Raw genomic sequence first — 72,089 nt, forward strand, 5'->3', positions numbered from 1 at the left:
AGCACTGGTTCAGAAGGTACTATGAATTTATCATTAAAGCCAGCTATGACCTCACTGAATATTTCCCTTTGTATCTCACAACAAAAAGGGGCAGTCACAGCCTGTCCTCTAAAGACAACTCTCTTTCTGCATGCATAACTATATGCACCTAGCTACACATACACTCTTCACTCAAGATTTATACTAAAAAAAAAAAAAAAAAAAAAAAAAAAAAAAAAAAAAAGTCAAGGAGTCTCCTTTCCTTTGACTTGTTTAGGAACTGGCACCTCAGTGGGCCTTCTCTTTATATTTTTTTTTGTCCTTGGTTGGTTTGCCATCATACACAGGAGAGAGAGAGAGAGAGAGAGAGAGAGAGAGAGAGAGAGAGAGAGAGAGAGAGAGAGAGAGAGAGAGAGAGAGAGAGAGAGAGAGAGAGAGAGAGAGAGAGAGAGAGAGAGAAAGAGAGAGAGAGAGAGAGAAAATCAATAACAAAGTTGGCTCACTACAGCAAAGCATTGAATCACAGCCTAATCACAGCTAAGAATCAGTCTCAGTCCAACTTGGATGGCTTCATTCAAAAATACTTCACTCAAAAATAAATAAATAAAGTAAATAAATAAATACAATAAACATATACTACATAAAAAATTAAAGAAATAAGAAATAATTGCCATAAGAACTATCTTTAAAGTAAAATTGAGACTAAGATCATTAAAAATTGCCTCACTTCAACTGGGGTTAATCAATGTAGCTGTCATAGTCTCAACAAAATTTGGTAAGTCATGAAGATAGCGACTAAATGCTTGTCATCACCAGGATTGTCTTTGCAAGAGATAGATTTTCGGCAGAAAAGTCAAATTTATTCACTAAAAGCATAGAATATATATATATATATATATATATATATATATATATATATATATATATATATATATATATTTTTTTTTTTTTTTTTTTTTTTTTTCTATGGTGGTTATATCCACATACTTCAAGGCTCTCCAATTTCATGATTTCACTGAAGAATTTGAGAATGCAGACCTACATATGAATAATCATTGAAAACTGATGTCATGCACAGATGATGATGGCAGCAAAACTTCTGACAGACATGATGTCATTAATGAGTATATAAATGTAATAATGTTGAGTACTTTACCTAATTCATGAAGGTACATGCAGTCTGGCTTAGGACATGGCTGATTCTTCATAAAATGGGAGCAATATTTAGTGGTACCCAGAGAGGCTTTCAAGGTTCGGCCATCAACATGGATGTTGTTTACCGCCTGGATGGCTCTCAAGGTGTCCTCTGCTCGCTGATAAGTCACATATGCTGATGCACTCGGCCCCTGCACAGTGTCCAACAAAACATGCTTAGAGATATTCAGGCATAAAATTTCTATATTTTTCTATAGCAAAAGCTGACACAAATATACTTTTATAGTTTAGTTACTCTAATGCATCAAATTCATACACATGATGCAATTTTGAAGCATTTTGAGTATCTAGATGCTGCACTTTTTGAAGCAATAAATTAATTTAATCACTATTGTATATCAGGTCTCAAAGTGGACGGTATCGCCCTCATGTGAACGTTGGAAGGACTCAGGAAGACGGTAAGGATAAAGGGGTGGAAGGGGGATGCCAGAACATTATAATCAATCCAATATTGTTACTGAAAATTTCCAATTTTGTTATTAATGAATCTAAAGACATACTATTATTATCAATGTCCATACATCAGAAATCAAACCATCTTAAAACTATATAAATGTGATTACTGTACCATTATACTCATGATTATTGAACTTGCCACCTCTCTACTGGACATAAAGCAATTAGGTACACACAAGAGAATTGAGAGCTAGAGGTGGGAATGGTCACTCAGTGCTACTGTAGCTACTCGTAAGAGCTAGTAAAGATGTATTAGCCTTAAGTTACTCATAATTGTATTCAGTTGTTTGTTTATGTGGGGAGGATGCTCCAGTAGTGCGAGTGGAGGCCAAGGGAATGGCAATTCGAAAAAGTTTGGGAACCACTGCTGTACATTTTGAAGATCCTTCCACTGGTAGCAATTGCAAATCAGGCCTAATAAACAATGCTGTCTTATGTGTCATCAATTCCTAATGAACAATACTGTCTTATATGTCACCAATTAAGTAATTATAAGTTCATTTGAAATATTGTATGCATTTGCTTCTTTAATAAGCTGTTAAAACATTATACCCAAGTGGACTTCATATACAATGAGGATTACAAAGAGAGCATGAGACCTTAATAAAAAAATGCTGTTTTGAAAGACATGAGTGACATCAAATGAAATAACTAATACTGTTATATTTTAAGTGCACACAATTATGTTGGTGTTAATACATATTATCATGGGTTATTAAAATACCAAGTGCCATATTGTCACTACCAAACTAGGGATATGTATATTTATTGTGGTACTTTGACTTATGAGTTGAATTCATTCAGTGACAGAGCTCATATCTCAATTTGCTCGTAAATCAAATATTTTTTTTCCATTAAAATTAATTGAAATTCCATTAATCTATTGCAGCTACTCAAAATACACCATTATTTTTTTTACATGTTTTCAGATAAGAAAAAGGTATTTGTAAATAACAAATCCTGTATAAACACAACAAAACGTAACAAAAGAGAATGTATATAAGTAAACTGGTTTTATAAAGTATTCACCTTGGAGCTCAGACAATTTGGGCTTACAGATGCTGCTGCCAAAGGTAAGGGGTGGAGGACATAGGTGGATAAAGGGGAGAAGTTTGTTTTGCTTCCTATTTTTTTCAGCTACTTTCTTTTACCATATAGTCCCAAATAATTGATTAATTCAGCCTATTCATTACACTCTTAATAATACACTTTACTGTCAAACTTAATTGCTACATTTTTTTTTTTTACATTTTTTTTGCTGAACTTAATTTTCTTCCTTGATTTTGCCTTTTTTGCCAAACTTTCCACTTTTTCATCTGCACAACATTTCACAAAATAGCTGTCCAAAGAGGTTCATCTCATCTTCCTTTTTAGTGTTTTGGAAGTGAGTTAAGCATGTGTCATTACAGTGCTACTTGCTTAGGATCCATGGTCAGACAAAAGAAATTTGGGTAAGTGACTGCACAAAAATCACAAAACACTAGCAACTGGAGCTACCTAGCAACTTGAATTTTGGCTCACAAGACAAAGGAAATTAATGGACCAGCTAGTAGATTCTCATAACTCAAGGTTCCACTGTATTCTACAATGGTTACAGATTTCTCACAAGACAGGAGACGAATTTGACAAACCTCAAGAAATTACATATACATTTTCATCATCTGAAGAACAAAGAATAAATATACTTACCTGAGATCCAGCATAGCTGGTGCTGTGATTTATTACCACTTTGTGTATTTTCCCAAATTTTCCAAAGTAGTCCTGCTTTTTTAAAGTCTGAAAAACATGTAAGAGTTATTTTCATTTAAAAACATATACAATTATAGTCTTAATCTTATAAGCTGTTACTATTCATTCTTCTGTCATGACTGGAAGTGTGATCACTATATCAAATTCTTAATACAGAATTGCAAAAAATACTTAATATCTCAGTATGATAAGACAAAAGATAATATAGTCATGGAGAGAGAGAGAGAGAGAGAGAGAGAGAGAGAGAGAGAGAGAGAGAGAGAGAGAGAGAGAGAGAGAGAGAGAGAGAGAGAGTGCAAAACTTACCTCAGCATCAGCTAACCGTGCCGACAGACCCACCACAAACACTAGATTCTTTTGAACTACTCGCACGTTGGCCAAATGCTTCCGGTTCTCTGTTACCTTCTGTTTACGCTGTGCATCCTTCTGCCGTTTTTCTTGCTTTATTCGCTGTAGGCTAAGATGTCAAGGTACATTACAACTATGATTATTGCATTCAGCTATAGTCTTTCCACTCTATGAAGTCCGTTCAGGGTGGGATAGGTATGGTCGTTTACAACTAGCCATGCTGCCAAATCAACCTTTGTACATGCATCTCTCTCTTATTTATCATCCATATGCTGTTTGAAAGTGATATTTTATGTATTGCGTGTATAGTAAAGGAAGTTACACAGTACAATGAGTGTCTATGTTTACGATGATAACGACGATTTGTATAAATTCTATGGCATGTGGCAGCGTTTTTTTCCCTAGTTGCCACGTTGGTGGTGGTGGTGGTGTCCCCTTTCATCTCTCTGCTGGGTCAAGTCAGGCCAGGCCAGAGTTGCCAGGTTGGCAGGTTTCCGCCATATATATATATATATATATATATATATATATATATATATATATATATATATATATATATATATATATACACACACACACACAAAAGGGGTTTTCTGAAAGTTTGAGAGAAATGGACCAAAACTAAGGCCGGAGTATTATTTATCATTATTCATTTCGACTTTTTCCACACTACCTAAATAATAATAATAATAATAATAATAATAAGAGAGAGAGAGAGAGAGAGAGAGAGAGAGAGAGAGAGAGAGAGAGAGAGAGAGAGAGAGAGAGAGAGAGAGATTAACAGATGGGTGGTGGGTCGGTTCTTAATCTGATAATTGGGAGTTGAACTGGCAACGTCGCACTCATGGGAATTCCAGAATGTGCCCTGCCCTGAATGGATTTCATAGAGTGGATGCACTATAGTATCATCTGCCAATTCAACTGAAAGCATCATTCCATCCAAAACAAAGATGAATACAAAGCAAAACTCAACGAGTTATTAATACAAACTAAACCTAACCTAACCTGATATTGTGTCAATCATATTAAGCAAATATTATCTTAATCCTAAAAAAGAACAACTAAGGAGTCAGTTATCCAAAAAAAAAAGCAAGGAACACATACTCTTCATGCGACAAAGGCTTGAAGTCTGCAGGGTTCTCCGGGTATGCCTTCCGACAAGCTGGACAGAGGCCATTTTCATCTGTCCGAATCCGGTGCCAGCAGAATCGACATATTTGATAGCCACATGTGCAGGGGAAGAAATTCAAGTCATCCATCTCTAGAGGTTCCATACAAAGGGGGCATTCCACCATGTCCTCACTTATGTTTAGCACCGACATGTCTTGTGATCCTGTATCAGATAGTGGATCACCTGTTGCAAAATTTGCCACATTAGAATCATTGACACAAGTATTCCATGCAATGCCTTATAGACAGAACAAAATTCATAAATACTTATGAAAAGAAATTTGAGTAATAAGTCACACGAGACAAGGTTCCTGTGGCTATGTAACAGTTACAAGATATTAAAATGAAAAGGTTTAAATTATCACAATAACATCATTCCAAAGTCAATAAAGTGGTCTTTCAGTGTTCCATATTCCATAGTGGTCTTCCTACACCTTCAAAACCTAGAATATCATGAGAGTAACTGGCAGTAACAAGGGGGCAAGTACCAACTACTGTTCAAGGAGTTAAAAGCATGTTCCATTTTATAATTTTTCTTATACACCTAAACCTCCGTTATCGTGTTTAGGCATCATTGCACACTTATGAAAATCTGCAAAATTCAGTTTTAGCGCATCTGGAAAGTCGTTATCACGCACCCATAGTAGTAGTGGTAGTAGTAGTAGTAGTAGTAGTAGTAGTAGTAGTAGTAGTAGTAGTAGTAGTAGTAGTAGTAGTAGTAGTAGTAGTAGTACCCATATCCCAACCACACACCGACGAATGTTTAGATGTGGGAGGAGGAGGAGGAGGAGGAGGAGGAGGAGGAGGAGGAGGAGGAGGAGGAGGAGGAGGAGGAGGAGGAGGAGGAGGTGGAGGGGAAGAAAGATGATGATCATGAGGAGGAGGATGAGTCAGCAGCCAATCATTGCTGTGTATTCACATCCCATGATTTGAATAAGGGAGCTGATTGGTTCTAGTCACTCTGCTCACCACCACCACCACTGCCACCACCACCACCACCACCCCTCAGTCCGGCATGTGGTATTCTGTTGTTCAGAGCTGTTTTTTTAGGAAAATTTTTGGATTGAGGCACCAATTTATTGATTGCCTATTTATTCTTCACTTCTGTTATTGGGTTTTCCGCTATCGCGTGTTATTCTAGGCACCAATTTTGCATGATAATGGAGGGTTAGGTGTAACTTAGAAATAACATAAATATGGTTTAATCTCTAATATGGGTACAACTAAGTTTTATTAACCATGGTAAAGGCTGGATCTCCAAATCCGGCATAATTTCAATTTCCGGAAATAATAAAAATTTCTCAGAATAGTACAAGTTTGCTGGAATGCCGCTATGACATTGTGGTTCATGTATTTTTCTGTATCCTCCTGCAAGCATATTTACTTGTACAGTTAATATTTATCATACTAGAACGTTACAGTTATAATGCAAGCTGACTAAGACTATGCAGGGTTTTTAAGGTGATTACTTAAGGACAACCTGTAATCTGAATTTTCCATAATACGGCAAGCCTCAGATTTGGCAGTTGCCAGATTTGGGAGTTTCAACACCTGTACTGTAATGTTACTTCTTAGTTGTAGGGGATATATAGAATAAAATACATAACTCCATTTCATGCTGGTTGGTATTGGTCCTCTTGTTGAACACAACTACTTATATGAAATTGATATTAAAATTACCTTGCATTCTTGAACATACTCTGACTGACTCTAGACAAGATATCATGTGAGAACAAGAAATGACATGGGGGCACATGTTACCTCAGTAACTTGGATGAAGTTGGTGACAAAGGGTTAGGCTGGAACTGCCGTGAGACAACCAGAAACCACACTTCAAGTCAAGTGGCTTCAATTAACAGATTTAGGTGGAAGGCCTAGGAAATTAAAAAGAAAAGTACAAATGGTAGATTCAATTCATGAACTCACCATTTAGATTTAAGCTTAGTTATTACAATAATCACTTTACAAACGAGACAATTCTTGATGCAAAGTAATGTTAAATTCAATACTTTACAATCTTTAGCTATGTTTTTTTTTTACTCAAGGGATAAAATTTGATCATAAAAACAAAGTTGAGAGTTAATGTCAATGATGGTTCACTGCATGACTCAAAGGTATTAACTATATACTACTTTTTACCCTTACCATCAGTTGATTTGACAACTAATAACAAAGAAAAAGGATATAACTTTCCCACTAAGAATTAACTACTGCTTCAGTGACCATCAACACTTATGAGCCTAATTTGTGTGTGTGTGTGTGTGTGTGTGTGTGTGTGTGTGTGTGTGTGTGTGTGTGTGTATTTACCTAGTTGTATTTACCTAGTTGTAGTTTTACAGGGCCTGGGCTTTATGCTCGTGTGGTCCCGTCTCCATATCTACACTTATCCAATATTTCTTTAAAACTATGTACACTCTTTGCTGATACCACTTCCTCACTCAAACTGTTCCAAGTCTCAACACATCTTTGCGGGAAACTAAATTTTTTAACATCTCTCAGACATCGTCCCTTCCTTAGTTTCTTACTATGTGATCTTGTACTTCTAAAGTCATATTCTTCTCTCAGGATCAGTTTCTCATTATCCACTTCATCCATTCCGTTAATCAATTTATAAACTTGTATCAGATCCCCTCTCTCTCTTCTCTGCTCCAAGGTTGGTAGATCCATTGCCTTTAGTCTCTCCTCATATACCATCCCTTTAAATTCTGGAACCATTCTTGTAGCCATTTTTTGTAGTCTCTCTAATTTTCTTATGTGTTTCTTTTTATGGGGAGTCCACACAACTCCTGCATATTCCAATCTAGGTCTTATTTTAGTACTTATCAATTTCTTCATCATTTCCTTGTCCATATAGTGAAATGCTACTCCAATATTCCTTAGCAAATTATATGTCTCTCTGAAAATTCTATCAATATGGCTAACCGGTTGATTATTTTCTTCCATTGTCACTCCCAAGTCCTTTTCCTTTTTTACTTTTTCTAGTTCTACTCCATCTCCCATCTTATAGATTCCCACTGGTCGTCTTTCACTTTTTCCCATTTCCATGACATGGCTTTTGTCCACATTGAATTCCATCTCCCATTTTTTGCTCCATTTCCAGATCTTGTTTAAGTCTTCCTGTAGTATTTCACAATCCTCTTTTTGTTTGTGTGTGTGTGTGTGTGTGTGTGTGTGTGTGTGTGCGTGCGTGTGTGTGTGTGTGTTTACCTACTTGTGTATTACGGGGCCCGAGCTATGCTCTCTGTGTCCTGCCTCCTTGGCCACTCCTGTCATATCTCTCTTTCATCTGATTGAAACACACTGCATCAGTTTATTCCACTTATCAATACTACGATGCGGGAAACTGTACTTTCTCATGTCATTTAGACAGATGTCTTTTATTAGTTTTTTTTCCCACGTCCTCGGATATGATTACTTGTGGTCACCTTTATCAATTCTCTGTCCAATATGTCAATCTTGTTTACCAATTTATACATAGTTATCATGTCTCCCCTTGTTCTTCTCTCTTCTAATGTGGTCAGCCCCAGTTTCCTCAGTCTTTCCTCATAGTCTAACTCCCTGAGTCCTGGTACCATCCTTGTTGCCAGCCTCTGTACCCTTTCCACCTTCTTCACATTTTTCTTCATATGCAGTGACCAGACAAAGCTGCATATTCTAACTGGGGTCTTATTAAAGTGCATATATCTTCTTCATCATTCCTTCATCTAGGTAGTGGAATGCAAGACCAATATTTTGAAGCATGTTATGTTTTCCAAAATATCTTGTTAATGTGTTTCTCCGGTGACAAAGTGTTTTGCACGGTTACTCCTAAGTCTTTCTCCTCATTGGTCTCTTCAATTTTCTCATCACCCAGCCTGTAATCCCTGTTTGGTCTGTATCTACTTCTTCCCATTTTCATAACATGGCTCTTGTTTATATTAAATTCCATCTGCCACTCTTTACTCCACTCATATATTTTATCAAGATCTTCCTGTAACTTGTTACAATCTTCCACATTCTTTACTCTCCTCATAATTTTAGTATCATCCGCAAACATATTCATGTAACTGTCAATTCCTACTGGCATATCATTAACATAAATCAAAAACATGATGGGACCAAGCACTGACCCTTGTGGAACTCCACTGGTTACCTTCTTCCACTCGGACTTCTTTCCTTTCACCACTGTTCTCATTTCTCTTCCCACTAAGTAATTTTCCATCCATTTTGCTAGTTTATCATTTACTCCTCCAATCTTCTTTAGTTTCCACATCAGTCTATTGTGTGGCACTTTATCAAAGGCCTTTCTCAAGTCCAGGTAGATAGCATCCACCCATCCCTCTCTATGTTGTAGTATGTCAGTCACTCTTGAATAAAAACATAATAAATTGGATACGCATGATCTTCCTTTTCTGAAACCAAACTGCCTTTCACTCAGAATGTTTTCACTTTCTAGATACTCACTCCACTTAGCTTTAATTACTTCTTCACATACCTTGCACAATATACTAGTCAACGATACTGGTCTGTAATTTAACGGTTCCATTCTACTACCATTCTTATATATAGGCACAATGTCAGCTCTTTTCCACTCTTTCGGGACTATTCCTGTTCGTATGGAGGTTTCCACAATATCAAATATGGGTTCAACAATTGATCTTTAGCAACCTCCCAGATATGCCATCAGGCCCCATTGATTTATTAATATCCAAGTTGCTTATAATTTTCCTTACATCTTCTTTAGTAACCATGATGTCCTGCATTTGCTTTATTTCCATAGGCCTTTCTCCTGTAAAATGCTCCTCCTTTGTAAACACTTTGCAAAAGTTGTCGTTCAAAATTTCAGCTATATCTCTAGCATCCTCATATACTTCTTCCCCAACTTTTACTTTTTCTATTGCCTCCCTTTTATTTAGTTTTCCATTTATGAATTTGTAAAACATTTTAGGGTCACTATCACAGTTTTCCACCACTCTCTGTTCATATTCCTTTTGTGCTGTTCTCCTTACTTCAACATATCTATTCCTTGCTGTTTTGTAGACTTCTCTTGATAATACATCACTGTTTTTCTTAAGTTTCTTCCATGCCTTTTCTTTGTTCTTTTTTGCTTCTTCACAATTTCTATTAAACCACTGTTTATTATTTAAAGTCCTCTTTCTGTGATATGGCACAAACTTTTCACAGCAGAGTTATATAAATCCATAAATTTATCATTTCAATTGCATATCCCTTCCTGGTACACCACAGACCAGTCAATTTCATTAAAAAACTCTCTTATATGGTTATAATTTGCTCTGACATAATTTAATTTTTCCTCCTTGTACTCCACACTCTTTTCCATGCTTAATTCCATATCCAGCTCAAATCTTAGGACATCATGGTCGCTTTTCCCCAAGGGACATTCATGTTCAATTTCCTCTTATAGGGAGATGCCTCTGGTGAATACCAAATTCAACCTCGATGCAACATCCTTGTTGGTGATCTCACCCACAGTGTCATCAAGTTATTTGTTGTTACGTTTAACAATTCCTCTACCCACTCACCACCATTCACCACTTAGTCTTCCCACACTATTTCTTACAATTAAAGTCCCCGACTATCATCACTCTATCCTTTCTGACGAGTTCCTGTTTCATTCTGTCTAGAGTATTTCTCATCACCATTTGATACTGTTCATAGTTCCAAGCACTGGTTCTGGGTGGTATGTATACTGTTATAATATTAATGTCCCTCTTACCATCTGTTATAAGCATACTTATCACTTCCTCATTTCTCTTACTAAAGTTCACCACCTTCACTATCAGATCTTCCTTAGTAAGAACCATTATACCACCACCTCCTTTATTCTTTCTATCATTTCTCCATACTTTGTAGTGTTTTACATCAAACCAATCTAGCTTTATTTCGGGGCTTAACTTTGTTTCCACCACACGCATTATGTCCGGTTCACTGTTTCTTAGGTAATCCATACATTCTAGCCTTTTAGACAGAAATCCATCTATATTCGTGTATGTCACTTGAATTCCATTCCTAATCTCTTTCTTCCATGTTTCAGTCTGTGTACTGTCTATTGTCTGTTTTATCCACCACTTCTTCAGCCTCCCATTTCTCATCCTCCAAAAGAACTTGGTCTTTTCCTCCTCGGTTCTTTCCTCATTCTTCTCTCTCACTTCAGTTACAAGCTCTCTCATTTTCATTCTTTCCTCCTGTGTCATATTTCTTCTTATGTAAATTGTTTTGGTTTCCTCGTAGTCTTTAAGTTTCCAGGCCCTCCTCAGCAAGGCCTCGGCTGCCACCTGAGACTTTAATTTCAATTTTAATGGTCTACTTTTGCCTTCTTCATAAGCTCCTAGTCTCACACTTTCCTCTACCTCACCATATAGGCATCCGTCCTCCTCAGAGATCTTATTCAGTAAAAACTTAATCCTGTCATTTTCCTTATCCCTCCTATCTTGCAAATTCCTGTTAGTTTCCTCTCTCAAACCTGTTATGATCACGTATTTTTTCTTTACAGCAATATCTCTCACCACATACTCATTTTCCTTCAAAGCCTTAACCATTTCACTCTGTGTAATCACTTTATTTTCTTCTTGCTTTTCATTATCTCTTTGAAGGACTTCTGTACTTCTTCATTTTCATGTTTCACTTCCTTCATTCTAACATCAATTAGGTTGAGGCACTCCTCCTTCCCTAAGTCACCTTTGGATATTTTCTTTTCCATTTCAAGTAGTTTAGCCTTCATTTCGTCACATTGTTTCCTTAGATGCTGATTTTCTTTTTCCATTTCCACTTTCTCTTTCAGTAATTCCTTGTTCTCCCTCGTTAGCATGTAAATTTCTTTTTTGAAGGTATCATTCTCCGCTATAACCCTATCTAACTTCTCTTCTATAGATCTAATATTTAAAAACTTACTCTCTAATGCCTGAATTCTTGAGTCCATGTCTAATTTGTTTAGTCCACTTGGAGTGGTCACAAATCCTTAAAAATCTCTCACGTTTCTAGGGATGGACGTCATGTTACCGCCAGCTGTTTTGGCCAAAACAAAACAAAACACCGCCGACACTCTCCGGTTAGGGACCACTCCCCATTTTCACTTGAAAATGGCCCACTTTCTGCACTTTTCAAGAGCAGGACACTAACAGGACACTAACAATACCCCACAGAGATACCCAGGCCCTGCAAACACCATAGGCAGTTTCTCCTTTTCCCCGTCCTCAGCCGAAGACGAGCCGTTTTCAGGACTTCCTCTCTCGGCGGTGGCGGTGGCAGTGGTGTGTGTGTGTGTGTGTTTCACTGTTTGATCTGCTGCAGTCTCTGATGAGACAGCCAGACGTTACCCTACGGAACGAGCTCAGAGCTCATTATTTCCGATCTTCAGATAAGCCTGAGACCAGGCACACACCACACACCGGGACAACAAGGTCACAACTCCTCGATTTACATCCCGTACTTACTCACTGCTAGGTGAACAGGGGCTACACGTGAAAGGAGACCCACCCAAATATCTCCACCCGGCCGGGGAATCGAACCCCGGTCCTCTGGCTTGTGAAGCCAGCGCTCTAACCACTGAGCTACCGTGTGTGTGTGTGTGAGTGTGTGTGTGTGTGTGTGTGTGTGTGTGTGTGTGTGTGTGTGTGTGTGTGTATTTACCTAGTTGTATTTTATGCATGTTTGTGTATCTCAGTGTCTAATTTTCTCTTAGAGTCTTGTATAGACTCTGCACACACCACCTCTCTGTCTAGTCCGTTCTATATATCTATCACTCTATGGGGGAAGCTGTTTTTCTTGAAATCTCTTCTGTAGTTGTCTTTTCTGAGTTTTAATCCATGTCCTCCTGTGTCCCTTCTGTCCCTCTTCAGCAGGTCGATCCTATCAGGAAGCTCCATATTATTCATTATTCTGTAGATGGTCAACAGGTCGCCTCTTTCTCTTCTCTGCTCCAATGTTGGTAATTCCAGTCTCTACAGTCTCTTTTCATATGTAAGAGCCGAAAACGTTGGGGCCAGTTTGGTGGCCGCTCTTTGTATCCTTTCAACTTTCCTGATATTCTTCCTCGTGTTAGGTGACCACAGTACTGCTGCATACTCCAGTCGTGGTCTGATCAAGGATACCAATAACTTTTTCACCATATCTTCATCAATATATGAGAATCCAATTATAATATTTCTCAGTAAGTTGTAGGTCTCACCAACAATTTTATTTATGTATATGTTTATTGGGGGACATTTCTTTTGTTGTGAGAACTCCCAGGTCCTTTTCACTTTCCACCTTCTTAATCTTCTCTTCTCCAAGTTTATATTGTCTTGCTATCCTATTTTTGCTCTTCCCAAATTCCATTATGCTACATTTCTTAATGTTGAAGTACATCTCCCATCTTTTATTCCATTCCCATAGTCTATCAAGTCCTGCTGTAGAGTTCTACCATCATTGTGCGACCCAACTTTCTTCAAAAGTTTTGCGTCATCTACAAAGAAACTCATATAGCTTTCTACTCCTTTGTTCATGTCATTTATGTATATTGCAAACAAAATTGGGGCCAACACAGAATCTTGCGGAACCCCACTTATAACTTCCTTCCAGGTGGACTCCGTATCTCTAATTGTCACTCTCATAGTTCTTCCAGTTAGGAAATCCTTCATCCATTCCAGCAATTTTCCTTTTATTCCCCCTATATCTTCCATATACCGAGTGGAACTTTACCAATTTATTTTTTTTTTTTTTTTTATTTTTTTTTTTAAATCTAAGAATAGACTGTCAACCCATCCACCTCTTTCCTGTGTTATGTCTATGACTCTAGAGTAAAAGCATATAAGGTTTGTCACACATGATCTTCCTTTAGTAAAGCCAAATTGTCTTTCATTAATTTCATTTTTTTTCTTCAAAATGTTTGGTCCATCTTTATTTGATCACACATTCACATATTTTTGTTATTGTACTTGTTAGGGACACTGGCCTGTAATTTGTTGGGTTCTCCTTATTTCCTCCTTTATATATATTGGCACAATATTGTTTCTTTTTTCCAGTCTTCTGGTACTTTTTCCTTTTCATTAGAACATTTTATTATATTGTATACCTTATTTGCCAGCTCTTCTTTACTTTTTCAATATCCAATTTGCAATTCCATCCGGACCGTGTGATTTTTTTTACATCTAAATTTCTTAATTGTATCATTATTTTCTGCTCCGAAATAACAATGCTCTCATCACAAGAGATTTATTTCCTAGTTTTTCACAGTTTTTTTTTTTTTTTCCTCTCATAAAAAATTCTTGAAAGTGTCTGTTCATTATTTCAGCCATTTCCAATTCATCGCTGCATTCATTGTTTTCATAAACTAGTTTCTCTATCTTGTGGGTTTTTTTTTTACTTTCTGTTTATATATCTATAAAAGATCTTTGGCTGATCCTTGCATTTTTCAAATATGTTTTTCTCATAGTTTTTTCTTTTCTTCTCTTTGTATCTTAACATAGTTATTCCTTTCTCTGATGTAGCCTTGCCACTTCCTTTGACGTTTGTCTTTTCTCCATATCTTCCACGTTCTATCCTGTCTATCTCTTGCTTCTTCATTTTCTATTAAACCATTCTTCCTTATATTTGTCTTTGATTTTCAGTCTCGGTACATATCTATTCACTCCATCATTACAAATTTCTTTAAATGTCACCTACTTTTCCTCCACTCCTGCCTGGTTGTCAAATTTAGTCCAGTCCATCTTTTGGAAAAAGTCTTTGAGTTCTCTAAAATTTTTTTTGCTATATACATGTCAATCTTCCTTTTCTATGTTTCATTCTGTTCATTCCTAATCACTTCCTTGAAGGTCGCTACTATTAATACATGATCACTTTTTGCCAAAGGTGTCTTATACTCTACTCCATCCACAATTTCAGGTTCCATTGTAAATAATAAATCCAGTGTTGATGGCTCTTCACTATTCCTAAATCTGGTGTTTTCTTGAATCCATTGTGTCATTGTATATGCCATAGTTAACTCCAGCAATGTGTATCCCCATGAATCCTCATTTCCCTCTAGTCATATTTTCCCAGTGCACTTCCTTACAGTGAAGTCCCCCATTATTACAGTATTTCTTTTCTTTTCTAATAATATTTTGATTGTGAGTGTTCAGTATCTTTCAAAACTTCCTCATATTATCTTAGACTTCAAGATCTTGTCTTGGGTGGTACATAGCAGACTACAAATTATCTCTTCTCCAAGTAATTTTTCTCAACTACAACTGATATAATTTCTACACTGTTTTTGCCATAATTCATGTTCGTTACCCTTTTTTTTTCTTTTTTTTTGCTTAGTATCATCACTCCTCCACCCTGCTTCGCTTTTCTATTTTTCATATAGATATTGTACAGCCCATTCCCAATGGGGTTTAGTGTCAGTTGATCTCTTAGTTTTGTTTCTGTTATCCCCATTATGTCAGGCTCAACCTCTTTAATAAAGTTGTTCAATGTGTGTGTGTGTATGTATTTACCTAGTTGTAGTTTTACAGGGCCTGGGTTTTATGCTAGTGTGGCCCCGTCTCCATATCTACACTTATCCAAATTTTCTTTAAAACTATGCACACTCGTTGCTGACACCCCTTCTTCACTCAAACTGTTCCACGTTTCAACACATCTTTGTGGGAAACTATATTCTTTTTAACATCTCTCAGACATCTTCCCTTTCTCAGGTTTTTACTATGCGATCTTGTGCTTCGGATGTCATATTCTTCTCTCAGGATCAGTTTCTCATTATCCACTTGGTCCATTCCGTTGATCAATTTATAAACTTGTATCAGATCCCCTCTCTCCCTTCTCTTTTCCATGGTTGGTAGATCCATAGCCTTTAGTCTCTCCTCATATGCCATCCCTTCAAATTCTGGAACCATTCTTGTAGCCATTTTTTGTAGTCTCTCCAACTTCCTTATGTGTTTCTTTTTATGAGGGGTCCACACTACGCCTGCATATTCCAATTTGGGACTTATTATAGCACTTATCAATTTCTTCATCATTTCTTTGTCCATGTAGTGAAATGCTACTCCGATATTCCTTAGCAAAGTATATGTCTCTAAAAATTCTATCAATATGGCTTCCCGGTTGATTGTTTTCTTCCATCGTCACTCCTATCACTCCTAAGTCCTTTTCCTTTTTTACTTTCTCCAGTTCTACTCCATCTCCCATCTTATAGATTCCCACGGGTTGTCTGTCACTCTTTCCCATTTCCATGACATGGCTTTAAATTCCATTTCCCACTTTTTACTCCATTCCCAGATCTTATTTATGTCTTCCTGCAGTATTTCACAATCTCCTTCTTGCTTTATAGCTCTGCACAGTTTTTTTTATCATCCGCAAACAGATTTATGTAGTTGTTCACTCCTTCTGGCATGTTGTTTATATATACCTATATGAGGAAAAGTATTGGTGCTAATACTGACCACTGAGGCACTCCGCTTTCTACTGCTCTCCACTTGGACTTCATATCTTTAACTAGCGTCCTTATTGTATGTATTTACCTAGTTGTAGTTTTACAGGGCCTGGGCTTTATGCTCGTGTGGCCCTGTCTCCATATCTACACTTATCCAATCTTACTTTAAAAGTATGCACACTCGTTGCAGACACTACTTCTTCATTTAAACTGTTCCACGTCTCAATACATCTTTGCGGAAAACTATATATTTTAATATCTCTCAGACATCTTCCTTTTCTCAGCTTTTTACTATGCGATCTTGTGCTTCGGATGTCATATTCTTCTCTCAGGATCACTTTCTCATTATCCACTTGATCCATTCCGTTGATCAATTTATAAATTTGTATCAGGTCTCCTCTCTCCCTTCTTTGTTCCAGGGTTGGTAGATCCATAGCCTTTAGTCTCTCCTCATGTCATCCCTTCAAATTCTGGAACCATTCTTGTAGCTATTTTTTGTAGCCTCTCCAATTTCCTTATGAGTTTCTTTTCATGAGGGGTCCACACTACTCCTACATATTCCAATCAGGGTCTTATTATAGTACTTATCAATTTCTTCATCATTTCTTTGTCCATATAGTGAAATGCTACTCCAATATTCCTTAGCAAATTATATGTTTCTCTAAAAATTCTATCAATGTGGCTTACTGGTTGATTGTTTTCTTCCATCGTCACTCCTAAGTCCTTTTCCTTTTTAACTTTCTCCAGTTCTACTCCATCTCCCATCTTATACAGCCGGTTCCTGAATTACTTCTTTTTGGTCCATTAGGCAGCCAACCAAGCAATTTGTGTCCTGTGCCGTTCCAGAATGCCTTTTTCCATCTGTTTTTTGTCCGCTAGTAGACCAAAGATTGTAACTTTGGTCGAGGGGTTTTGCAAAACATTGGTCAAGTGTCCGGGCAACCAAAGCTACCGCCTTGTATTTTAAATTTCCAAATGTAAAAAGAAGCTAACTGTAATTAAATTTATTTCAGTCTATTTACCATGTCAAATTTTTTTGATGGTACAACAAAGCTTTTCTTATGCTATATTGAGCATATGTTTTAATTTTAGAAGTCTACTGTAGTCGCCTTGTGAGTTCACGCCAAACATCAACAACAGCCTAATCGACTCGTCACATCTCTACTTCACTGACTAAATTTGGTAAGTATATGATTAATCTTGTTATCTATATATCATTACATGAATTCTTACTGTGTGCTTCTACTATTAAGAAAGGTGAGTGGACGAATTAAAGGACAAAAACTTTAATATGGAAGGAGTGGAGTAGACTGAAGCCGAAATATCATGTACGTAGCTCATACCCAGGAAAAAAAAACTATTAAATAAATGAAAATGATCATGAGTATATTTGTAGTCTTAAGTTCAAGGCTATTAAGAGGTGACCGATGAAACAATGGAGGATAGGTATAAACGGTACCTTGATGAACTTGCAGGTAACATTCGATTCTGTGGTGGTCTACACATCAGAAAGCATTATTGATGGATTTATTACACATTAGTGAATGGATCCTATTAACGAACTTAATGTAACCTAACCAAGCAAACAATAACCCAGCCAACTTAACCTAACCCACCCAACCTAACCTAACCTAACCAAGGTAACTTAACCAACCTATTTATTGTCATAACTTCTGAAGCATCAATTTGCGATGGAAAATGTCAATATGAAAAAGCGGAAATGTTAGATTGGCAGAAATTAAAACAAACCAAACATATTTTAACCTAACCTCATCTATCCTCCACCCAAATCTAACATACCTATGCCCTACAACCATTCAAAATACAGCTAGGTATTCTTCAGACCATTAAAAACTACACTATTCAGGTACCATGGCTGCATTAGAAGAAATCATAGATGAAGAAATGTATGAAATGGAAGAATTGCGACGAGTGAGGATTCCACGCATATATAAGATCTTATGGTGTATAATGTAGGTATTGCAAAGTACAAATAGTATGTAAGAATGAATAAACTTAACCATCTACTTTTAATGCTAATCATTATACCTTGTGTGTGTGTGTGTGTGTGTGTGTGTGTGTGTGTGTGTGTGTGTGTGTGTGTGTGTGTGTGTGTGTCATCTACTTTTGAAAATGTGATCATAGTCAGTGATGAGTCTGGAAAAAAAAAAAAACTGATTAACAGTGTTGCACATATTGCATTGAACTTCTTGGTAATTGTCTCCCAAGCTTCCTGTTTCTTAGCTATCATGGAGTAATTACCACTTTTATCAAGCACGACGTTGAATTGGTTGATAAGATCAACCAACGTGCTTTTCTGGTCGCTGGTTAGCGACGTCAACTTTTCTCTTCCTTGAGACATGTTATCAGCTGATCGAACAAAATTGTTTACGTTTTCACCAGGTTTTCACTCACACGCTTACCAACCACAGCTATGCGGGGCTACCAACCATTCCGACACTTTATATCCTTTTGGTAAGCCAGACAACTAGGTTGGCGAGCGCTCCAAACACAAAAAAGCGAATTGTGGAACTGTCATAAATAGTTGTTGCGCGAGCCAAACAACATGGTAAGCGTTTTGGTTTGTTGCCGTACCAATACATTCAGGAACCGGCTGATAGATTCCCACAGGTCGTGTGCATGTGTGTGTGTGTGTGTGTGTGTGTAATATGCCCAAGAATACATTTTCTAGGAAAACATACATTTGGATCCTAGGAAACACTCATGGTTTTATTGGTATAGAGCAAGTCATCTACCTTGATAATTTTGTCATGCATTTCATCTCTACCTACTTCCTTCAACAGATAGCCTTCAGATCAATCCAACCTTAAGGCAAAAGGCACCACATTACATTACAAGAGAAGTCATTCTCTTATAGTCCATTTCCCTACCTGTAAAGCCTATGTGGCCACCCAATGGTTTTCCACCAGAACATCTTACATGAATGACTTGCCCTTATAACTCATCTATGCTTTACTAGACAATCTAGAAAATGTCATAGCTATTACGTAGTTTGCTAGCCTGACTAGATAAATATATAAGCCATATCAAACTAAGGAAGAATATGAAGTAAAGTGCTTTATAAGCAGCTAAGAATACATTGTGACTTAAGATTTGTTTTCAAACAACCAAGCTGAGTGACTTATCTTTCAGTTTATAAAAGAAAAGGGAATTCCATACGGTAATGATAATGACCGAGATGAAACACTCCAATGCAATATGTGTGAGAAAGCTTGGATAATGACAGGACAGTTATGGTCAACTCAACCTAACCTATCCTAAACCACCCAAGAGATAGCTCAGCTGTTTATTTTCATATGATCTGTATTTTCTAATAATTTTTAACTCTACAAAGATAATACATAACACATTATGTTATTGTTGTATGTTTATAATCAACAGTCATGATAAAGTTAATATGAAATACATCATAATATTGTGAGATAACCTTGTTCAAAACTGAGGTTAATTAGATACTCATGTATTTCCTTAAGATTTTCACCAGGTGTATTTGTATGATCATGAAAATGCGGCTTTTTATAAAAATTCTTGTGCTTCCTTACCTAGAATAAAGCTAACATGTACATCCCTCTTCTTCCCTAACCAGAGGCAAAGGATACCTAATACTATAAGGACATAGCAAAAAGTCTGACATGGACATAAAAAAAAAAGTAATAATAAATATAGCTTTCCATGCAAAGCAATAGATCAATGAAATGTATGAGAAATAAATGTGTATGAACAATATACACCAATCTAATAAAGAAATATGCTCACTTGATATATATATATATATATATATATATATATATATATATATATATATATATATATATATATATATATATATATATATATATATATATATATATATATATATATATAAACTTCACTAAAATCAAGTAAAAAGATACAAGAAAACACACAAAGAGTGAAGAAAAAAACATTATCTGGTTCCAAAGAATAGTGAGAGCTTGAGTCCATCCAGAGGAAATACATTGAGTCCAGATATTGGTACACAACATGGAATACCACTGAAACATTTCATTTCCTCGTATCTACAAAAAAACTATCTACAATAAAATGAGGAAAAGCTTTCACTAATATTGTCTATTGCCAATAACCTTCACTGTATCACATTCACAATTACAATGATGATGCCTAATCACCCTATGGATATTAAATGACACAGAACTCGTTAATTACGTATATAAGAGACTGGAAAGACAGACATATAAATGACCTTCAGAAATTAAACAAAGCCAGATACGTCTTCCTGATTCACGCTTTACTATTCAGTCTTCGTAATTCGTGAGGGGTTTTGTCACTACTGGATGATTAAGCCCTACTTTTTTTCTTCTTTTATCTGGCAGAGTCCCAAATGTTTATTTGTGTCCTCCTAAACACAACAAGAAGTGGGGGGAAGGGCTTCCTTAACATATTTATTACTGAGTGCCCACCTCATTCTCCTCTCCCTTCCCCTGACCCTCAAATAAGACATAGGGAATATATGACAAGGTCAGAGGAGGCAGGACGCACAGGAGGACCAGAAAATAGCCACAAAATAATATCAGCTGAAATTTACAAGGGAAAATTTGTAACATATTTATTACTACCAGTCTTAGATTCCCTTTGTCTTGCTCTTAAGACTTCCTGCAGACATATAGGACATATAGGAGTGTTCAGGCGAGTGTATGCTGCTGGAGGCTTTTGGGAGGTGGGGAAAATACTTACAAATAAAATAAGCAGAAATTTGCTGGCGAAATTAAGGTTGGGATAATACTGCGCCTGCGCCGCCGCCAAACTCCCGGATGTACCAGATGACGCAATGCTCCACTCCGCCACCAGCATAACTTTGCCTCATTTTTACTCACAGTGACAGATATATTCCATGATAATTAGCTCAAAGATATAAATTAGAATAAAATATTGTTTTGCCTTATGAGAAATAATATTGCGTATACCTTCATCCGCATACACTTTTATTCATGTCTACAACCTACTTGCTTATTACCATTATTCCATTAGTGCAACTTTACTCTCATTTTACAAGTAGCTATTAGCATTTTTATTCATGTTTAGGACCCTATCTAAATATGATTAGTGATAAATGTGCATTTTATGATGAAAATAACAATAAAGCTAAATTTTGAATTATTATTTTTTATCAAAATCTTCCGTATCCTCTTTCACTACAACTTTTAGCCCTTACCCCCCCGACTCCTATTACTACATAGATATAGACTGATTTTCGTTATCTTTCGGTGAATATGAATTTAATTAATGTAACAACTTAACTATGAAGTTTATAATATATTTTTTTACGGGAACATCTGGTCAGATTTTTTTTTTTTTATCCGTAAGAAAGATAGTTTCTAAAAGTTATTATTATTTTTTTTCGACACTGACTGGTGTCTCGATTTAGCTGTAGGTACTTTACCAAGAAAGTTTCGTGTAATCTGTCTTGAAGTCCCTGTCAGCAAAAATTCTTGTACTTACATCATAATATAACATCGCCTCTTATGCTGACATCTCTAACCTGTTGGGAGGTAAAATATAACTGAGTAAAATAAATAAAATATATTAAAACGCAAAACAATAACGTACACAAAAACTTTAGTACTTAATAATAGCATTTCCCATAACACAGCTGGAAGGTGAATCTATAATCTTTAATGCTATTTCGTCCTCTAAAGTAAAATCGTAGATAGTTAAAGCGTTTAGCATTTGTTTTCTTTGTCAAATTTTGAGCTCTAGTAGTATTTGACTCCCGTGTTTATAGCCTTTGATAACAAGGAGAAAAGGAAGAAGAGCAGCAGCTGATCGTGGAAAACATGCCAGTCTGAGGAACGCAATGGCTGCAGCTGTGCCTGAAGAACAACTTGACCCCAGAATACAGGTGAGGGCATCCTGCTGGTTAGAGATGAGTGACCACTCAACTGATTGTTTATTGTTTATTGTTTTGTTTTCTAGGCTCTATTCCACCAGTAAATGGTGCTCTACAGGGCCTCATACAAAATTATATATACATAGTTGTCCTAAATACATACAAATGAAAATAAAAATATATATACTAATAAATAGAACTTAACCTAACCTAACCTAAGGTCTTAAAAACTACATTGCACCTTATAATAATAATCACAGAGAAATCCTCTTCTTAACAAAAAGATAACAAGTCCATCCATCACTGCATGAGACATGTAAATAAATGTATAGACATAGACATAATATGAAAAACATAATATAAAAAATATACAAATCAGATCCATTTATCCAAATAAGAAATGAAGATATAAGTGGCTAAAGAAATGAAATTGAACATATGAAAAGTAAACACAATAACCATATAAATCATCATCGCCCATTACAATGCATAACGTTCAGTGATGCACATCTCCTCCACGTCATAACATTCTCTGAATATAAATGTTTTTAGCCTTTTCTTAAAAACTATAACATTCTCACTGCACTTTATATCATTAGGTAGTGCATTGTATAACCTTGGAGCACTGTACTGAAATGTTCTTGCACCAATCCCAGAATTACATCTTGGTTCAAACAGTCTGTTTACATCATGTGCATGTCTCACAACTACATTGGCATTATTCTCAAAAATTTTCCAGTAGGTCACTCAAATACTGTGGTTTACCAGTTTTAACAGCTTGATAAGTCAGGACACAAATTTTGAATACAATTCTAGCCTTGATAGGCAACCAGTGTAGTTCAATAAGTGTTGGTGTGATTCTCTCATACAGTGGTACTCTCTTAATTAATCTAGCTGCTTTATTCATGATCACTTGTAACTTTTTCAATTGGTAATTTGGTAAATTTAAGTATAATGAATTACAGTAGTCAATTCTACTAATGACATAGTTATGAATTAACATTTTGACAGAATTATCATCAAGGTATTTTCTTATAAATGCAATGTTATGGAGATGGTACCTAGCAATTCTTGTTACATCATTAATATGATCATTAAAATTTAAGTATTTATCCATAACCACAACCAAATTTTTCACTTTATCAGAAATCACTACATTTCTCCCATTAAAATTAAAATCTTGTATGTCATTCATCCTCCTGATATCACACTTTTTACCAACTATCAAACATTCCGTTTTGTCATCATTAAATTTCAGCTGTTTTCTATCCATCCATTTCTTAACATCAAACATAATCCTAGAAAGTTTACTCTCAGTATCCTGCACATTATTAATAGACATATAAAATTGGGTATCATCTGCATAAAGAGTAAAGTCTACATCATGATTCCAAAGTAAATATGATAATTCAATTGTATAGATACAGAAAAGCACTGGACCAAGCACACTACCTTGAGGCACTCCTCTCCATAATGGCCTTGTCTCAGATAAAACATTACCAACCTGTACACAATACTTCCTATCCTCTAAATAGCTTCTCAAGTATTGCAGAGCATCATCAGTCACTCCAACAGCATGTAAATCCTCAAGTAACAACTCATGCACAACAGTATCGAGTGCAGCACTCAGATCCAACAAGACTAGGACACCACAGTGACCTTCATCCATACATACCAACAAAGAATTTACAACATGACACAGTGCGGTCTCAGTTGAGTATAACTGTTTGTATGCAGACTGATTATCTGGCAAAACATTAACATTTGTCAAGTATTCCATTAATTGATCTAATATTACATTTTCAAGGATTTTTGATAAAAATGATAAGTTAGAAACAGGTCTGTAGGAACTAAGCTCTTGGTGGTTTACATTCCCCTTTAAAGTTGGCTTAACAATGGCTACCTTTTCACTTGATGGGAAAACACATTCTGTAATACTCAGATTAACAATTTTTAATATAACATTTGCTATAATTGAAAAATCTCTATCCTGCATCAGGTCAGAGATTGGCATAGGGTCACTGTTACAGTAAGTCTTCTTAACTCTGCTGAAGATCATGTTAAGTTCATTAGAGGTAATGGGCATAAAACCTGAAAAACCACAAAACGGAATGTCAGGCAAGTACTCAGAGTAAAGTTGCAGGGATGTACCATGAAAACCGTCAACTATTGCTTGGATCTTATTGTGAAAGAAAGTCAAAACTCATTTGCCAATGTAATGTCTGAGTAACCATCAGGAAGGGTTTTCCGCTTCATGTTACCAGTCAGGTCATCAAACAGATAGTAGAGTCTCTTTACATTGGAACCCACCTCTAAAATTTTCTGCCTAAAATACATACATTTGCATTTCCTTATAATCTTGTTAACTTTATTTCTTGCTTCAATATACTCATTCGCGTCAACTCATTACGAGAACGACGCCACTTTCTCTCTTTCTTTCTCCTATCATTTATAGCCATTTTAATATCAGAATTAAACCATTGTGTGCCTTCTTTCACAACTATTTCCTTCTCTATTACTGGACACATGTCATCATAATATGCCTTGATAATACTGTTATAAAGTTCAACAAAACAACATAAACAATCACCCTTAACCTTAAAATACACAGCATGAGTGCAGGCATTAGTACTTTCCAGAGAAATCCTCTCAGTAGTATCACTTAATAACTTTTTAACATCAATATTTGACTTATTTCTAAATACAATGGTTTCCTTGGCCTTCTTTGGCTTTTTAATATCGATTTGGTAAGAAATCAGTTTATGCGATGGCGAAACAGAAAAATCAGGCTCCACATTGAGGTTAAGAATTTTACCCACCACTGATGTACAAAAACCAAGTCAAGCATATGACCAGAGCGAGACGTGCCATGCGTGACATGATTCACAAAATTCCTTGGCATGATGATCCTCAGAGTCATCCACCCACAAGTTGAAGTCTCCAGCAAAATAAATCCTATTATGACTATAATTCAAACCATCTAAATATATTCTAAATTCCTCAATAAACCTGTTCTTATTGGTTTCAGGGGGTCTATAAACTACAACAAATACAAGCATTTGGTTATGGTCTGACATCAGATTCACTTCCATATGTTCAAAAGTATCAAACCTACAACTATCAACCATTTTAATATGAGTGAATTTCTTTGATGCAAACATCCCTACCCCTCCTCCTCTCTTATGAACTCTTGGTATGTGTTTAAAGGTATGAGTCAATGGAATCATCTCATGTATCTTAGCAGTGTCATATGTGTCCAGCCAAGTCTCAGCTATCCCCAAGACATCAAAGTCCTGCTCATTTAATAATTCTCTTAATTCTATTGTCTTATTCCCTACTGACTGGATGTTAACAAAAGCACAACTAATGACATCAGTAGCCATGATCAGTCATTGCTTTGATTTTCTCAATTGCTAATCTCATTGATTCACATTCCCTATAGTTGACAGAGTGATTAGTTTCTTGCCTTGATTGTCTCACACAGTTGACACATTTATAATTATTACTTCCAACTATACAGTCTTTGGTCATATGATCACCACTGCATTTACCACATAGAGCATGGTCACCATTTTGTTTGAATTTACAGTACTTCTCTGTATGTCCATGTCTTTGACAATGAAAGCACGTTAGTATATGATACTGATCTCTGACGTTATATCTCGCCCATTTCAGACAAACCACATCTCCATTCCGATGTATAGCTTCCCTTACTTCAGGTGAACATTTCAATATATAGTGTGTGGTACCACCAGAAGCAGGCTTACAAAGTATCATTTCAATCATATCACCTACACCATTTATATTTTGTAGAAAAGTATTCTTGCCAATCAAGTAGTCAATCACCTCCTCCTTATTCTCATATTTGGATACATTACAGATCATAATTTTAGGTGAGAGTTTCCTAGTCAATTTCATGTCAGTATCCTTCATTTTAGCAGTGATTTTCTCAGCTGCTACTCTTCTCTCCGTTTCACTTGCAAAGTTCATCACTATGTTACCTTTGTCCGTGAATTTAGTATCCACAACAGGCACATCCTTCAAAGCACTTGCCAACTCTTCTTTCCTATTAAATACACTTGAGTCCTTCTCCGTAGATTTCACAATGAGTAGATTTTTGCCTTTTTTCACTGCACCCGCATAATTGTTACCACCAGATTGACCAGGATTACTACTGATCTGACCATTCTGATTAATGTTCAAATTAAATACATTAGCAATTATCTCATCCTTAAGTTCATCCATTCTCCGCTCTAGAGCCTTACCATTCACAACCAGCTGACTCAGAGATTCCTTAACATCACAGCTGCTTGCTGAGTCATATGCTTTCGTTTTTCCATCAAAGATCTGTTTTCCTCCTTAAGCACACCAACATCCTTATGAAGCTTTTCACACTCCTTCAACTTACCAAACTCTCTATAGCAATGAATGGCATCTCTCTTGCACTCATTGCACATCCAATTAATTTTCTCCACATCACCATCCCTTACATTTTGCAAGTACACACACTTCTTATGAAACCACTTTTCACACAAGTCACAACCCACATATTTATCAGAAAAACTCCCTTACCACAAGCTGGACAGTGTCCCGCCCCCGCCATGGCGTGAGGCTGATCAAACCCAGTCACAATAACCACCACCTCCAAAGTTCACCCTCTACTGCATTTAAATTGCAATGAATGTGGGAGAATCCTGTGTTATTTTGAGGGCCGTAGCACTTAATTGGCAAGACATAGGCACGAAAATTTACAGCAGCTCTGAAGGTGTTTGTTTACACATCTCGAGCGTATTGTATAAACTACAGCTTTGAAGGTATTACGAAACTAACTTGGTTTTACCATGAATTACTTATTGCATGGTCTGTATTAATGCCATTGTTTAGATGGAGTTTAAGATTTATTGGTCATGAAATCTCCGATGTGGCTTATGTTTTCTGGTGAGAAATGTAGTGAAATGTATGATGATAGTTGTCATTTCCGGCGCAAATGAATAATTTTTGAACTCCAACTTTAAATTTACTGGAGGATATAAATAAACAATCCTCACCTTCGTCCATTTTCAATCTCACTTTGTTTCTTACTCTTTTTTCCATGTCATTGACATTTTAACCCTGCCACCTATATGGGACAGCAATAAAACATAGCTCTTACCTTTAGTTAACACTAGGCAAAAGATATTATTGGTGTCTTGGAATAATATCAGAACGGAGTGCTCACTTCACCTTGTTGGCTACCCTTTAGCACTTTGTACTACATTGTTGGAGGTACTGGTTTGTACTACATTGTTGGAGGTACTGGAGAAATGTAAGGGCAGCACAGTCCAAAAGGTACGCCAGTCAACTAGTTACTAGCATGGCAACAGAAACAGTTACAAGGCATAAAAAGACTGAGTTGTGTACTTTTATGAAACATGGAGAAAAATTCAAAGAGTATTAATGTTAGTGAAGTTAGCTATGAACAATACAACAAAGAAACATTGAAAAGACTTTTATGAAAGTGTAAGTTGTAAGAGAAGTAAAGAAATAGGATAACTAGTCAGGGAATTTGTAAAGAAGTGGACCTAGAATATGATGCAAAGCTGATTTGTATGAGCTGATAGATTTTTGTGCCATAACTTCGTTTGGTAGGGAGTTCCATATACTGGCACACCGTAGTGAGAAGAATCTCTTCCTGGCCTCTATTGAACTGTGGGTGATCTGAATTTTGAGTCTGTGTCCTCTTGTACCTTGAGAAGGTGCCATGGTAAATATTTCCTCAGGCGAGATACCACACTCTTTGTGGAAAATTTTCCAGTATTTGAGGAGGTCAGCACGCAGCAGTCGCCCCTGGACTGAATATAGGTCTAATATTCTGAGTCGCTCACCTCAGACAGGCCCTCAATGTGGCGAGTCCAGGTTCTTTGTACTGATTCCAGCAGATGCAGGTCTCCCGAGAAGCTTGTGTTCCACACACAGGAGGCATATTGTAGAATTGGTCGTAGTCTATGTGAGTTTTGTAGAGAATGATCAAGAAGTCTTGGGATCTGCAGAGGTACTTTTGAGAAAATTTGCCGACATTCCAGAGGCTTTGTTGGCAGTAGACCGAATGTGGTGATGGAATCTGAGACTGGAGTCTACTAGGACACCAAGGTCCTTGTGTTGGTCTACCATGGTGATGGGGAGTCCTTGGAGCGAATACTCTGACAACGCACCAATGCATTGCCAAGGCACTGTACCACGTTGTAGCCTTAACACTACACACTTGTCCTTATTGAGGTCAAGACCCTAAGATGAAACAACATCACAAATCTTATTTATGTCATGCTGACAGGACGAAGTTCCAAGGGCCAGTGATAGGGGGGTAGATGGGCTGTACTTCAAGTAAATCTTTAAGTCATCGGCAAAGATTTTACAGTTGTTCTGTATCGTGGATGGCAGGTGGTTAACATACAGTAGGAAAAGTAATGGTCCCAGTACCGAGCCCTGAGGTACACCACTCTTTACATCCCTGTAGCTGCTTTGAACACCTGCAACAGATACACTCATGGATCTACCAAGTAGGAAAGAGCAAATCCAGCTTAACAGGTTGCTGGTGATACCAATGCTACGGAGTTTTTGGAGTAGCACTGAGTGGTTAACCATGTCAAAGCCTTTAGAGAAGTCAAATAGAATAACATCAACTGCTGACATCCGCCTTATATGATTTTGATATGTGGTACATTACATGCTTTTCTTGCAATTAAGTGCACATTACTTTGCTGTCTTGTGCGTGACAATGGGACCAAGGAAAGAGCTGACAAAAGAGGAGATTTCAGCTATAACTTCCTTGAACATTGGGGGAAAAGGAAGTAAAGAAATTGCTTCTATCACTGGTGTGGCACTGTGCAGTGTTGGACAAAAAAAATGCAGGGACACTGGAGGCATCATACTGTCACCTTCTCAGAAGAAAAGAACTTGGAGGCCTCATGTCACTTCTTCAAGGACTCTGAAGATCCTGAAACATCAAGTGGATAATGACCCCTGCATCAGTGCCAAATTATTAATAGAAAAGAACCTAAGTATTCTTCAGGACATCTCAGTGCATGCCATTCAGAAGCACCTTCTAGACAATCTGAAATTCAAGTATTAGTTACCACGAGGAAAGCTTATTTTAACAACTTCACATAAGAAGAAAAGACAATTATTTTGCCACAAATACTCAGCCTGGGATCTGGAGAAGTGGAAAACTGTCTTATGGTCAGATGAAGCAACATTCACGGTGACTCCCTTTCCTTTTACGTCAGTTCAGATAGAGTAGTCTGCAAACAGCCAAGTAAGGGCCAGTAAGCCTACTGCTGTTTGTTCTTCCTTTTGTATCCCTTTGTATTCCTCTTCTTAAACCATCTTACCTAACGCTAGCCATTCACTTAAAAATTATCTCTTCATCTTCCTGCTTCTTGTTCTTCTTCTTCAAAGGTTAAGTATGAGTGAAGAGTGTGAGCACGAGCGTAGAGTACAAGCAGAGAGCATGAGCACGAGCGGAGAGAGGGAGCATGAGCAGAGAGAGCCTTGAGCATGAGTGGAAAGAGCCTTGAGCACAAGCAGAGATAGTCTCAAGCACGAGCAGAGAGAGTGAACATGAATGGAGAGCACGACTGCAAGCAGAGAGAGTGACTGCAAGCAGAAAGCGTGTCCGTGAGTGGAGAGTCTGAGTACGAATGGACAGAGTGCAAGCGGAAACATGAGCAGAGAATAAGAAAAAAGAGTGCGAGTAAAAGAGCAGACTGCATGAACAGAGAATGAGGAAAAGAATATGAGTGTAAGAGCAGACTATGATTTTGAAGTGACTGCTCTCTGTTCTTCCACTTTTTTTTTTTTTTTTTTTCTCGTTCACACTTTTCTGCTCATGATTTGGAAGTCAGCTGAGAGTGGAGGAGCAGAGTAGCAGATATACAAGTGCTTTTACCCACCTCTGGAAACTAACCTATGGTTTTAATATGAATGACTTGTTGCATTCATATTATTATTTGCCTTAGTGTTATTATTTTCTATATTTTGATTTTTTTTTCATTGAATGGATGAATGAGGAGTTTATGAGTTGCCTGACTTAGTTCCTAATTTATTACTAATTATTCTTGGTGCTCAAATGTTTTTAATCATTGTCTTATTAGTAGTAGGTTTATTTTATCACTGGATTCATGACAATTTTAACTGCTTTAGCTGTTTTCACCTGTTCTAGCTGTGATAAGAAGCACTTAATTTCATAATTTCATTTTCTATTTTTCTTCCTATACGTGATAAATTCTTTTGAATTAAACTTCCTCTTTATCTTGCAGGTTGAGCTTGAGAAATTGAACACTGCCACAGATGACATCAATAAACTGGAATCAATGCTTGAGGTGAGATATATCAATTGTTTTATTCTAGCCTAATAAATTACACACTCATTTCACAAGACAGTTGATGTGTATGTGTATGTATAAGTATTGTTTTCTTATGAAGTCATCCTTTACTTCTGGCTTGACATTCCAGTTTTGTAAATTATTATATGCAGTTATACCTTGGTATTACAGGCCTCCTTTTAATGGATTATGGAAGCAGCAGGAAAAATCTATAGCATTCAACTCAATTTGGAAATCCCATACTCAGGAGTAGTCTGAGCCACATGTAGCATCAAGGTTAAGATCAAGAACAAGCAGTATGGGTAAATGTTGCTTTGAGAATTTACCACTGGCAGGCAATCCCTTTGTTTAAATCAGTGTAATAATGCATGTAGCTTATAATCCCATAGTTTTTGCCATATATATATATATATATATATATATATATATATATATATATATATATATATATATATATATATATATATATATATATATACTGTCATTCTGCCTGGAGAAGTGAGAGAAAAGGAAAATGATGAATTTAAAAGTAACATAGAAACTTGAGTTGATCAAAAAGTTAGAATGTGGAGTGTCTGTGGAGCAGGTGTGAGAAATATAGTTAGAAAAAAGCTGTTTCAGACATTTGTAACACAAAATATGAACTTACTGAATGTGCTGCAGGTATTTCATGCTGTCAGATTGAACAGTATGCTTAATTAAAAGTAAAGTACTCTGTCTTTATTGATGTATGAGTACTCCCTGACATACAGTTATGTTATGTTCCTGAAAATGAAATTGTATATTGAATGATTATTTAGTGATCTTGAAATTGAATACAAAAAAATATAAATGCATTTCAGGATCTTTATACTATATTTTTTCCCCTGAAAATGTATATAAACCATAAAGTATCATATTTAAGTACAGGTATTGCATATAGTAATAAAACATGTTACATGAATTAAATAAACACAAGAATAAAGCAATACCATAAATAAAAGCTATTTTTTTAATTACTGTCAGATGTCTAGTGCCTCCTCCATATATGTGTCATATTGTTGTTATTATTATGATTTACTATTATTACTTTATTAATTTTTTATTATTATCATAATTATTATTATTAATATTTATTATTTACATATGTAATGCTTCATATCTTTGTATCCATGCATGATCACTGGTGGCCCTGCCTCAGTCACAGGCTGCCCACCTTACTAGACAGTCACAGTGTCACTAGGGTATCTGTCACGTCATGAGGCTATGATCATTCACTCACTGCAAATAGTGCCTTTGTAGCAGTTTGACCCACCACAGAGATGGTAGCTTGTCTGTACAAGCGGTCACAAGCTAATTTGGGTGAGCAGATAGTGCACAGCACTTTTGAGGCAGAGGTGTAAAGCTCTACAAGATGAGTAACAATTACTTCACGGTATCATTATCTCATTTCTACACACTAATAACGACTAAGAAAGTGTCCAATTCAGTCATAAAATGGCAGATTGCCATGACACTGCTGATGGCTCTTTCCAAACCCTCATCGCAAAAAAAAGTAGGGCAATTGACCAAAATGAATTAACATTTTTTTTATGTTTTGTTTTCCTTTACACGGTTGGAAACATGTCTGCCGACCTCTTCCATAAAACAAGCCGTATGTGTTTTGTGACCCTGTCCTCATCTGCAATCCCGCTCTAAAGATATAAGGGGAAGAGTGACGAGGGAGGATGGAAAGGAGAGGGAGATGCAGACAGTGGAGATTAGCACTTCTCTCTCTCTCTCTCTCTCTCTCTCTCTCTCTCTCTCTCTCTCTCTCTCTCTCTCTCTCTCTCTCTCTCTCTCTGTTTCACTGTTTGATCTGCTGCAGTCTCTGACGAGACAGCCAGACGTTATCCGATCTTCGGATAGGCCTGAGACGAGGCACACACCACACACCGGGACAACAAAGTCACAACTCCTCGATTTACATCCTGTACCTACTCACTGCTAGGTGAACAGGGGCTACACATGAAAGGAGACACACCCAAATATCTCCACCCGGCCGGGGAATTGAACCCCGGTCCTCTGGCTTGTGAAGCCAGCGCTCTAACCACTGAGCTACCGTGTGTGTGTGTGTGTATATGTATGTATGTATGTGTGTTTGTGTTTACCTAGTTGTAACACACAGGGAAAGAGCTATGCTCGTGCTGTCCTGTCTCCATATCTATGCAGATCAAGCATTTATTTGAATTTGTTGATTGTACTTGCTTCAACGACTTTTTATCTAAACCATTCCACACAAACCGTTCCACACCTCTACACATCTTTGTGGAAAGCTGAACTTCTTGATCTCTCTCCTGTAGTTGTCCTTTTTTTTTATTTCTTTCCATGCCCTCTTGTGTCACTGTTGTCCCAGATTAGTAAGTCTTCTCTATCTATTTTTTTTTCCAGTCAATTCATTGTTCTGCACACTGCTAATTGATCTCTTTTCCTTCTCTATTCTAAAGTTGTAAAACCTAGTATTCATAGCCTTTTTTCACATGATCATTCACTTAAACTTGGAGGAAGCTTTGTTGCTACCCTCTGTATTCTCTCTATTTTTTTTTTTTATGTGTTTCTTTTGTTCGGAGACCATACTGTAGCTGCATATTCTAATCTTGGGTGTATTAAAGTCATTAAGTTTTTTTTTTTCATATCTTCGTCTATGTAATTGAATACCTCCTTTATATTTCTCTAAAGTTTATAGGCATTTCCTGTAATTCTATGTATGTGCTTTTCTGGTGCCAAGTTAACCATGATGGTTACTCCTAGGTCTTTTTCTTCAGACTTCTCCTCATGTCTTCAGTTCCCATTGAGTAAACTCCCTTCAGTCTTCATTTGCTCATTCCAAATTCTAATATGCTGCACTTTTTTTTTTTATTTAATTCCATTTCCCACGTGAGTGACCATTCCACTATTTTATCTGAGTCTTGTTGTACCGTCTCACAATCTTCTTTTCTATTTACTGTCCTCATTAATTTAGCATCCTTTACAAACAGACTGATGTAACTATCTATATTTTCTGATATATCTATCATTCACATATACCATAAACATTATTGGTGCTAATACCGACCCCCACATAACTCTACTTAAGACTCTTTTCCAGGCTGATTTTTTTATCTCATTGTTATTCTCATTTCTCAGTCTTGTAGAAAGTCAGCCATCCATTTCATAAGTCCTCCCTTTAGTCCTCTATTTTGTTCAAGTTTCCTCAGTAACCTTTTGTGCAGGATCTTGTCAAATGCCTTCTTTAGATCTAGATATATACAGTCCACCCAGCCATCCCTTTCTTGCACTATGTCAACCACTCTTGAGTAGAAGCTTATTAAATTTGTGACACATGGTCTTTCTTCTTCTGAATCCATACTGTCTATCTGTCAACATAGCTTTCTCCTCCAGATATTCCATCCATTTCTTCTTTATTATCCTTTCACATATTTTTGTTATTACACTGGTCAGCAACACTGGTCTGAATTAATGGATCCAACTTATTTCCCCCTTTGAATATGGGCACAATATCTGCTCTTTTCCAGTCTTGGTCTTTACCCTCTGTTAAGGAACTCATAATAATGTGTATTTTGCTAACTGGTGACTACTTTCCTTTATCATACAGTTTGACACTTTATCAGAACCTGAGGCTTTCCTTACATCTTCATCTTCCATTATGTTCCTTATTTCTTCTACTGACACTTGTATTTCATGAACACCATCAATTAATTCCACTAGGGTTTGACAGTGGAAGTCGCTCTCTCTGGGGAAGACTAACTGGAAGCAATTGTTCATCACTCCTGTCATAGCTTCTTTATTCTTTCCTATTTGTACATCTGTTTCTCTGTAATGTCCACCTGATTAGTGTCAGGCGACACACAGACAAACAGATGACAGACTGCCTGACTGATGATTGGATGAAAGGACACAACAACAGTCAATGAGAATAAGACAAAAAAAGATCTACAAACTCACACAAAACAAAATCAAACACACACAGAAACACACACACACACACACACACACACACACACACACACACACACACACACACACACACACACACACACACACACACACACACACACACACACACACACAAACAATAGAAAGGTTAAAAGGAGAAAATGGAATGGTGGAAGACCCAAAAAGTATGGCAGAACTGTTAAATAGTAAATTTCATGAGGTCTTTACTAAGGAATCCAAATTTGAAAGACCACAGGGTAATAGAGAGACTGTCTATATGAAAGAGATTAAAGTAACCAAGCTTGAAATAAAAAGTTGATGACGAAATTGGATGAGGAAAAGGCAATGGGACAGGATGAAGTCTCAGGCAGAATACTGAAAGAATGTAGGGAAGAACTAGCAAGTCCAATATACAACATCATAAAATGCTCAATAGAAAATGGAACAGTGCCAGTGGAGTGGAAAAGAGCTGAGGTGGTTCCCATATATAAGAGCGGAAGGAAGGAAGAACCTTTAAATTACAGGCCGGTATCACTAACTAGTGTAATATGCAAGATGTGTGAAAAAGTAATAAAGAAGCAATGGATCAAGTTTCTTGAAGACAACAAAATATTATCAAATAGCCAATTTGGTTTTAGAAAAGGTCGGTCATGTGTGACAAATTTATTGAGTTTCTACTCTAGAATAGTTGATAAAGTACAAGAGAGAGAGGGATGGGTTGACTGTATTTATTTAGATCTAAAAAAGGCTTTTGATAAAGTGCCACATGAAAGATTACTATGGAAGTTAGAGGAGAAGGGTGGCTTAAAAGGAAGCACATTGAGATGGATGAAGAATTACTTAAGGGGGAGAGAAATAAGGACGATAGTTAAAGATATGAAGTCCAAGTGGAGAACAGTAGACAGCGGAGTGCCACAGGGGTCAGTATTGGCACCAATACTTTTTCTCGTATATATAAATGACATGCCAGAGGGAGTGAACAGCTACATAAATCTGTTTGCGGACGATGCGAAACTGTGCAGAGTCATTAAACAAAAAGAGGATTGTGAAATACTACAGGAAGACTTAAACAAGATCTGGAAATGGAGCAAAAAATGGGAGATGGAATTCAATGTGGACAAAAGCCATGTCATGGAAATGGGAAAAAGTGAAAGACGACCAGTGGGAATCTATAAGATGGGAGATGGAGTAGAACTAGAAAAAGTAAAAAAGGAAAAGGACTTGGGAGTGACAATGGAAGAAAATAATCAACCGGTTAGCCATATTGATAGAATTTTCAGAGAGACGTATAATTTGCTAAGGAATATTGGAGTAGCATTTCACTATATGGACAAGGAAATGATGAAGAAATTGATAAGTACTAAAATAAGACCTAGATTGGAATATGCAGGAGTTGTGTGGACTCCCCATAAAAAGAAACACATAAGAAAATTAGAGAGACTACAAAAATGGCTACAAGAATGGTTCCAGAATTTAAAGGGATGGCATATGAGGAGAGACTAAAGGCAATGGATCTACCAACCTTGGAGCAGAGAAGAGAGAGAGGGGATCTGATACAAGTTTATAAATTGATTAACGGAATGGATGAAGTGGATAATGAGAAACTGATCCTGAGAGAAGAATATGACTTTAGAAGCACAAGATCGCATAGTAAGAAACTAAGGAAGGGACGATGTCTGAGAGATGTTAAAAAATTTAGTTTCCTGCAAAGATGTGTTGAGACTTGGAACAGTTTGAGTGAGGAAGTGGTATCAGCAAAGAGTGTACATAGTTTTAAAGAAAAATTGGATAAGTGTAGATATGGAGACGGGACCACACGAGCATAAAGCCCAGGCCCTGTAAAACTACAACTAGATAGATAGATAATTAATTGACCACAGTTCATGATCTTACAAGATTCTTATGGCAACATACTATTCTACAACATACTGTACAACTAAAATGCAATATTTTTTTTGGAATTAGATTTTTTTGTAATGTGAATAGAAAATGAGATACAGGAAAGTGAAGCAAAACTAAAAAAAAAAAAAAAAAAATTGGCAGGCAGTTCAACTCGAACTTTAGTCCCTGGGTTGGTCAGAGTCCAATTTATTGGAAAACATGAGTTATTGGGATCTGAGATATCAAGGTTCAACAGTACTTGCACATCCAGTCAAATGCAGCCATATATGTTTCCCTCATTTTACGATTGGATAATGTTTCTGAAGACTAGGTTGAACGACAAATGATCGAATAGCAAATTTAAGGTTCAATATGATTTGATTTTATGGGGAGAGTAACCTAGGCCTAACTAGTATTGAGAGATAGAGAACACTTCTCTGCACCACCAAAGGAGGTAGTGTTATAGGTTCATTATTTTTTTTATACTGCATTTCCCTTATAGGCCTATATCCACTGGCAAAAGGAGAAAAATGAGTTTCAGTTAAGTTAGCAGGTGCCACTCGGCAGCGAGTCTGGTCATCAATCCTGAGCCTTAAGAACCTCTTCATTTCCTCCATTATTGGTTCTCTCTTCCTTGTTAGCATCTTTGCCATTAATGTAGAAGCTGTCTCACTTGCTTTCTTCACACTTGCTACTTGTTTGATAATCTTGATCTTGATGCTACAAGTGGCCCGAGTTCGTTTTTCCAGCTTTCAAACAAAAAGTTACTAAAAACAGCAATGCATAATTATCTGTGGCTAAAGAAAGGAAAAATAAAACATTTAAATGAAAGAAACAATTTTAGCATATGAAGGAAGAAACAACGATTCTGTCTAGCGCCATTGCAAAAGTTATGCAGGAATCTTGAACCTTTAATTAGCAGCTCCTGTAGAGGAGAAACAAAAGACATGCAGAAAAAAAGAGCAATATCCTGTTCACTAATTATCCCTACATCTAGCAGGAATGAGTTTTGATGGGTGGGAGCTTCAGTGTAGGTGGCAATGACCTTGTGGTGCATAACTTTTTTTGCATTCTGGTGATTGGTTAAGAATCAGATACATGAGCCCGGACAATGGAAAAAGAGCGAGTGGATATAATTCATAACAATCGGAAAATATAAATATTGAATAATGAGGCATCGAATAACGGAAGGAAACTTGTACTTACTGCATAGTAAGTGAGTCCACACTGCAGTAATCATAATAACAGAGCATAGTATATTGTTTAGGAGGTGAGAGGTTGTAAAGACAATATATCATAAGAATAAAATATTGTGCAGCAGTGAATTACACAGTGGCAAGTACCTGTAATAGTTGATGTTTGCAATTCTTAAAGTAGTCCAACTTTACCATCGGTACTCACAGACAATTTGGCTTCATTAGACCAATGTTCCTCATTTTAGTCCAAATTCCAAAGTATGAGTGTATGTATATTTCATATTTGTATAGAACATTTAATCTTGTATTTCTTATGATTACTTCAGTTTAGGTAGAATCCTCAGATATGTAGTGTTGTCCTTGGAGAATATTACAGATATGTGGCTGTGTACATCCTCAATATAATGACATGCACAGACTGTATCCATACAGCCCATCACACATGACCAGGTGCCTTGCAAGACCATCCACTAACTGACCATTACCTATCCTACTGTTGTCTTGATGTCCCTCGCACCACTTTTTTTTCTCTCTTTAATCATCCTACTTCTGCATCTTTGGCCCTAACTTCACCTTCACCAGTTCCTGATAATTTTCTTACTCTAGTTCATTCTTTCTTCTTATATATCCTTTGATAATCACTTTCTACATTTTGATTTCATACTGTAAACTAGTTAGTATTACATTATATTTGCTAATCCCAGTCTTCTTCTTGTAGGAGACAAACAATGCATTCAACTCAACTTTTACTGAGTCCACTGCCCGTCTCAAGAGCATGGGAAAGAAGCTGGGCAGCTGCATTGAGAAGGCTCGCCCGTTTTATGAAGCCCAGGAGCTGGCCCGAACTTCGCAGCTAGAGTGTCAGCGTGCAGCAGTGCAATATCAAAGAGCCAATGGTATGGTTTCTTTCTTACTGTTGACCCTAGCTAACTTGGACTAATAGGGGGAAAGGTTGGTCCAACAAATGCAAATGTCTGACTTATATGAATTTCCTCCACCACCACCAAAAAAGAAAATAAATGAATAAAAAAAAAGGAAAGAAAAATAACAGGCAGGCAGCTCAACTCGGACTTTAGGAGGGTAATGCAGGATTCATTTACATAATTTTTGGGGATTGAAAGTTTTGGGATTATTGTCTCTCTGAAGCCTTCAGACCTTAGATTACCAAGATGGTGTAGCTTATTTTTTTTATCATTAAATACCCTTTTCACCAGAAAGTCATTTTTAAAGGTCTTGTGCAGTTGTGTCATAGCATGATTTGTGCCCCAAGAAATTATATATCACCCATTGCTTGTGTATATGCAAAATAATTTTATATGAATATTTTTCTCTTTTGATAAATTTTAACCTTTGGCATCCTTACCAGAGTGGGGAGGTGGTGGTGTGTCTCTCACTCGGTGACTCAGTAAGTGGCTAGGCATCAAGAAGGGAGGTGCGTCATTTAGCGCTCTACTTTTTCAGAAATAATGTCTTTTCAGGTATAAATTGATGAGAATTAGAATCAGAAACTTCAAGAAGAGAAGACAACAAGAAACAAACAAACAAACTTATCGTTGTCAGACAGCTGTTGTCACACTTGTTATCCCCCACCCCTCTGGTCTCACCTCACCCAATGCCTCACTGCCATACTTCTCCATCCTGTCTATATCACAAGACTGCTATGATCTTTTTAAACATTGTTTTTTTTTTGCTCACTATCTTCATTATGACAACTGTACATCACATAACTCTCACAATAACACCATTACAAAAAAGTTATTTTGAGACCAAAGTATAAAGCTGGACCAGACGAACAATAATTACTTTACAGTATCATTATATCACTTCAACACACTAATAATGACTCAGATTGTGTCCAGTTTAGTTGTAAAAGTAGATTGCTGTGACGCTGCTGATGGCTTCTTCCAAACCCTCACGTATGAGTGAATAATATTTTCTAAAGAAGTGGAGATCTGAGACATTATCATCCTATCATGCTCCAGGAAGTCACCATTGTATACAAAATCATGTTGTGAAGATTTCATGTCAATCAGATAAATATAAATAGTAAAACAAGGATGAAATTATGAAAAATCCTTAAGAGCTAATATCTCAATTTTTTTTTTTTTTTTTTTTTTTTTTTACACAATTTTGTATTTATTTATTTTTTTTCATGTAATAGGTATAAGCTCTGATCAACTTTTGTTTGGTATCATTTTAAACTACAACTAAAATACATTCTTTGGTGAAATTAGATTTTTGTTAATGTAAATAGGAAACAAGATACGGGAAAGTGAAAAAAATCTTGAAAAAAATAAACCCGGGTGGGCAGTTCAACTCGGACTTTAGTCCCAGGTTTGGTCAGAGTCTGACTTATTGTGAAATTGGAGTTATTGGGGTCTGAGTTATCAAGGTTCAATATTATTTATGAACATTGAAACATTTGTAACATTTATTAATGATCAACTGAGTGCATGTTGCATGCTATATGTATATATGAATTGACCTAGAGAGAAACAGCAAACAAGAATTTAAAGAAAATAAGATATTTGGAGGCCATGAAGAATATATGTAGAGTGTTCCTTATCATAGTTCCTTTTTATGTCCTTTATATTTTCCTTTATTTCATAAATATATCTCAAGTTTTCCTAGAAACTTCATTCCAATTCCAAGTGTTCATCTTGTTTCATGGATTGGTGATGAAGATTCCTGTGATATATTGCAGCTCTTCATCAAGCAGCCAAGGAGACCATAGCCTTGGCCGAAGAAAGATTTGTGAATAGTCGTCATGAGAACTGGCAGTTTGACTCAGCTTGGCAGGAAATGCTGAACCACGCCACCATGAAAGTATGTTGTCACTGTAAATAATTGCTGTGTTCTTATCAGTTTTAAGCTGATTATAGTGATGGGGTAATCAAGGGTGATTAAAAGTCATACAAGCCAAGACTATAATGAAAGCCCAAGTGATATTTTGTCAGCTTCTGCTTATTCATTATTATTGTTTTATGATTCTTATTATTATTAGTAGTAGTTGTAGTAGTTTGTATGGGAAATTGAGATGTTGTTTTATGGATACAGGTATTTCCCATTGTACGATATTTGTCTTCTACTAACCTACCATATATGATGGCTCGTAAGACACATCTTTTCTCTGAAAAAAAAAAAACTCAGGAAATGAGCCTGCATCATGTGAAGCCAAGGTTCAGCTTTGATGCAGTGGTTGGTGGTAAGTCTATGGCAAAAGAGGCTCTAAAATCAAACCCCAGACATCTTCGCACATGTAAACATAGTGATGATTGGTACAACACCACAAAACAATTCTTCCTTTCAAGGTAACAATATATTATAAGTCATACTTACCAGTAATACACAATGAATGACACCAGTCAGGAAGCATTTGCTTAAGTGATCATACACTACGCATTTCATGTACCAAAACAAAACACATGATCCGTGGTCTTGATCCTGACACAGGTAAGCTTCACTGCAATCTTTACACTGTGATGCCGTTACTTTTTGAGGTAAGACACACTTCCATACAATACAATTAAAATTGCTCCTATCTTTTAACAGTTTTACCTCACTTACATGCAAAAAAATGATGAGAAAAAAAGAAAAGATTATAATTATTAGCCCTCTAGTTTCTCACAGTCATTGCCAACACCATAATATGTCAGGTACATGTTTACATCTCACAACAGGATTGGTATGTAGGCTACTATCAAATATTAGAAGTTTTTAAATGCAAAATATTGGGATCTAATAATGCATGTGAGAGTCTTCAAATGTCAGGTGAAATCCTTCACTTCATATTCAGAGCTTAAATCCGCTCATTTTCCTTTTTTATCATTTCAATGTCTGCCAAAACTGGATGTGTCTTATGCAGTTCAGAAACATATTATGATGCATGACAATATTTGAATCGTTATTTTTATCTCATTGGTTTAGATAAGAGAGGAATCAGCTGAGGAGGATGTGTTGATGCTTGTTTCTGACCGTGAAGAAGTTGAATGTTCATATTACAATTTGCTTACTTCCCTGATTTATTTTTGAGGCCCCACCCGTCAGAGGTATATTAGCAATTAATAACTATACTTGAGGCCCCACTCGCAAGAAGGGGATAACCCTCAAAGTTGCCGGTTTTGAGTTACAGGTGGGAACTCGTTGATAAGGGGTGTAAAATTCTTGTGGAAGTGTCGGCATCACAATATCCGACCTTCCTGATGGCGAAATTTTTGGCTTAAAGTCGGGAAACTTGGTGAAAAAAAAATTAGCCAGACTAAGTATCCGAAATCCCTGCAAGATAGGGACAAGCCTCACACGTGGGTGAAGGTGCCAAATCAATCAGTATGGAGGATTTTGCCATGCCCCACAGCCAGCCAATCACGCGCGCCGCTAGTCTGCCCACTGCCATCTACGCCACCTTCACACAAACAGACCAGCTGATGACATCCTGAACTACTAGCAGCAGTGGGAGAACCAAAAATAAAGTGTCACAGAAATTCCATCACTGTGACCACCCACCTTGTGTGTGGGTGGAGGGATGGAAATAAATCCCTAATCAACCCTCTTTATTCGCTTGTATGGGCATTTATTTGGTTGGTAAATCCGCAAAGGGGCATTATCTGGAACAAAAAAGAGTTCCTAATGATGAACTTAACTGTCTCAAGCCAGTATAAAGAATGAGAATCATCCATAGAATGCTTACAATCAGTAATACAATAAAAAGGAATAATATTTTATAGGTATTCGGGATAGGGGGTAAACAAAATGTACGTGCACGGGCAAAAAAAAAATCATTATGTAATAAAATCATACACCGAGAAAACGCTAGACTAGACCTTTCATTTCATATATAATAGTTATACATTGTGGCCGTTTTTATTACCGTGAAAATTGAAAAACTTGGAGCGCGATTTTCTCGAAAGTAAGGTCGTGAGGGTGCTATCCATCTCTCCAGCAGGCAGAGCAGCGGGTTCAGCAGCTGCAGCGTGGCCTCAAGTCCTCCATCAACAAGTCCTTGGTATATTTTGAAGAGAAGAGTCGGGTTGAGGCACAGCTAGAGAGCCAGAAGGAACGAGCACAGCAGCTTATACACAAATTTTCATCTCCTTTAGACTTAGAAATTACATAAAGCACCAAAAACAAAAACTTCAAACTCTACACATGTCTATTATTATTCACACAAAAGCGAGATTCGTTTTGTATCTTCTATGAAGTTTCTTGTTGCATATTCTTAACATTAGATATTCTTTTTTCTATAATTGCATAAGTTAGTGTTGTCATATACAAAATATTTCAGATTAAAGCATGTCCACATATCTTCTTAGTTCATATATATATATATATATATATGTTTTTTTTTTTTTTTTCACTAAAATATATTATATCCATCTTTTTCCTCACTTCTCTCAATCTTTTCCCTTCTAACCTCAACACAAAATGTAATGAGTTCAGTAAGAGGCATCTCCCTTTCCTTCAGATATCAGAACAGATCCATGAGCAGCGGCGGTGTCAGATGCCAAGGGAGCCAGGGGTAGGAGCTGAGCTGAACTCTCCACCTGCTGGAGAAGATCACCAGTACAACAGTAACAAGATTTTTACACAGCAGGGAGATTTAACTCAGGAGGAAAAGGTACTAGCAATCAAAGGGCTTATTTATGCATGATAAGAATCAAATGCCAAAAACAGTATGTAGAAAGAATTAATTCACACTGTACAGTATACTAAAAAAGTTTTGTTTGGTACATTTTGTGCATAATTTCCTTTTCAGTACTGGGAATCTTTAAGAGAGAAGCTGGAAAAGTTGGAAGTAGAGAAAAGTGATGACAAGTATCAGACAATAGCTACAGAACAGGAAGGGCGTGAGAGGAGTATTACAGGGAGTAGTGAGACTCCAAGCTGCAATGGGGAGAGATTTGTGAGTGGGCAGAGCAGCAGCCAGGAGTCCAAGAGTGATGGGGAGAGCTCCTCAGATGGCATGGTAGACTCACTGGATGATGCTGAACCCAAGACAAATCTGCTATCCACTTGTACAACTCTCTTAGATGAAGAGAACTCACAGGATAAACTTAGCAAGGGACGAAGAACTCCTATAGGTACCTGTGAGGAAGTTATTGGGAATGAATTAAAAAGAATCAGTGCAGTTGAAGATCATCATTCCTTTCCAGTAAGTATTATTAATGAAATGTCTGTACAGATTATAGTAAATAATACAACACAACCAGAAAGTGATACAACACAAGTAAGTGACACCAATGAATTAAATATGTCACAAAAATGTGCTGAAATGGTCACAAATGAAATGAGAATTACTGAATTGGATGTAGGAGTGAATGAAGCAAATCTTTGTGATGGGGATGCCAAGGAGGAAGGTGATGGCTCCTCATTCCCTTCACCAACTGCATGTCAGCCTAGTAGAGGTCTGAGTGTTATTGTTGAGGAATTAGAGCACTGTGCCATGCCTGAATGATTGCTGATATGATAAACTAATAAAACCATTTATCAAACTATATCACAAGTGGAAGTTATAGATGTCAAAGGTAATGAAAGTATATATATATATATATATATATATATATATATATATATATATATATATATATATATATATATATATATATATATACAGTCAACTTTCAGTTAATGCAAGTTTGAATAATGCAATATCAATTTAACATGACTTGATATACAATGAGATACAATTAAATAACGCAACTTGATATTTAAGAAGATACAAGTAGATAATGCAATTTATTCTATTTAACATGGGTTAACTTGATTCACTGATGTCATATGGCACATCCATGCTCCTTCTGGTGGGAACCACATTGGGTTAGGATCCAAGAAACTTAATAATGAGCAGAACAACTTCCAACCACAAAATGGTATCCAAGAACGCATAGGGAGACATTGTTGCCATGATAACGAGGTTGCTAGCAGAGTACCAGTATACATTTATGTTCATAAAACAACATTTCTATTAGCTTTTTGCAAGCCTTACCACCAAGAAAAGATTGTTTTGTGATGCATTAAGTAAAATCTTGCATGGAGCACCAAAAACAAAGCTGGAGATGAGGCATTTGTCTGCCACTGATCGGCAGCGGCCACTTCTTCTTGTGACCCCCTTTAGCTTATGTGTTGCTCTCACTACAATATTTATGTTTTTGCCCCTCTATTGCCTGCTATAATGGATATCATATCTTTGTATTCATATACGATCATGCCATAAGGATCACCTTGACTGTGATAGTTCAGAGGCACTCAGCTGTTCCTTCTCACAGTCCTCACTCCTCAGTCTGGAGCTAACCCACACTTTGAGTGGATAATTTCTCTGTGTTTTCACCTAGGATCCTATACTATGGCATCCAAGCATCCTTCAACTTCCTCACAGAAAAGTGATTCCAAGAAATCAAGGAAAACTGTAACCATTGAAAAGAAGTTGGAAGTGTTAGATCGCTATGCTAGGGAAGAAAAGACTTCAGTGATTGTCTATGTGATGGGACTGGGGGAGAGCATGTTGCATACCACCAGAGGTAATGAAATGAGAATGTATGTTTTTATTGTTTCCACGACTAGATATGTATTAACAGTTTTTTTAAGGTTTGAGTAACAAAATCCACAATATGCAAACTTTCCCACTCACTGGAAACATAACCCTCCTAATACCATAGTTTTCTATGGGAAAATTATGTTTGAATAAAGCAATGTCTTCAGGAACATAACCCTTGCACTAATCGAGAGTTGATTGTGTGTGTGTGTATATATATATATATATATATATATATATATATATATATATATATATATATATATATATATACACACACACACACAATCAACTCTCGATTAGTGCAAGGGTTATGTTCCTGAAGACATTGCTTTATTCAAACATAATTTTCCCATAGATATATATATATATATATATATATATATATATATATATATATATATATATATATATATATATATACATACATACATACATACATACATACATGTAGTGGTGCCTCGCGATAACAGACACTGAGGGTGAGGGGTTGTCTGTTTCCACAAATTGTCCATTATTGAGAGCAGTTTGTCTTTGAGACCCTTAAACACTATGTTTCCCTTTTTCAGTAGTTTATTGTCTTTAGATAGTACAAAAAAATATGTTCATTATTTAATCCATCTTATTCTACAATTAATGTTGAAATAAAAGAGTTCATTATTATTTAAGATGTGTACAGTAACAAATAGTATTTGTCTTATCAAGAATAGATGAATTAAAAATATAGCGTCCCGTTTGGTGTAATGGCCGATTCCCATGTGGTCCAGTGGCATCTTTAATAAGCATTTAATGACTGCCTGAAGGACATTGCTGAGATGGCAAAGGTGGGGAGGAAGACAAGGAATTGTCAAAGTCAGACTACACTATTGCCACCTCCCCATAATGTCAATCCACTTCCTTACCCTGCCTCTCTTTTTTTTTTCTCTTCCTCTTGATGTGTTTCCGAAATTACTTCCAAAATCCTTCTAACTTTTGTACCACATCGCCATTGAGGTAGAAATCAAGGTGTGTTCTTTATAGAACACGCCTTGATTTTTACGCCTAACATTTTACAGTGCTAGAGTATTATCCTGTTGCAAACTCTCCATATAGCCACCCTCACAGCCAATCTAAGGCAATCTGCAATGTGAACAAGTACTTCTTGGAGAGAGAGAGAGAGAGAGAGAGAGAGAGAGAGAGAGAGAGAGAGAGAGAGATCAGGTGGCTGTGTTATGTTTACATTGCTGTGGTTTTGCCACAGCCACTACCACCACGCTGATGATACACCGACTGGTAAATGAAGACAAAAATTAAGTGGAGGGTTTGAGTTTGCATCTGTATGTCGTCTGCACAATGCACATCTGTCAGTCACTGCACAGCCTCTCTCTCTCTTTCTCCAACAACATTCAAACAGAAATGCATAACTAGCAATTCCCTTTGGCAAGCTATGGTTCCAACCAGCCAGGGAAATCAGATCACCATGAGTGTCACTCTGGTGACTCCCACAGGCAAGCAGTCGCCACTCTTCACCGAATTACAAGTTTTGTAAATCATAGATGAACAAAACGAGTTACAATGGTATCTAGGATAGCTTTCTGGTTTGTTTATCATGTTATATGTGTACAGTAAGTCCTGAAAACCTTACCGCAAATAGAAATTATCGTATACCGAACCCATTATAACATGTAATAATAGGGAATGCGTTCCAGCACATCAAAAGTCACCCCTACAGAAATGAAAATACATGAAAATAGTCATATATATATATATATATATATATATATATATATATATATATATATATATATATATATATATATATATATATATTATCACGAAGCACAGTGATGCACCCATAATGGCCCCAAAACTTTAGATATATATATATATATATATATATATATATATATATATATATATATATATATATATATATATATATATATATATATATATATAAAAGTTTTGGGGCCATTATGGGTGCGTCACTGTGCGTCGCGATAATATCCACAAAAAAAAAAAAAAAAAAAACGTAAGGATTTCACTTGTGTTCAATGGGAAACGCGGGAAGAGACTTGTTGTGACATCATCCACGTCACACTTCCCACGCCTCCCCAGCTCAGTGCTCAGTGATAGCTGATGCTGAATTTTGGCGAGAAGTTCAGGCACTTTGGCCTGACGCCTGAGGTTTCCTGTTGTTTACATATCGCTTGTGGACACTGGGCTAGCTGGAGTGTTCATCAAACTCTCCACAGTTCTGTAAACAACTAAACATGCCGAACAATTGCTCAGTGTTTGGATGCAATAACATGAAAAGAAAAACAGCGGGTTTAGGCATTAATTATTTCAAGTTTCCCAAGGAAAAAAAATTGCAAACAGCAGTGGTTTCAAGCTTGTTTCCGAGGTGATGTGTTCAATATAGACAATGCCACTGCATTGTCTACATATGTTCCATGTATTTTATAAGTTCTGACTGCAAGGATGATTTAAAGCATCACCTCTGGCATTGAGACACCCAAGAGTTACAGGCCACTGACAGATACCGCAGTTCCATCCCTTAATTTACCTCAAGGTAGGTTAAACTGATAAATTTTCTAAATGATTATTGTATGCCTCTGTTCTGATTATAGTGCTATATAGCCTACCTGTGAAGCGAAAGAATTACCAGTGTTATTTAGGTATAAGCCTGCTTCAGTTTCAGCCCCGACTCGTTTTTACTGATGATTTCATACCATTTTTTGCCAAAATATCTGCATACTTTAGAATTAGGAATCTAGATAATAACATTAAAACAAATAAGAAAAAAAAAAAAAAACATGTCATGCAAAGGTCAAAACAGAAAGGTAATGAAACTGACCACATGAATGATATGTAGCTTATTTTTTCACTAGGACTATATTACCTGTTTTCCTTTGTTGTTTATGTTATGATTAAGTGGAGTCTATTCAATAACAAATATTGAATATTTATGGTAACATTATGAATGGTGTGAACTTAATATTTATTTATTTATTTATTTTGTATTATGACTACTGTTTGCCATAATTATTATGAATATATTTGTGCTTACAATAGACCCTTTAATATTCCGTTTATTCATCTAATTAGTAATGCATGTAATATGTAATGCAGTTTTAAAAATGGGGAAAGGGGAAGAGATAACAGGCTCCAAGGATGGTCAAGTTGAAGTCAGTACTGTGAGTGGCGGGGAGGTGTGGTGTGGATGACGTCATCACCCTTGCTCCCCCGTGCTGGGCCCTGTCGTATGACGAGCGGATACCGTATCCGAAATTTTATTATTTTTTTTCTTACCATATATCGTATCGAAGGTAGTAATTTCTTAATACTGTAACTGAATTTACCGGATGAAGAACTACCGTATAATGAGGACTTACAGTATTTGTTAACGTGGCCACTCGGGAAGTATAAGGAAGAAAAGAAAGTTACCATAATGGTCCCAAAAAATTGGTTAAGTTAGGTTAGTCCAGTCCATTACTGAGCGAAATGCGTTACTATGAGGTCCATTATCCCAAGGCACCACTGTATATATTTTTTTTCTTTTCATTTCTATTTTCCGTTTCTTTTCTTTGTTTTTTTTCTTGAACATTTGGTAATGTTAATGTAATGGGAGTTCATAACTGAGAATATAAAGATGAAAAGAAAACTGGACAAGAATGAATGGGGAAGATGGTAATCCAGAGGAGGAAGTTGAGGCTGAAATATGTGTAGTAGGGTAAGGGAATGGAAGACTTCTGCTGTGTTCAATCACTCATTCAAGCAAGTTTCAGAGTAATGGATCATGATTGATATACCTATGTATAGTGAACAATATATCAGAAAATCATCAATTTTATTGCAGATCAAAGGTTGTACAATATTAATTATCAGAACCAAAATTTCTGTATTCAGGTAGATGTTCTTGGAATACTGATTACATCTATCATTCAGTTAATAGAAGTTAATCTTATTATCTTTATTTTTTTATTATATTGTTAACTGTAGAATTAGTAACGTTCCTTCTATGTATTCATTACTCGGTACAGCATAAGTTACCCGCTGTTTTCACTGAGTTTTGAAAGAGTTGTTGTGAATACTGTTGCTTTATGCTTACATGTATTGAACTATTTACTACAGCTGGACTGAACATTGGTTGTGATGCATGCAATTAGTGCCAAATAATTTATTGGTTTGGGAATAATGAGTATCAGTTGTTAAAAGAGGTATGTATGACTCTAATGGTACTTTATTTTTTGCATTCATATCTAATCATCAATCTCAGGAATCATAGTATGGCTTGCACACTGCATTCCATCACTATATTAGGGGTCACCACCTAAACATTGTTGACAGCTTTCTTTTTTTACATTTTAAGATGCACACAAGATCCTCAGTTTGCGAAATTGATCTGAAATAGTAATTAATAGAGGTCTTTTGCCAGGGATTACAATTAAAAATAAGATGGCTTATTATTTTTTGTTTACTGAAAGGAAAAACCTTCTTAAGGTCTAACCAATGTGAACACCAGTAACCATTCTAGTATTTAGTGCAAATAAGGCTGACAATAGATAGTTATGTAGAACACTGTAATCATACACAAAGTAAGAAATGTAATTTTAAGGGTTTTCACATGCTTATCCATAGTGTCTATTTTCTTCACTAATAACAGATAGTAAGCCCTGCATAAGTCGGACCAGATGGGGAAAAGCCAGTCTGAGTTATGTGAAAATCTGAATTACTTTTTTTTTTTTTTTTTTTTTTTTTTTTTTTTTGCCTGTTACCACTAACAGTTAAAATGCTTAGTGTAATGTATTACATAAATAGGCACTAGTACCTCTTTGATTTGCTCCTTCCCTTTGATATCATGCAGGACTGACTTCATGAGGCCATACCACACCATGAGCTCAGCATGGCTCATCTCTCTCATGGTCCTGTGTAACAGCCATTTTGCCTGCCACTGACAGCATCTTCAGCTTCCTAACTAATGTGGAAGACACAGTCTTGCCTTTAGAATCCATGGTAGAAAGAATAAGGGTTACAGAGCAAGTGAAAGCTGAGGAAGACACTGCCTCAGCTGTTTAAACACTGATTTAGATGTTAGCAGTGCTGCATCACATGTGCCCATTTCACATCTCAAGACATATTAGACAACTCCTCGAATGACTTGGATGATATAAAAATATCAAGGCTACTTTAGCCAGTATATAAGCTGAGTGGCTTAAAAATGACTCTATCAAAGGGCAAAAAAAATACCTAACAATGCACTCAGGATAGAACATAAAAGAATCAAATAAAATGAAGATCCTGAAAGTGTCCAATTTATCCAATATCTAGCTTAAGCAGCGTTTACTTTACTTTAGATTACTACGTGGGGTATAATCTATCTATGTGCATTGCAAACAGTTTGAAGGAAATATATTAGTGACTATAATGGTGTGGAAGTGAGTGTTCATATGGAAAAGGAGTTGGTTTATTGCATTCTCATATTGCATATTGCCTATCAGCTTTTGCTGGCACATGATTATGTAGTACAGCACCATAAGAATATAACAGTGCCTCTGGAAAACAATGGCACACCAATGCGATAAATAAAAAAAAGCACCTCCAACAGTAGCTACTGCCAGAAAACTGATGTTTCCATAATATTAATCGCCATTTTTTTTATAGTCACCTGTATATAATCACAATTGTGTGTGTGTGTGTGTGTGTGTGTGTGTGTGTGTGTGTGTGTGTAAAATGATAAAGATCAAAGGAAGACTCCATTAATGTGCACGCATGTGTGTTATTCTCTGATTGTCTATTTGTTACCTAGCCAGTTATTTCCCTATAGAAAGAGTTCAGAGCTCATACTGACCAATCATCTGGTAGAACTGAGGCCACTCGCATGCTAAACACAGGGACTGTGAAGCCAAAACCCTTCAAGTTACATCTCACCTGCTTGCTGCTAGGGAAACGGGGCCTACTCATTAAGAGGCTCACCCATCTGCCTTGTCATGCCTGGGATTTGAACATGCTCTTTTAAATTGTGAGCCGAGCATGCTTACCACTATACTATATGGTGTGTGTGTTTGAATGAGAAATTGGAGGAGTAGTATGTTCCCTAGTATTTCACCTGCAGGTCTTCTTCAAGGAGAATTTGATCATTGAAGAAGACAACATTAGAACAGCATTTTTCAACTTGGGTTCTTTAGAACCCTGAGGTTCAGCAAAAGGTACCTAAGGGTTCTGCATGAACAAGTGAGATAAGCTAATATATATATATATATATATATATATATATATATATATATATATATATATATATATATATATATATATATATATATATATATATTTCTACATTGTTACTACATAAGCTAATATATATATATATATATATATATATATATATATATATATATATATATATATATATATATATATATATATATATATATATATATATATATATATATATATATATATATATATATATATATATATATATATATATATATATATATATATATATATATATATATATATATATATATATATATATATATATATATATATATATATATATATATATATATATATATATATATATATATATATATATATATATATATATATATATATATATATATATATATATATATATATATATATATATATATATATATATATATATATATATATATATATATATATATATATATATATATATATATATATATATATATATATATATATATATGTGTGTGTGTGTGTGTGCTGCATTAGAAGATATGATATAGTATTATGTATACTCAAGCTTCAACTTGAGTTTCCTTATCATATTTTACTGTGCCCAGCTCACAGCCTCAAAGTAGGACATATTCACATGTATTGTTTCAAACTAGGATATACCATGACTCTCAATACTTAGGAATACTAAGCAATTGATTTCAAGCTTAAGCAAATAAGTTTTAGAAAAAAAAAGGCAATGTGTCAGAAATTGCACCCACGACATCCTCAGCATATTTCTGATGAAGCAGTAGATACACATTCTGTTCTTTTGGGATGGGGGTTCTTCTATGTTTGAATCACTACATCTCAAATTCCAGGCCTGCAGAATTTTTTGGGGCGGTTATTTATTTATTTATTTTTTTCACCTTATGACCTCTGGTCTCTTGGCCAAAACTAGGAGCCAAATATTAGTCTGCTTAGCAGTAGCATAAAGCTAGATGCTCTGCCCCCTTATATGGAAGTGAAAATGGAAGGCTAATGAACCTGCATTTCTATATATGAGTTTGTGTATGTGTGAGTGAGTGCTGGCTGGCTTGCTTGTTTGCTTGCTTGCTCGTATGATATATATATATATATATATATATATATATATATATATATATATATATATATATATATATATATATATATATATATATATATATATATGTGAATCAGAAATTGTGTAATCCACACACTTAATTAAGCAGGCATAAATCTGAAAAATAGAGCTGTTTAATGTTTGAAGTTGTGTTTTATTGACAATATAAGAATGTGATAAGGCAGACAGAATTAGATTTTTATTTTATTGAGAATGAAAGATTGTATATTATGAAATTGTACACTATGAGACCTTGTATTAATTTTAAGATAATGTGATGAAAGTCATGAATACCTTGGCATGGTTTTAGCTGAAAATGATAATAGAGATAATTATATATTTTTGTAATTAGTTATTATTTATAAAAGGAGACTTTTTTTGTTTTCCAAATATACATGTAAGATAAGAGACTAATGCATCTTTGGATAGAAGTATATTTGCATCTTTGGATAGAAGTATATTTTCATGTAATATGGTGTTGTACAATGAAGACAATAAAACCTATAACTTTTTAAACATTAGCTATGGCAATGACAGTCCAAAAAATTTTTGTGTGCACACACACACACACACACACACACACACACACACACACACACACACACACACACACACACACTTATTTTTGGAAATATACAAAACAGGAGTCAGGGAATATGTCCCAAAATATAGACCAAAAGAAGAAGGAAAGAAAGATTGATTTAATGCAAGGTGTGCTAGGGCAAAGGAGAAAAGAGATGGAGCATGGAAAAGGTGGAGGAGAAATAGGAATCCAACAAACAAGGAAAACTTCAAGGCAGTGAGAAATGAATATGTTAAGGTGAGGAAGGAAGAGGAAAAGAACTTGAAAAGATATTGTCGAAAAATGTAAGGAGCAACCAAAATTGTTCTATAGATTCATAAATGGAAAAATTAGGCAAAAGAAACAATAGAAAGGTTAAAAGGAGAGAACGGGATGGTGGAAGACCCAAAAGTATGGCAGAACTATTAAATAAAAATTCCAGGAGGTCTTTACTAAAGAATCCAAATTTGAGAGGCCACAGGGTAATAGAGAGACAATCTATATGAAAGAGATTAAAGTAACCAAGCTTGAAATAAAAGAGTTAATGAAGGAACTGGATGAAGAGAAGGCAATGGGACCGGATGAAGTCTCAGGCAGAATACTGAAAGAATGTAGGGAAGAACTAGCAAGTCCTATATACAACATCATAAAATGCTCAATAGAAAATGGAACAGTGCCAGTAGAATGGAAAAGAGCTGAGGTGGTTCCCATATATAAGAGTGGAAGGAAGAAGAACCTTTAAATTACAGACCGGTATCACTAACTAGTGTAATATGCAAGATGTGTGAAAGAATAATAAAGAAACAATGGATCGAGTTCCTTGAAGACAACAAATTAATATCAAATAGCCAATTTGGTTTTAGAAAAGGATGGTCTTGTGTAACTAATTTATTGAGTTTCTATTCTAGAATAGTTGATAGAGTACAAGAGAGAGAGGATGGGTTGACTGCATCTATTTGGATTTAAAAAAGGCGTTTGACAAAGTGCCACACGCAAGATTACTGTGGAAGTTAGAGGAGAAGGGTGGCTTAAAAGGAAGCACATTGAGATGGATAGAAAATTATTTGAGGGGGAGAGAAATAAGGACAGTAGTTAAAGATATGAAGTCCAAGTGGAGAGCAGTAGAAAGCGGAGTGCCACAGGGGTCAGTATTGGCACCAATACTTTTCCTCATTTATATTAACGACATGCCAGAAGGAGTGAACAGCTACATAAATTTGTTTGCGGATGATACGAAACTGTGCAGAGTTATAAAGCAAAAGGAGGATTGTGAAATACTGCAAGAAGACCTAAATAAGATCTGGGAATGGAGTAAGAAGTGGGAAATGGAATTCAATGTGAACAAAAGCCATGTCATGGAAATGGGAAAGAGTGAAAGACGACCTGTGGGAATCTATAAGATGGGAGATGGTGTAGAACTGGAGAAAGTCAAAAGGAAAAGGACTTAGGAGTGACGATGGAAGAAAACAATCAACCAGTAAGCCATATTGATAGAATTTTTAGAGAAACATATAATTTGCTGAGGAATATTGGAGTAGCATTTCACTACATGGACAAAGAAATGATGAAGAAATTGATAAATACTATAATAAGACCTAGATTGGAATATGCAGGAGTAGTGTGGACCCCTCATAAAAGAAACACATAAGAAAATTGGAGAGGCTACAAAAAATGGCTACAAGAATGGTCCCAGAACTTGAAGGGATGACATATGAGGAGAGACTAAAGGCTATGGATCTACCAACCTTGGAACAAAGAAGGAGAGAGGAGACCTGATACAAGTCTATAAATTGATCAACGGAATGGACCAAGTGGATAATGAGAAACTGATCTTGAGAGAAGAATATGACATCCGAAGCACAAGATCGCATAGTAAAAAGCTGAGAAAGGGAAGATGTCTGAGAGATATTAAAAAATATAGTTTCCCGCAGAGATGTATTGAGACATGGAACAGTTTAGATGAAGAAGTAGTGTCTGCAAAGAGTGTGCACACTTTTAAAGTAAGATTGGATAAGTGTAGATATGGAGACGGGGCCACACGAGCATAAAGCCCAGGCCCTGTAAAACTACAACTAGGTAAATACAACTAGGTAAATACACACACACACACACACACACACACACATGATTGGACCACTATAATAATGTTTTTAATGTTAATATGATGTCAAATGAAAGTAATTGATGATAGGTATGTGTATGTTTACCTAGGAGTAGTACACAGGATTTGTTATGTATACTCTTCTGCCTCTGTGTATATATGCTCTTTCTTGTCATAATTCATTAATTCATTCTGCAATAGTTTTGATAAGTTTGTAGCATATGATGATTCTTCTAGACATCTTTTCGTAGCAAAAGAAACATCATCACTACTGACTTAACATGACCTTACCCTTCCTCTGCCCTTCATGTTCCTAATAATTTCCGTCATAAAGAATGAGAAATATGCATAGACCTTTGATTTGGTTGCTGTGCACTGTGTACATGTTAAGATCTGTGGAATAAGTATTTGAAAAGGTCATCCACAGGCATCTAATTCAATATGTATTCACCTAGTTGTATAGTACAGGATTTGAGCAGGGCTCATAGTGACCTGTCTCCATATTTACTTTTATCCAACTTTTCCTTAAATTTGTGTACACTTTCTCCTTCACTCAATCCATTCCAGATTTCCACTGTCTTATGTGAAAAACTAAACTTTTTAATGACCTTCAAACACTGATTTTTCATGATCTTGGAGTGTCCTCTTGTCAGTCTATCTTCATCCTCTGTTAGTGATACCAGGTCTTGTCTATCTATTTTTTCTATATGGTTTACCAACTTATACATCGTTATTAGATCTCCTCTTTCCAGTCTATCTCTCAAAGTTGGTAGTTCCATTTCCTTCAGTCTTTCTTCTTAGGGAAGATCATTTATTTCTGGGACCATCTTTGTAGCAGTCCTTTAGATTCTTTCTAGTTTTCTGATGGTGTTTCCTATATGATGACCACACCACTGCTACATATTCTAGCCTATGTTTTATCATAGTGTTTATGATCTTTTCATCATACTCTTATCCAGGTAACTGAATGCCACCTTGATATATGTTAGTGTCTTGTGTGTTGAAGCAAATAACCCATTTATGTATCTTTCTGGAGTCAGGGTGTCTTGTAAAATTATTCCCAGGTCTTTCTCTTCACTCCTTTTCATTATAATCTCTTCTCCCATTTTATATTCCCGCATAGGTCTTCTATTATTTTTACCCATTTCCATTACATAGCATTTCCTGATATCAAATTCTAATTTCCATTTTTGGCTTTATTCCCAGATCTTGTTAATATCTTTCTGCAATTCCATACAGTCCTCACTGTTCCTTATTACTCTTAAAATGTTTGCATTGTCTGCAAACAAATTCATGTAGCTACTGAAACCCTCTTGTGTATTGTTAATATATACTTGGGAACATAATTGGTGCCAGCACTTAATCCTGGGGTATGCCACTAGTAACTGTGTTCCAACTTGATGGGGTGTCTCTTATCATTGTTCTCATTTCCCTATCTTTTAAGTGGTCCATCATCCAGTGTAAGATATTTCCCTGTATTCTTCCAATGTTTTCTATTTTCCATAAGAGTCTTTTATGTGGTACTCTATCGAAAGCCATTTTAACTCGTAAGAGGTCAACGACGTATGTATTAGGTTCTGTGAAATCATCTTCTGCAGTGAACACAGTTTTGAAGCTCTCATTCATTATTTTACACATTTTCTTCTCTGTTTGGTATGTCTTCCCTTCTTTAATTACTTTTTCAATTGTTTCCTTATTCTTTGTTTTGCTGTTTATAAACTTATACAAAAGTTTGGGTTCATGCTTGCTTTTACCCACTACATCTTTCTCAAACTTTCTTTCTTCCTCTCTCCTTACTCTAATATATTAATTTCTAGTATCTTTGTACTGGCGACTTAAAAATCCGCTCTTGCATAATTTAATATCTCTCCTTTATAGTCTTCTCTGTAACTTATCTCATCTTCCTCCTGCATTAGCATCTCTAATGTCACATGATTGCTTTTCCCCAGTAGTCCTTGTAATACCACTTCATAGTTCTCACATTTGCCCTTAACGGTGCTGTTTTCCATTTTTATTTCAACCAGTTTTCTTCATGTCATTGTTAATTTTAACTGTATTTTCTAGCTTGTCACTTCTTCAGTGTCTTGTTTTCCACAATCAGCTGATCCTGCTTCTCAAATACCATAACAATCATCTTCCTCAAACACTTCATTTCTTTTTGCACTGTGAATATCCTTTGCATATTTGTTTTTTCCTCCTTGAAGCCAGAAAATTCAATTTCACTATTCCAGCCTTCTAGCTATCTTGATCCCAAAGGCATTCCAATCATCTCTGTCTCCCTGAGCCTGGCTCCCATGCTGTTTATATTGGTAGCAGTGCCATCTACATTCTCCTCCTTTTCCATACTTTTTCTGCCTCAGTGCAAGCAAATTCAAATTAACTTAGAGACAGAATCACTTGACTAGGCCCACTCTTTCTCTGTAATACATCACCAGGTCTGGTGGGCTTCATAGTTGGTACTCGGCAATTTATCTGAGCTGTTGTTTACACATCTGTCTTGTACAGTTTCGCCACATTGTGTGTGTATGTGTGCATGTGTGTAAAATATGAGTATTCTCAAACATTTCAACATCTTAACTTGCCTGCTGTAATTAGTCTAGTGAAAGTCATTGGGATTCTTGTGTGTATTTTCATGAATCATATAATAGTTTAACTAAGATCCTGCCTCATCAGTAGGAAATAATTCCATGAGAACTCATCTAATCATTGCTACAACCTTTGGAAACAGCCCTGATGAGGGAAACAAGCATTTCAGAATATGAGCCTAAGTGACAATCAGATATGGAATTTGATATATTTATCTCATGCCACCCAAATGCTTTTCTTGTTCCTAGTTAACTGAGCAACTAAGATAGTTAACTGTTATTTAACACATTGAAAATGTGCCTTACATTCATTGTTACTACTAAAAGCTAAAGGTATCTATAGCATGAGAAACAATGGTGATAGTACAGTAAGCTCTGCTATGTGTAAGTTCTAAGCAGTTATAATTGTGCTATACAGTTACAGCCTTGTAATATGCTGGACTCCCTCCTTCTTTGTTTACCTTTTCCCTCAGTATTATATCCTCTGTTCTGGCTAGTCTCTGTCCTTTGTTAAGTGTTGTAAGGAGATTGTCAGTAGACTGGAGGATATATAAGTTTGAGGAAAAGCACTCAGTAGAGCAGAAGTGAGTGTGACATGATAATAGCTTTCTGGCCACAACTGTATTACTTTGTTGCTGCTGGAGGTTTAAGATTATATGTATATATATATTAAAAAAACAAAAAAACTGGGCATATTGTTTGGGTTTATTATAGTTTTACAGTATCTAACACTGTACTGTGAAAAAATAGCAAAGGTAATCAAGTAGAACTATCATAATTAGAGTGTATGCTTTGTGTGTTCCATTCAGCTCACCAACCAATCTGTAGCTCAGCATAGCAGTACTGCAAGTATTGTTACCTAGGCTTGTAGTTAACTATAAACCCATAAACTAGTGATATAGAAGTTTGTAACTGCAGTACTTACATCTTTCATTGTTATTGTAATGCCTCACTCTTCTTTAACAAGCATCATAGAAACACCAAGAAACTGATCTTATAAAGGTAGCCATAGGAGGGAAAAGCTGGAGATCAAATCCCAGGCAGAACACTCAAGGTAAGAACAGTAACATGTCAGATGTTCAACTGATTGATGTTATGAATGTCATACTTTTTAAAAGCTGTAATAGAAGTTATTCATGTTTTCAAAGGATGTTTTAATAATTTCAAGGATAGTTAGCAGACTATAGTGGAACTTATTTGGCTTTTAAGTATGTTTTCTTGCTTCTAGTGATAGTTGATTATCCTGTCATGAAAGCATCCTTTTCAAGGATGCTCTTTTATTCCATTGATAGTTAAATAGGCTGCAATAGAAGTTATTAGGTTCAAATAAAAGTTATTGAGGCCATAAAGGCTGTTTTCATTGTTTGAGCTATAGTTTAGCAAGAATTATGTATCAACAATGATATTAGAATGCCCATGAGAAACCAACTAATAATATTTGTTACTTTTGAAAGTAGTTCCAGTGGAAATAGGTTTAGAATGTGAAGCAAAATGATCAAGACTTGAGATCTAATCCTGCATTCTGATCAGCCATGACTGTCCTGCCTGCACTGCTGTTCCTCCTTTCTTTCTAAGTAGTTTCTGGTATTTCAGTTACTTTTTTTCTCCAAGCATTGCAAAAATATGATGGTTGTCCTCACATATGTGTATTTAGAATGTATAATATTCTGTTTAGCTTATTACATCTCGTATTTGAGTACAATTTTTCAATAGGCACTCAAGATTTTATATACTGTACTTTATGTTTATTTATCTTACATAGCTATCCACTTGCAGTTGTTAATTATGCATATTTTCATTCCTTTGCGCCACTCTTGGTACTGAGATCAAAGTTGTGCCTTCATGGCCTATGTAAGAGTGAATTAGTAAATTGTTGAACTTCATCTGTTATTCTTTTACCAACCTTTATAAGGAACTCCTTGGGGCTGCTGTGGTACAGTGGAACCACATGTATTTGGGGGACCAAGGAGTCCTCAAGCTCATGTGTTTGAATCATGGCCATGATCCGAAGGTAAGAAGGGCATCCACTCAGTTCCCAAAGTGAATTCTGCAGTGAACACCGTTTTGAAGCTCTCATTCATTATTTCACACATTTCCTTCTCTGTTTGGTATGTCTTCCTTTCTTTAATAATTTTTTTCGATTGTTTCCTTATTCTTTGTTTTGCCATTTATAAACTTGTAGAAAAGTTTGGGCTCAGCTTTGCTTTTATTCATTCCATCTTTCTCAAAGTTTCTTTCTTCCTCTCTCCTAACTCTAATATATCCATTTCTGGCATCTTTGTACTGTCATATGTTATAGTCATTTCCCTGTTTTATGAGTTTATTTTTTGTCTTTTTTGCTTGTATGCATCTAGCATTGTACCAATCATGTATTTTTTTTCTTAACTGTATACTGTAAACAGGTACAATTTTTTTTTATTCCTTCATTATATTTCTGTAAGAATATGTCATATTTTCCTTGTACTGTTTTTCTGTACATAATGTCTTTCCCCTCAATATCAGCACAATAGATCCTTAATTTTTTAAAATCTGCTCTTGCATAATTTAATCGCTCTCCTTTTGTAGTCATCTCTGTAACTTATCTCATCTTCCTCCTGAATTTGCATCTCCAATGTCACATGATCACTTCTCTCCATTGGACTAAAGTATTGTATGATTGGAGGGAGCTCTGGTTTCTTTGTGAAAACTAGGTCAAGTAATGATGGTTCTTCTTCCCCCTGTACTTTGTTGACTCTTCCACCCACTGGTCCATTACATTAACCATAGTCAACTGTAACACTTTCTCATTCCACTGCCCAGCATTATCCATTACTTCCATCTCTCTCCAGTTTACTTTTTTTACAGTTAAAGTCTCCAACTAAAAGTATTCTTCTATCTCTTCTTATCATGTTATCAAAGTACTTTATCACCCTTTTTGCATATCTTTATGTTCTGTTCCCCATGTATTAGTCTTTGGTGGAACATATGTAACTATAATTTTTATCTTCTTCAATTCTTCTGTGTGTGTGTGTGTGTGTGTGTGTGTGTGTGTGTGTGTGTGTATTTACCTAGTTGTATTTACCTAGTTGTAGTTTTACAGGGCCTGGGCTTTATGCTCGTGTGGCCCCGTCTCCATATCTACACTTATCCAATCTTACTTTAAAAGTGTGCACACTCGTTGCAGACACTACTTCTTCATCTAAACTGTTCCACGTCTCAATACATCTCTGGGAAACTATATTTTTTAATATCTCTCAGACATCTTCCCTTTCTCAGCTTTTTACTATGCGATTTTGTGCTTCGGGTCTCATATTCTTCTCTTAGGATCAGTTGCTCATTATCCACTTGGTCCATTCCGTTGATCAATTTATAGACTTGTATCAGGTCTCCTCTCTCCCTTCTTTGTTCCAAGGTTGGTAGATCCATAGCCTTTAGTCTCTCCTCATATGTCATCCCTTCAAGTTCTGGGACCATTCTTGTAGCCATTTTTTGTAGCCTCTCCAATTTCCTTATGTGTTTCTTTTTATGAGGGGTCCACACTACTCCTGCATATTCCAATCTGGGTCTTATTATAGTATTTATCAATTTCTTCATCATTTCTTTGTCCATGTAGTGAAATGCTACTCCAATATTCCTCAGCAAATTATATGTTTCTCTAAAAATTCTATCAATATGGCTTACTGGTTGATTGTTTTCTTCCATCGTCACTCCTAAGTCCTTTTCCTTTTTGACTTTCTCCAGTTCTACTCCATCTCCCATCTTATAGATTCCCACAGGTCGTCTTTCACTCTTTCCCATTTCCATGACATGGCTTTTGTTCACATTGAATTCCATTTCCACTTCTTACTCCATTCCCAGATCTTATTTAGGTCTTCTTGCAGTATTTCACAATCCTCCTTTTGCTTTATAACTCTGCACAGTTTCGTATCATCCGCAAACAAATTTATGTAGCTGTTCACTCCTTCTGGCATGTCGTTAATATAAATGAGGAAAAGTACTGGTGCCAATACTGACCCCTGTGGCACTCCGCTTTCTACTGCTCTCCACTTGGACTTCATATCTTTAACTACCGTCCTTATTTCTCTCCCCCTCAAATAATTTTCTATCCATCTCAATGTGCTTCCTTTTAAGCCACCCTTCTCCTCTAACTTCCACAGTAATCTTGCGTGTGGCACTTTGTCAAACGCCTTTTTTAAATCCAAATAGATGCAGTCAACCCATCCTCTCTCTCTTGTACTCTATCAACTATTCTAGAATAGAAACTCAATAAATTAGTTACACAAGACCGTCCTTTTCTAAAACCAAATTGGCTATTTGATATTAATTTGTTGTCTTCAAGGAACTCGATCCATTGTTTCTTTATTATTCTTTCACACATCTTGCATATTACACTAGTTAGTGATACCGGTCTGTAATTTAAAGGTTCTTCTTTCCTTCCGCTCTTATATATGGGAACCACCTCAGCTCTTTTCCATTCTACTGGCACTGTTCCATTTTCTATTGAGCATTTTATGATGTTGTATATAGGACTTGCTAGTTCTTCCCTACATTCTTTCAGTATTCTGCCTGAGACTTCATCCGGTCCCATTGCCTTCTCTTCATCCAGTTCCTTCATTAACTCTTTTATTTCAAGCTTGGTTACTTTAATCTCTTTCATATAGATTGTCTCTCCATTACCCTGTGGCCTCTCAAATTTGGATTCTTTAGTAAAGACCTCCTGGAATTTTTATTTAATAGTTCTGCCATACTTTTGGGTCTTCCACCATCCCGTTCTCTCCTTTTAACCTTTCTATTGTTTCTTTTTGCCTAATTTTTCCATTTATGAATCTATAGAACAATTTTGGTTGCTCCTTACATTTTTCGACAATATCTTTTCAAGTTCTTTTCCTCTTCCTTCCTCACCTTAACATATTCATTTCTCGCTGCCTTGAAGTTTTCCTTGTTTGTTGGATTCCTATTTCTCCTCCACCTTTTCCATGCTCCATCTCTTTTCTCCTTTGCCCTAGCACACCTTGCATTAAACCAATCTTTCTTTCCTTCTTCTTTTGGTCTATATTTTGGGACATATTCCTGACTCCTGTTTTGTATATTTCCAAAAATAAGTTATATTTGTCTTGCATTGTCTCTGAGTTTTCCATCTCCTCCCAGTCTACGTTTTAAAATAGTTCTTGAGATTCTCAATATCAGCCTTTCTGTAATTTAATCGGTCTCCTTTGTATGAATCGTCTCTATCTTCCTTTCCTCTTCTATATCTATTTCTAATATTGCATGGTCACTCTTTCCCAATGGGCACTTATATCTTATATTTGTCATTAATTTGTATACCCTTGTAAAAACTAGGTCCAATCTCGCTCGCTCGTTTCCTCTGAATCTTGTGCATTCCTTTACTCTCTGGTCCATCATATTGTCTATCATTAGGTTCAAGAATCTTTCTCCCAGGCTTCTTCCCCATACCACTTTCATAATTTTCCCAGTCCACTTCTTTACAGTTGAAATCTCCTACTAATATCACTTTTCTCCTTTCTTTAACGCTTCTCATTAGACTCCTTATTGTGTCATCTATCATGTCTTTATATTCTTGATTGGTCCATGAATTTGTTTTTGGTGGCACATATGTTACAATGATTGTTAACTCTTTTTTATTAATATGCATCTTAATATACAATACTTCTGCTTTTCCTTCCCCACATTCCACTTGGTTGATCACTATCTCCTTCCTTAACATTATCATGCCTGTGTGTATGTGTGTGTGTGTGTGTTTGCCTAGTTGTATTTACTTAGTTTTATTGTACAGGGTTTGTGCAGGGATCATAGTGTCCTGTCTCCATGTCTCCATTTATCTAATTTTTCCCTAAAGTTATGCACATTATGTGCTGTAACAACTTCATTATTCAATGCATTCTACTTCTCCACCATTGTGTGGAAAACTGTATTTTTCAATATCCTTCACACACTGCCTCATCTTGATCATCTTTACATATCCTCTTGTCCTGCCATCTTCTGTCACCAGCATCAGGTCTTCCTTGTCTATATTTCAATGCCATTGACTATCTTGTACATTATTATTAGGTCCCTTCATTCTATCTTCAGTCATTCTTCATATGTTTGGTCCTTAAGTTCCAGCACCATCTTTATAGCAATCTTCTGTATCCTTTCTAATCTTTCTTATATCCTTTTTTTAGCACTCGGAGACCACACCACTGCTGCATATTCCAGCCTTGGACATATCATGCTTGTGATGATTTCTTCATCATATCTTTGTCCATGTATTGAAATGCTACTGTTATGTTAGTCAACACTTTATATGATATACCAAATATCTTGCTTATATGTTTTCCAAGGCTCAGATTTTCCTGTATAATCACTCCCATATTTTTTTTTTATCTTTAGTCTTCATTATTTGTTCCTTTCCAAATAGCTTTATACTGGTCTTCTTTTGCTCTTTCCTAGTTCCATTATGTGACATTTCTTGGCATTAAACTCCAATTTCCACTTCCTACTCCATTCATAAATCTTGTTTATATCTTCCTGCAACAGCAGACAGTCTTCCCTGGCTTTGATAACTCTTAGCAGCTTGGCATCATCAGCAAATAAATTAATATAAATGTTTACCCAAATGTGAATGTCATTTACATAAATCTGAATCATGATGGGGGCTAACACTGACCCTTATGGCACTTCGCTTGTTACGTTAACCCAAGATGAATATGTATCTCTGATCACAGTTCTCATCTCCCTATCCTTCAAATAATCTCTTGTCCATTCTAGCAAAGTTCCTCGCAGTCCCCCTATGTTATCTAGTTTCCAAAGTAGTCTTCCATGAGGGACTTTATCAAGACATTTTATATCCAGGTATATGGTGTCCACCCATATACTCTGTTTTCCAGTTCTCCAATAACTTGAGTAAAAGTTTTATAAGTTTGATATGCATGACTTCCGTCTCGAACCCAAATTGTCTGTTTGATATCACTTGTTCCTCTTCTAGATATTTAACCCATTTTCTATTGATAATTATTTCACACAATTTTCCCAAAACACTTGTAAGTGACACTGGTCTGTAGTTTAGTGGTTCAGTTGCCTTTCTGCCTTTAAATATTGATATTACATTGGCTCTCTTCCATTCTAGTGGAACTTTCCCTTCATTTATTGAACTTTTAATTATTTCCCAAATTGGATCCAGTAGTTGCTCTTTACATTCTTTTAACACCCAGCTTGATACACCATCTGGCCCCATTGCTTTTCTGACATCCAACTTATCCAATAATCTTCCAATATCCTCCTTGTGCACTGTGATTTCCTGTAATCCTTGGCAATGCAATGTCCTATTAGGTTCTGTGAAATCTGCAGTGAACACCGTTTTGAAAATCTCATTCATTACTTCACACATTTCCTTCTCTCTTTAGTGTGTCTTCCCTTCTTTAATTATTTTATCTATTGTTTCCTTGTTCTTCATTTTGCCATTTATAAACTTATAGAAAAGTTTGGGTTTATCTTTGCTTTTATTCATCACATCTTTCTCAGTTTCTTTCTTCTTCTCTCCATACTCTAATATATTATTTTTTTTCATCCCTTTACTGCTGTCTATTGTTGTCATTTCTGTTTTATGAGTTTCTTCCAAGCTTTATCTTTTGACATTTTAGCTTCTACTCATCTAGCATTGAACCAAGTGTATTTTTCTTAATTATTTGTATTACAGCAACTTTAGTGTTTTCCTGGATTTGTCTCTTTACTACCTCTGAAAATTTAACTTTTTCCTTTTCCTTTTCCTATTTTCATGCATTTTGTAGTTCCTTCAACTTGTTTTCACTCAATCCACTTTCCACCCTGTCCACAGTCCCAACCTGTACCTTTACCTGTAAGCTCCTTAAGGAGTTTTCATAGTCTTGACATGTGGCTTTTAGTACATCATTTTGTTTCTTTATTTCTTGTAATTCCTCCTTTAATCCTTGATTGATTGCACTGACCTTCTCTCATTCCACTAATCTCAATTTCAGCTCATTGCTTTCTGTTGTCAGTCTGTCCTGTGTGTGTGTGTGTGTATTTACCTAATTGTATTTACCTAATTGTAATATACGGGAAAAGAGCTATGCTCGTGTTGTCCCGTCTCCATATCTATTAATGTCCAGCTTTTTCTTAAAATCATGAATATTCCTTGCGTTGACCACTTCCACGTCTAAACTATTCCATGCTTCCACCCTTCTATGAGGGAAGCTATATTTTTTCACATCTCTCCTATAAGTGGCCATTTTTAGTTTTTTCCCATGCCCTCTCGACATTCTTTCATTCCACATACACAGATCTTCCCTATCCATTTTTCCATGCCAATCATCACTCTGTATATTGCTATCAGGTCTCCCCTTTCTCTTCTGTTTTCCAGGGTCGGAAGTTGCATTCTTTTCAGTCTGTCTTCATAAGTCAAATCTCTTAAGTCAGGCACCATTTTTGTTGCAGCCCTCTGTACTTTCTCTAGTTTCCTTATGTGTTTCTTTAAGTTCGAGCCCACTGTATTGTTGCATATTCAAGCCTCGGTCTTATCATTGCAGTAATTATTTTCTTCATCATTTCTTCATCTAAATATCGAACGCCACTCTTATGTTCCTCAATAAGTTCAATACTTCTCCAATTATTTTGTTTATATGTCTCTCTGGCGATAGGTCATTGGTAATTGTCACCCCAAGGTCTTTTTCTTCATGACTGGTTTTATGTCTTCATTTCCTATCTTGTACATACTCCTGATTCTTCTTTCACTCTTGCCAAACTCTATTTTCTTGCATTTTGTCGTGTTGAACTCCATTTGCCATGTACAGCTCCATTTCCATATTCTGTCCAAGTCTTCCTGGAGTAGTTCGCAATCTTTGTCACATCTCACTTTTCTTAACAATTTTGCATCGTCTGCAAATAGGCTCACATAACTGGACACCCCATCCACCATGTCATTTATGTAGACCGCGAACATTACTGGTGCCAACACTGATCCCTGTGGAACTCCACTCTCCACCAAGCCCCATTCTGATGGTCTGTCCTTAATTATTGTTCTCATTTCTCTTCCTACCAAAAGTCTTCCATCCATTTTAGTAAACTGCCATGCACTCCTCCTACCATTTCAAGTTTCCAGATCAGTCTCCGGTGTGGTACCTTATCAAAGGCCTTTTTTAAATCCAGATATATTCCATCAGCCCAACCATCTCTTTCCTGTATTACATCTATCACCCTCGAATAGTAACATATCAGGTTTGTCGTGCATGAACGCCCTTTTCTAAAACCAAATTGACACTCACAAAGTATGTCATTTTTCTCCAAGAAGTCTGTCCATCTATTCTTCACCACCCTCTCACACATCTTAGCTACCACACTTGTAAGTGACACTGGTCTATAGTTCAATGGGTCTCTCTTGTTACCTGATTTATAGATTGGGACAATGTTAGCTCTTTTCCAGTCTTGGGGCACTACACCTTCCCTTAATGAGGCATCAATTACTTCACAAACTTTTTCTGCCAGTTGCTCCTGCATTCTCTTAAAATCCATCCTGATACCCCATCAGGTCCCACAGCTTTTCTCACTTCTAAACTCCCCATCATATTCTTGATCTCCTCCACAGTTACTTGAAACTCCTTCATAATCCCTTTCTGTTCCATTACCAGTGGTTTGTCAAAAGCAGTCTCCTTTGTGAATACCTTCCGAAAGCATCCATTCATAGCCTCTGCCATTTCCTGGGATCTTCACTGCATACTCCATTTACTTCTAAACTTTCAATACTTTCTCTATTTTTGATGTTGTTGTTCACATGTCTGTAAAAAGCCTTGGTTGGTCTTTACATTTATCAATTATATCCTTTTCTTGTTTCTTTCTTTCTTCTCTTCTAATCAACACATATTCATTTCTTGCTCTTTTGTAACTTTCCCACTGCTTAATCCGTCTTTTCCTTCTCCACCTCTTCCATGCATCCTCTTTTCTTGTTCTAGCCTTTTCACATCTATCGTTAAACCAGTCCTGCTTTCCAACTTCTCTATGTTGTCTTATTGGTACAAATTTTTCTCACCTTCTTTGTATATTTTTATAAATTCCTTCCACTTTTCATTTGCTCCTTAGCACTCTTGAATTTCATCCAATTTGTCTCTTGAAAGAATTTCTTTAGGTTTCCAAAATCTGTCTTGGCATAATTCCATCTTCCCACTTTATATTCTTCATTTCTTCTAGATTTCTCTTCATCTATCACCTTGAACTCCAAAACTGCATGATCACTCTTTGCTAAAGGGCACTCCACCCTCATCTCCTCAATGACCATTGGCTCTGTACTAAAGACCAAGTCCAGTCTTGACGATGCTCCCTCTCCTCCAAACCTAGTATCTTCTTTGACCCACTGAGTTAACACATTTTCCATTGCCAGTGTCAATAGTGTATTTCCCCATGTTGTCTCTGATCCTTCCATTGACCAGTCCTCCCAACACACCTCTTTACAATTAAAATCTGTGTGTGTGTGTGTGTGTGAGAGGCCAAGGACAGCACCACAGGAGGAAGCCAAACGGAGCTTGTGTAGACATTTCAGGATACTCCCCCAAGATATGACTCCCAGAGTCTCTTGAAACTAGTTTTAAAGCACTCCCCAGTCAGTTAAATCTAGTTAGACAGCACTCCTCAGTCATCTGAAACTGGTTTTGGATGAATCCCCATCAAATTGAAATGACTCCTATTATTAGATGAAAAAGATTTATTCATGTTTTTTCCCATCCAGAAGCTTATCACTCATCATGTGCACATTACACACTAAGAACTATGTTAAAATGGTTGCCTGATTTATTGTCAAGGTACACTGACTCATTTACTACTTCTCTGCATTTTGCCCTATGTATATGCCATGTGTACATAGAACCAAACTTTGCCCATACACAATCATTCACATGAAACATGTTGGCTGCTGCGAATATCTCAGTTGTTGTTCTCCACACTTTATTCTGACGCACTGAGTCAACTATGATGTTTTCAGTGCTGGCAATGAAATCACATATCAAGCTTCTGACTATGTCGTGGTGGTCCTCTTCTCCTGTGATGGTGTACGACAATGCACAAAAAAGACAATTTCTGTCATCTTCAATTTCTCTAACAGCAAGAGGTTCACTAGTGTTTTTTAATTAATTAATTAATTTATTATTATTTTTATTTTTTTCTGGATGGACCTGATTTTTTCTTGAACACCAGAGTTGTTGCATATTGCTCACTGTGTTGCAACAGTCAATAGAGAAAACTTATAAAGTAATCTCCTTTTTGCTGAACCCCAACAATTTGGACACTTGGAGATGGCGGCGATGACGTGACTGAGGGAGTCGGTAGTAAAGCTATAGGATTGCATTCAAAGAATGGCTTCAGGTTGCATCCTTTCTCTTTTGTCTTGAGGGTGACTTTGATGGAATCATTAATGAGACAGTATAACCCCTTTCTCGCAAACTTGAACCACCTTGTAGGGACCATCCCATGGATCGGTTTGCTTGCCTCCTTTTCTTTCGGCTCTGCGGAGGTTGTAATGCAGCACCTTGTCGCCCACATTGAAATTCCTTTGTTTGTGTCCTCTCTGCAAAATCAGCTTGCGGTTTGCCTGAGCGTGTTTGATGTTGGCATCAGTTTTCTTGAAGACAACATTCTGTAAGATAAAATACAGTGGTACCTTGACATATGAATTTAATTCTTTCCGTGACGATCGTTGTATATAAAAAAAATTGTATATCAAATCAATTTTTCCTATAGAAATTAATGGAAATAGAATTAGTTTGTTCTAGTGGTATGAATTTACCCCCTAAAAAATAATTAACATGCTTTAAATACCAACCAAATATAAATTTAATATAAGATAAATACAATGTTTATTGTATGCATGATATAAATGTACTATATTGCCAAAAATAACAACTCAAACATTCATTCATTCTTACTGACGCTGTGACAGAACTTTGTATATGTAGTACGGAGGAGGAATTGGCGAGTTACCCATGCCTTACTATTGGCACGCCACATGACCTGGAGTTTCTCTTTTAACACCTTATGTGTTTTAAAGGCCATGGGATTCTCAGAATGATGCACCAACAATGGTTTGACTACAGTCACAATTAGCGTTAGCGCACAGGGCCAAATCACAGATACGCACACCACATTCATATTTTGCAATTATCTCGTGTTTCATATCCATTGCGAGACTCTTCTTGAAGGTAGCAAATCCTTCCGATACAGTCGGCTGGATGCAACTGAAATAAATACCTGTAATATCTCGAGCTTTGAGAGTGTAGCATGGAAGTCAGTCTTCTCAAACTCAGGATCGTCAGGATTGGAGGTGCAGTCTGCGAACTCATGGTCCACATTGATGAAAAGAACAGGTTCTCAGCCAAATAGCATCTTGAATGGTGAAAATTTTGTGGAGGCCTGGACTGTAGATCTAAAAAAAAAAAAAAAGCAATTCAATTAAAAAAGAAACTAATAATAGTAAACACAGACGTTTCGACCAGAACTCACAGGCTTACCATGGTATTACCCAGTGGTGGCCAGTAACGAATTATGAATTAATGTGTTACGTAACAAAACTAACTTTATGAGAATGGCAATACTTTTAAAGTAAATTAATTTCTAAGTACTTTTCCCCTACTTCAGTGCAAATAAGACACCGTGCAAACATTTGTCCCAATTTTCATATCGATCACTCAGAGTTCGAAGAAGAAAATTTTGAACTGATCGGTTGTTGCACTCAACTAATCCATTGGTCTGAAATTACCAAATCAGTAATTTTGTTGTTGGAAAAACAGATATTTTTCAATATAATAAAAAAGTACCAAAATAGGGGAATTGATTTCACACCAAGGAAAGTATAAGTATAAACAAATATATTCATTATCATAATTTATGGTAAATATTTACTTGATATGCAGATGTGATTTTTTGCGTTGTTCCTGTGAGCTTGTGAAGGTCTGCTGAGGCTGAGTTCACAAACTCTCTGGTCATTGATCTGTATGGCAACACATCCATGACGACAGATAATGTACAGGAACCGAGACACTTCTACAGCTTCCTTCAATTTTAAAGGGCGAGCCTCAATCCACGTGGAAAAATAACAAACAGCCATCACAATGACGACATGACCCATGGAGGACCTAAAAATACAGTTGTAAGCATGCAACGATTAGCTTATATAAAAGTATTATCAGTATAAATGACAGTAATAGTATCGTACTTATATACAAATTATATAAAGACAAACTCCCCTTGGCAACGAGCATAGGTCTATGCCAATTTGGTACATGTTTTGATGCTTAATTGGGATACTGTGTAGTTTCTGGTCAACTTTCTTGAATACAGTGCTGGCTTTTAGGCACCATGGGCAGGTTTTACTGGTTTTTACTACATCGGATGTAACGTTGCGCCACCAATATCTTTGCATTATGCGACCGATAACCTTATCCCTGCCAATGTGGCCTCCCAAAGCAACAGCTCTCTCTCTCTCTGTATATATATATATATATATATATATATATATATATATATATATATATATATATATATATATATATATATATATATATATATATATATATATATATATATATATATATATATATATATATATATATATATATATATATATATAGAGAGAGAGAGAGAGAGAGAGAGAGAGAGAGAGAGAGAGAGAGAGAGAGAGAGAGCCTGTTATTTTCATTTGAAATCATTAAAATGGTGAGTACAAAGGCAGTGACCAAATTAAATTTCAAACATCAGTTAGGAAGATAGGATGACACTTCGCGGCGCGGCATGGCGCGTCGGTGGTTTACTGAGTGTGGTTCACTGTGTTGGCCCCCCCCACCTCCCCTCCACGTCTTTGAGCAACCCTATGGTCTGGCACCTTTGGCACAGCTGAATCTGGCAGCCCGTGCCATAAGAGCCAGCTCGAGGTGTGCCTCAGTGAGGGCAGTGCCTCGGTGCTGGGAGGAGAGGAGCAGCAAGACAACAGATGTGATATGCTCGTTCTTCTACCCACGGATAGATACGTACTGCTCTCAGTTGTCTGGTGACTGGTCATCCGTCCCCTGCTGCTTCATGACCTCTTATTAACGTTACATTGTTTCCCCATGAATTGTGAAAGATAGAAGTTGGAAATTACAATATTTCGTCATTAAGTTATATTTCTATATAGTGAATTCAGAAAAGGAAAAGAGAAAGAAGTGTCAAGGGTCCAGTAAGTGTTGCCTCAGCATGAGAACGCGGAGAAAGTAGTGTACTAAGTGCAGGACGTGGCAGTGGCGGTGGCAGTACTCTGACGGGAGAGGCCAAGTGCTCACTGCTCAGTAAGGCGCCGTGCTCGTACAAGTAAGTACTCAGAGCTCACTTTCCGATTCCAGATTATCATATTTCATTTAAGTCTAATTACGTTACATATACAATCACAGTAACAC

General features: G+C 36.4%; 4 protein-coding genes and 1 long non-coding RNA gene across 7 annotated transcripts in view; 3 read left to right on the plus strand and 2 right to left on the minus strand.

The window, feature by feature from the left end:
• LOC123506064 (alpha-protein kinase 1-like) overlaps positions 1 to 5,101 on the minus strand; it is a 49,552-nt gene extending 44,451 nt beyond the window's left edge. Inside the window, 4 exon segments of the mRNA XM_045257914.1 lie at positions 1,136 to 1,325; positions 3,340 to 3,426; positions 3,706 to 3,856; positions 4,852 to 5,101. Coding sequence (XP_045113849.1) covers positions 1,136 to 1,325; positions 3,340 to 3,426; positions 3,706 to 3,856; positions 4,852 to 5,069 — 646 coding nt within the window. The 5' untranslated portion in view covers positions 5,070 to 5,101.
• An 11,852-nt stretch (positions 5,102 to 16,953) lies between these two features.
• Positions 16,954 to 18,332, plus strand: LOC123506065. Its single transcript, XR_006675335.1, has 2 exons — positions 16,954 to 17,485; positions 18,171 to 18,332. It is a non-coding gene; the product is annotated as an uncharacterized LOC123506065 (long non-coding RNA).
• Positions 18,333 to 21,987: 3,655 nt separating this feature from the next.
• Positions 21,988 to 44,128, plus strand: LOC123505995 (SH3 domain-binding protein 5-like). The gene is made up of 9 exons (XM_045257803.1): positions 21,988 to 22,202; positions 30,485 to 30,547; positions 38,300 to 38,477; positions 40,286 to 40,425; positions 40,947 to 41,034; positions 41,262 to 41,266; positions 42,524 to 42,648; positions 43,018 to 43,195; positions 43,334 to 44,128. Exons 1-9 carry the CDS (start codon positions 22,158 to 22,160, stop codon positions 44,030 to 44,032), a joined length of 1,521 nt encoding a protein of 506 aa, XP_045113738.1. The 5' UTR covers positions 21,988 to 22,157; the 3' UTR covers positions 44,033 to 44,128.
• Positions 44,129 to 68,231: 24,103 nt separating this feature from the next.
• LOC123506070 overlaps positions 68,232 to 72,089 on the minus strand; it is a 101,626-nt gene continuing 97,768 nt past the window's right edge. For both annotated transcript variants that reach the window (XM_045257922.1, XM_045257923.1), the window contains exons 2-4: positions 70,561 to 70,793; positions 69,910 to 70,084; positions 68,232 to 69,298 (exon numbers count right to left, since the gene is read on the minus strand). In XM_045257922.1, the coding sequence (XP_045113857.1) occupies positions 69,238 to 69,298; positions 69,910 to 70,084; positions 70,561 to 70,786 (462 nt within the window). In that variant the 5' untranslated portion in view covers positions 70,787 to 70,793 and the 3' untranslated portion in view covers positions 68,232 to 69,237. The remainder of the gene's footprint in view (positions 69,299 to 69,909; positions 70,085 to 70,560; positions 70,794 to 72,089) is intronic.
• The window catches only part of LOC123506068 (ras-related and estrogen-regulated growth inhibitor-like), a 39,666-nt gene continuing 39,155 nt past the window's right edge, over positions 71,579 to 72,089 (plus strand). The window contains exon 1 of one of the 2 annotated variants that reach the window (XM_045257920.1): positions 71,579 to 72,003. The gene's annotated coding sequence lies outside the window, so the exon portion shown is untranslated. The remainder of the gene's footprint in view (positions 72,004 to 72,089) is intronic. The other variant, XM_045257919.1, reaches the window with a different exon arrangement.

This window comes from Portunus trituberculatus, chromosome 19 (assembly GCF_017591435.1).
Source record: "Portunus trituberculatus isolate SZX2019 chromosome 19, ASM1759143v1, whole genome shotgun sequence".
NCBI classification, from domain to species: Eukaryota; Metazoa; Arthropoda; class Malacostraca; order Decapoda; family Portunidae; genus Portunus; species Portunus trituberculatus.

What these genes read in the sequence shown, in the direction of transcription:
- LOC123505995 (XM_045257803.1), top strand. Translation starts at nt 22,158, where the DNA reads ATGGCTGCAGCTGTGCCTGAAGAACAACTTGACCCCAGAATACAG. An exon ending in AACTGGAATCAATGCTTGAG is followed by an intron (nt 30,548 to 38,299) that starts GTGAGATATATC and finishes TTCTTCTTGTAG; the next exon opens with GAGACAAACAATGCATTCAA. An exon ending in ATTTAACTCAGGAGGAAAAG is followed by an intron (nt 43,196 to 43,333) that starts GTACTAGCAATC and finishes TTTCCTTTTCAG; the next exon opens with TACTGGGAATCTTTAAGAGA.